The following is a 60,948-nucleotide window of genomic DNA, read 5'->3' as shown; positions in this document are numbered from 1 at the left end:
CCCTTATGTATTTAAACCATTGAAATTGGGTCTTTGTTACCCGGAGCCAACCACAATTCTTAATTGATATGGAAAGCTTCCCTGACAAGATAATGTTTAAGCTGAGACTAGACAGATTATGAGGTGGCAGATAGGGTAGCAGGGGAAAGTTCAAAGCCCTTTCCACTGCCTTCCACCACTAATTGCCGTCTTCCAGGAATAACCTGCCATCTTCCTGGGATAACCACCATCTTCCAGGCAGGGAGACTAGGGGCTGCAGAGGTCAGGAGAGTTCAAGGTAAGATTAATTTGTCCAGAGGTGACATTTGATGCTATGCGGAAGGGAGGGCGTGGTAATGAGCTCACATCTCTGTGTGTAAGTTTCCTTCATGGCACTTATCACACAGCGGTCAAGTGCATGATCCCTGGTGTGACCACAGGACTGCAGTCTCGATGAGGCCGGGGACAATGCCTGTGATTGTTCACCAGTAGCAAAAATCCTGGCGCAGAGCAGACATGAATAATAGTTATTGGATAAGTTATAGCAGAAAGAACTGAACGAGAGGAGGAAGAAGAGAGACACAGGCAGGAGAGTGGAAAACCTTGGCTGGGGCAGGCACCTCTTGAACCACAATCCCAGTGACACTCCGCCAGGGCAGATTCAGACGACTGTGGTCCAGAGTCACTTTAGGGACCCACACTGGCATGCCTGTCCAGCTCACAGCCTTTCTCTCTTGGCTACCCAATGGGCATGAGATTTGAGCCAGCATTCATAGTACTTCACCCTTGACCACAATAACTGATCCAAAATGTGGGTTTGTGACCCAGACCTGGATAATTAGGGTCCTGTCCCAGGAATTGTCAAACTGGAGTTGAGAAAAGAGACTCCTTCCCCCTCCGGCTGTGAGGGTATGAGCCTGGATTTCCCACAGTCTGGTCCAGCTGCCAGGAGGTGGCCAGCCTGTAGGAAAGAGCCTGATATCCAGAGAGAACTGGGAGAGACCTAAAGAGAGAAAGAGTGAAGGATCTTCAGGCTCCTGATTTCAACTATCCCTAAGGTCGGCTCCACTCTGCTCTTCCCAATTATACGAGCTAATGAATTCCTTTTAAATTTCTTTTGTGCTTAAGAAAGTTAGAATTGAGGTCCTTTTCTCGAAATCTATGAGCTGCCTTTTTCTCCAAAATACATCCTGAATCTGAGCACTTCTCACGATCTCCACTGCATTAACCTGGTCCAAACCACTACTGTCTCTTGCCTGGATGAATGCAACAGGCTCCCATCTCCTCTCTTGCTCCCTGACAAACCACTGTCCACCCAGCAGGCCAACTGATCCTGGATAAATGTCAGTCCAATGATGTCACCTCCAGTGATTTCTCTCTACATCCATACTCCTTATCCTGTTTTGGGGCATGATCTGCTTCTGTCTGCCCTCCAACTGTTCCATGCCACCTCCCATCTTCACCATGCTTCAGCTGCCTTGCCTTTTGTTGTGTGTTTCTCAGACTCATGAACCTCATTATTTCTTTAGCACCTTTGCACCTGCTGCCCCAGGTTTTTGCATAGTTAATTCTTCATCATTCAGTTTTTAATAAAGTAATACAGTAATCATAGCCCCCCCCATATCTGTATCATTTTGTATCATTTTGCTGTTGAAATTATCCACAGAAATTGTCACTAGTTGAAATTATTTATGTTTTACTTACTTTTTTTGTGGACTGTCTGTCCCCTAGAGTATGAGCTTCAGGAGACTAGAGACCTTGCCTGTCTGGCTTACCTGTGTCCACAGTAGGTGTTTGAGTAATATTTATTGAATGAATGAGTGATGGAATGAGGAGGAGCTGGAGTTCCGTTCAGGCCCTAGATCCCCATTGCACCTCGTTTTCTCTTTCATTCAGACCGTTGGCCAACATTAACTCATAGAGGAGCTTGCACCTGCCATGTGACTTCTTTCAACCTCTTTTGTCATTTGGGAAATGGGAACCCTACTCCTTGCTAAGCCAGCTCCAAGGGTTGTTGGAGATGCAAGGAGCTGGTGGGTAGCAAAGCCCACTGATGATCAGAATTGAATGTGTCTGGCCTGGTGGGGAACACATTGCTCCTGCCTCCGCACCAAGCCCTTGCTACTCAGGGCTGTTCAACCCGACCTGCTTCCTCCTCTCTGGGTCACCCACACAGCCTCATGTGCCTTGCCTCCCCACCCCCAGCCCTCCAAAGGTCTTATTTTATAGCTTCCTGTGAGCATATCACATGAGGCCATGACCCTCGCTGTGAGAAAGCAGAGGCTGTAAAAGGCCAGCCTTGGCTCCCTGCTCTGTGGTTAAATATTGATAACCCAGGAAATAGAGGCCCAGAGTGGGCATACCACACATCCCCCTGCAATGATGGTGCTCCAGACAGAGGGTCCTGGCCAGCCTGTTCCTCTGGGCTGGCAGGAGGGTTTGGATGTTTTCTTGTTAGTTGAGGCCAACAGATAAGAAGGAAAGTATTGGGCTCCTGGTTCTTGCTGACTGTGAAAGTCAGGTGGAGCCTGTTTGCCATCAGCGGCCACTCATTCAAGAGGTCAGTCACCCCGAAGCGACAGAGGAGGCTCCAGGCCTGGGCGTGTGCTAAATGCAGAGCTCCCAGATGGGCCCGGCTACCACAGGCTCTGGCGCACTGCCCCCCGAGTGACAGCTCTGCAGGAAGCTCAGGCGCAAAGACCAGCCGGTGTCCCCTGAAAGGAGGAGGAGGAAGAGAGAAATCAGTGCTGCTCCCACCAGCAGACCAGACAAGTCCTCGGAAGCCGGGATCCAGGGTGAGTGTCTTCAACCTGCCGTGGGGATGGGGTGGCGGGTGCCAGGTCTTTGGCAGGAATCATGTCCAAGGGCAGATGGTTAAGTTCTGATTAAAGGGCAGGAATCTCATACTGAGTGAAGTAAGTCAGACACAGAAGGAGAAATAGCCTATGACATCCCTTATCTGTGGAATCCAAAAAAGAAATGATACAAATGAACTTACAAAACAGAAACAGACTCACAGACCTGGGGGAGGGATGGCTAGGGAGTTTGGGATGGATTCTGTGCACACTGCTATATTTAAATGGATAACCAACAAAGACCTACTGTAGGCCACAGGGAATTCTGCTCAATGTTATGTGGCAGGCTGGGTGGGAGGGGAGTTCCGGGGAGAGTGGATACATGTATATCTATGGCTCAGTTCCTTCTCTGTTCACCTGAAACCGTCAGAACATTGTTAATCAGCTATACTCCAATACAAAATTAAAAGTTCAAAAGAAAAATAAAAAAGAAAAGATAAAAATATAAATAAAGCAGGAATCTTCTTGAGGGGCCTAAGAGAACATGTCAACTAAATGCAATATGATATCCTGGATGGGAACCTGAAGCAGGAAAAAGACAATAACAGAAAAGTGAAATGCAAATAAATCATGATGTGTAGCTAATACTTTTTTTAAAATTCAGAGATATTACTACTATGCCCTCTGTAGAAGAAAACTGGATAAGTGCTTTGAGGGGAATGTGTCCTTTGCTTCTGTAACATTAACATAGAGAGGGCCAACCTGTATCCATCTTATCATTTTGTTTCATTTGTTGGTATATTTTTATTATAACAATATTATGCATGTTTAAAACATACACTCCACTGTGGGCATCAGTCCACATGCAAATGTGTACACTTTTCTGATTAGTTCCAGTACCACACTGTCTTGATTACTGGAGTTTTAAAGTGAGTCTGGAAGTTGGGTAGCATCAGTCCTCGAACTTTGTTCTTCTCCTTCAATACTGTGCTGAGTGTCCTGGGCCTTTTGCGTCTCCTCATAAACTTGAAATTCAGTTTGTCAATATCCATAAAATAACCTGCTGGGATTTTGATTTGGGCTGCCCTGTATCTATAGATCACATTGGGAAGAACTGACATGTTGATTAGCTCCACTCATTAGACATCCAAAATTGGAATTGTTGTATGGAAAGGTATAAGTACAATAGATACATACTTTTTTATTGAGGTACAGTTGATTTACAATACTATATGCTTCAGGTGTATAACATAGCTATTCAAAATTTGTAAATGTTATACTCTGTTTATAGTTACTATAGACTATTGCCTGTATTCCTTGTGCTGTACAATATATCCTTGTAGCTTATTTATTTCATACATAGTCATCTGTATCTCTGAACCCCCTACCCCTCTCTTGTCCCTCCCCATTCCCTCTTCCCACTGGTAACCACTAGTTTGTTCTCTATATATCTGTGAGTCTGTTTCTTTTCTGTTATATTCACTAGTTTATTTTATTTTTTAGATTCCATGCATAAGTGATGTCATATAGTAAATGTCTATCTTTGTCTGACTTATTTCACTTAGCCTAATACCTCCACGTCCATCCATGTTGCTGCAAATGGCAATATTTCATCCTTTTTTATGACTGAGTCCATTGTACAGATGTACCACATCTTTATCCATTTCTCTGTCAATGGACAATAGGTGGCTTCCATATCTTGGCTATTGTAAATAATGCTACTATGAACATCGGAGTGAATGTATCTTTTGAATTGGTGTTTTCATTTTCTTTGGCTAATATATGCATACAATAAAATACACACAAATACACAAAATATGTGTTTAGAATATACATACAAAATATATACATTTAAAAATATACTTACATGTATTGTTTTCACAAAGGTAGTATGTACTCAGGAGAAATGTATACAGTACAGAAGTGTTCAGAGTGGATGTCCCGTGGATCTAGACCCCAGCCCACTTCCCTAGAGGGAGTTGGTGTTGGCATCTTGACCTCCATGTTCTTTCCTCTGTGGGTGTATGTTGGGGGAGGGGCTGGGTGTTCTGCATATGCAACAGGGGTCTGTGGCCAATATTACTAATTAATCCAGGCATTCCTGCATCTGAGACTAGACAGACGATCACAACCCATAATAAGTGCTCTGGACAAGTTGGAGCTGGAACACAAGATCACATCGATTAGCCATCCCTGTAATTTGTCTTCCCATTATTCAGTATATATATCTCCTTCAAATGAGTAAGTAGGTAGTGGGCATCTGAGTCCTTGAAACTCTTTTTAAAAAAAAAAGTCTTTTTCTTTGACTTCCATCTCTGTCTTGGCATGTTAGTAGTGTAGAGATGGTTTAGTTGCTAAGTTGTGTCCGACTCTTGTGACCCATGGACTGTAGCCCGCTAGGCTCTTTGGTCCATGGAATTTCCCAGACAAGAATACTGGAGTGGGTTGCCATTTCCTTCTCCAGGGGATCTTCCCAATTCAGGGATCAGATCCGCATCTCCTGCATTGCAGGCAGATTCTTTACCAACAAGCCACCCAGGAAGCCCTTGGCACATGAATGATGATTCATATATGAAAAACTTGGCTCAGTATTATATTTGTATCAAAATATTTTCCTTCAAAATCTGTAGATGTTTGTTCAGTTTTCTCAGAGCATTTAGAGTTGGAGAAAACTCTGACGTCAGTCTTTTTATTAGTACCTTGTTTTTTTGTTTGGCTGCTTGCCATCCAGTTGTTTTTGGATGTTCCTGGCTGAGCCTGCAAAGGCTATTTTGGATTGGACATCAAGAGAGGGGGGATTTTGAGATGGCCTCTGGCCTCTCTCTGCCTTGTCCTCTTAGCCCTATGACATGTTTTCATGATTGGTTTGTTCAAAGCCCTTTACTTTGTTCTCCATTTCTGTTCCCTTTTCCTCCCCTCTCCCTCCCACACGCACTCCCGCACTGGAGATAATTAATGTGTTGAATGTGTCTTTTTTAAAATGTGTCTTTGAAAAATGTGTATTGTTGTTTTGTATGTGTGTATTTTGAATTTTCATAAATGGTGTTGCATGCTCCCTTATGATCCTTGGGGATACTTTCTTTGGGATATGAATACGCTCAGGAGTAGAACTGCTGGGTCACATGTACACTTGCTTTGACTAATTGCTCTCTAGATGGCTGCCCCAGTCTACACACCCTGGCAGTGCATAAGGCTACAGCCCCAGAACCACACCAACACCTGGCATTATCCACCTTCCAAACTACGCCAGTCTAAGAGATGTTAAGTGGTGTTTCTTTTCATTTTAATTGTCATTCTTCTGATTTCCGAAGTTTAAGCATATTTTCATATGCTTGCTAGCCTTTTGAGATTCCTGTTTTGTAAACTGTCTGTTTGTATGATCTATTAGGATTCTAGTCTTTTTCCTATTAATTTGTTAGAATTCTTTGTACATTTTAGATATCAGTTTCTTCTGGGTTTTAAGCATCACAAGTATCTTATCCCAATCAGAAATGTGTTTACTACTGTATTGATAGTATTCTTCATTGAGCAGATCATCTTATTTTGATATAATCAAATTCAACAGTTTTCTGTTGTTATTCAATGATTTAAGCTTGTATGGTTTTAAGAAGTGCTACCCTACTTCTATTAACTTTGCACTTTTCCTCGTGCATTTAGGCCTCTAACATTGGAGTCTGTTTTTGTGTATGTTGTTTGTTAGATGTGCATGTGCATGATGTGCGCTCAGCTGTGTCCAACTCTTTGTGACCCCATGGACTGTAGCCCGCCAGGCTCCTCTGTCCGTGGATTTCCCAGGCTCCTCTGTCCGTGGATTTCCCAGGCAAGAATACTAGCAGGGGTTGCCATTTACACCCCCAGGGGATCTTCCCAACCCAGGAATTGAACCTGCATCTCCTGCATGGGCAGGTGGATTTGAGCCACCTGGGAAACCCCTAGATGTGCAACTGGTCTTCCTTTTCTCCATAGAGTGAGCCAGTTTTCCTGACACCATCTACTAAACAATTCCTCCTTTCCCTACTGGTCAGCAGAGCTATCCTTACCTTAGAAATATCAAGTTTCTACATGAATATAGGTCTGTATGAAATCTCTGTTCCCATGCCTTGGTATAATGACTTGGTTTTATGTCAAAACCACATTTTTCATTATAATACATCTCAACATCTGATGGGACCAGTCTCCCCTCTTAGTCTTTTTTTCGATGTTTATGTGCTCAGTCCTATCTGACTCTGCAGTTTACTTTGTCTATATAAGTACTAGAATAAGTGTATCAAGTTCCTCAAAAAACTTCCAGTTAGAATTTTGGCTGAGATTGCATTGAATTTATAGATTTATTTGGGGATAACTGATATCTTAGTAAGTTTATCCTGTCTGAAAACATAAACCTCTATTTATTCAGATCATTTATTATTAGTATTTTGTTCTAGAGTTAAAAAATGTTCTTCAGGGGACTTCCCTGGTCCAGGAGTTAAGAACTCCATGCTTCCACAGGGGGCACAGGTTCGATCTGTTTGGGTAACTAAGATCCTACATGCCCTGCAGCACAGCACGCCCCCCACCAAAAAAAAATTCTTCATATGCTACTGTCATACTGTGGGATGCTGGGATGCTACTGTGAATGATCTTATTTTTATTTAATTTTCCAGTTTCACTGATAATGGGAGAAATACTATTTCGAGCTTGTATACAGCAACTTCAGTGAATGCGTCTATTAGTTCTATTGTTTATTTTTCTAGGTATTAATAGATGATCTTGTCATCTGAAAATTATGAGTTTTAACTCTTTCTTATCAAGTCTTACACTTCCTTTTCTTTCCTTATAGCACTTGCTAGGACCTCTAGGACCATATTAAACTGTAATGGTCCAAACTTAACCAGCAGCTAACTTTGGCTGGCACTTCACCATTCTCCACTCTGGGTCCTGGGCACATTGATATCCAGGAGAGAGACTGTGATAGGCCCAGCCTTCGTCACGTGGGGGAGACAGGCACCTGTGATGGGCCAGCACAGGAAAATCCGCTGCTAAGGAAACTTGGGGAAGGAGTGGGGTGGGCTGCAAAAGCTGGAGGGGATGCTGGGCAGGCGAGAACTGGAGAGACCCTGCAAGGGTTGGTCCCACAGCCCATCAGCGGCTTAATCCTCCCCACACCCGCGTCAGTGCTCCTCCCCACGTGTAATGAGTTTTAACAAAGATTTGAGTGGCTCCCACTTCTATGGTCTCTGCTCAGGCCCCACCTGCTCCGGGAGTTTCAGCTATTTCAGTCCTATAACTTTGGGCCCAGGGAGGGGCAGGGGTTTGGGCCCAGGGTTTGGGCAGGGAGGGGAGAGTAAGCTGGGGTGGGATACCCATTCATGCTCCGTTCTTCGTTTCCAGGAGTCTTCAGGCCTTTGCCAAGGGTCATAACCTTAGTAGGCCAGGAGAGCAGCTGGGGGCGAAGGGGTCTGAGAACTTCCTTGTCAGAAACATATCCCAACCAGGAGCAGGGGCATGAACTACAGTGAGGAGCTAACCAGAGCCCCACCCATCACTGAGGTGCCTCAGGAGCTGCTGGAAGAAATGCTTTGGTTTTTCCGAGTAGAAGATGGTAAGTGGTGGGGATGGGTGGTGGGGGTGCGCTCTCCTGGCTGAAGCCCCCATCATGGTCCCCTCTTCCATGGCAGGCTGCACATTTCCTCCAGGGCAAGAACTGAGGCTGAGGGTCTCACTACCCAGAGGTGCCTGGCTAAACTGCACCTCCTTTCCTCAGGGCTGGTCACTCATTTACTCATCCATGCTGTCATTCACAAATATTTATTAAGTTCCTTCTGTGCACCAGGGACTCTTCTCAGCATGGGGGTTACAGAAGTGAAAACACATAAAAATCTCTGCCCTCATAGAGCATTCCTTCTAGTGAAAGAGAAAAAGCAACAAATGACTAAAATGCATAGCATGCTGGTGAAATGAGTAATAAGGAGAAAATTTAAGCCAAGAAAGGAATAGGAAGTGTGCAGGGAATGTAATACAGTCAAGGAAGGCCTTGCTTAGAAGCTGATGTTTAAATAAAGGCTTGCGGGAGGTGACAGAATTAGCCGTGCAGATTATGTGGGGGAAAGGCATTCCTGGTAGAGGGAACAGTAGATGCAAAAGCTCTGAAGCTAGATGCTGCCTCATCTGGATACAGTATGGACAGATCCTGATTATCCAAACTCAGATTAGCTACTTTATGTATTATCTACAGGCAGCTTGTCAAATCTAATTTAACTGCCACCCTTTCTTCCCTCCCTTCTCACTTCTTTACTCCCTCCCTCGCTCCCTTCTTCCCTTCCTCCCTCTCTTCCTCACTTCCTCCCTCCCTTCCTCTTTCCCTTGTACTGCACTTGGCCAGCCCCTAGCAAAACTCTGAAGATGGTGAAATTTATTTTCACTACACACCTCCTTTCCCCACTATTATTATCCCACTGCAGTGCTGTCTCCCCCAGGTAGATGAGAACTTCTTGGAGCAGAGATCTCTTCTCCCCCTGTCCCCTACTTTGGACCAGGAGTTCCCCGGCTCATCTTCAGCTTGGTTAGTCTCTCTCTACAATATGTGGCCCATAGCAGGGGGAAGCTGATGCTGTGAGTTGGTCTGTTAGGGGCCTGAGGAGCACCTGGCCTGTCCTCAAGGCTCCATCCTGTGTGTCCCTCCCCAGCAACTCCTTGGAATAGTTCCATGTTCGTCCTGGCGGCCTTGGTGGTCATGATAAGCTTCATCCTCTTGGGAAGGAACATCCAGGCAAACAGGTGAGGAGCTGGTCTAGGGGTGGTCTCTGGAGGGTGGGGAAATCTAGAGAGGGGTCATCTAGAGACCTCGGCTGTCCACCATTTGGGTCAGCAAAATGCAGCCTGCAGGGTTTTGTTTGAGAACCCAAAGCTACAGAAAAACTAGCAGCTGTCCCCGATGACCATTCCCTGGCTAGCAAGCAGGGCGGGGGCTGGTGTGTCTCAGAAATCAGGATCACTGGCTCTGGAGTCATACAGGCTGGGTTCAGATACCAATTCTGCCACTCACTAGCTGGGCAAGACACTCAGTACCTCCAGGCTGGCTTCTCCTTCTATAAATGGCAACCGTGATGGATTCTTTCCTCCTAGGATTGCGGGGAGTGCTCAGTGGGGGCTTTTGTAGAATTAGGGATGTGGTTAAATGGGAAAACCTTGTGCTACTCCAAGGCCAAAAGCAGGGCATGGATAGAGACCTGAGATCATTTGGGCTCCTGGGTAATTCTGACATTTTTATAACAACAATTCTCCTTAACCCTGGATGAACAAACAAATCACCTGCGTAAGAATGTTAAACACAGGTATCTGTGCCTCACCTTAGAGATTCTGATGCAGAGGGTCTGTGGGGGAGGGGACGTGGGCACTGGCATTTTGTTAAACTCTCTGGATGAGTCCAGGACTAACTTTTGAAAGCTCCTTGAGGGCGGGAACTACATTTGACTCAACTTTGCTTCCCCAAGCAACTGGTACAGTGTCAGATTCTGGAAGTTATTCAACAAATACTTGGTTCACTCATTCCCATTCATTCATTCAATAATTACTATATCCTAGTAACTAGCAGTAACTTTTAAACAGTAATACTGAGAATCCCTCCTCAGATCTGTAACATGGTTTGCACATGGTTTTGAAAGCACTTTCACTTTCTCTCACTTGATCAAACCGGCCTGGTAAGGTGGGGCTGGCACAAGTTACTTACTCCCACTGTACAGAATAAGGTCACTGAGGATCCATGGAAGGGTTGGCCTAACCTTCAAGCTCTTCTTCCTGTGCTATATTTTATGTCATCTGTGAATCGTCCTCATAGTTCTGCTATAAAGCCAGAAAGAAATAACTCAGTGCCCTTCGTTCACATCAGTAACTAGTCGTGACGAACTGCTACAGCTCAGTCATCATTCATTCCACAGAATAAGCCGAGCATTGCTCTGCGCCAGGCCCTGTGCCGAGAATGGGGACCACAGGGCTGGACAAGATAGACTCAGCCCCGCTCATGGAGCTGACCGTTTGGTGGGGAGACAACTGTAGTTGAGAATGACAGGTGATGACTGTGGGATATATAGAGGTGGGATCTAGGGCCTTGAGGGCAAAAAAGAGAGGGAGGCTGGGCTGACCAAGGGACAGCATGCCCCAAGCTCAAGGGAGGAGCAGGAGGGCCCCTGAGGCTGTGGTGTGGACGGTGGGGGCGGGAGGAAAGGGAGGTCAAGAGGCAGCAGAGCATCCGAAGGAGTTTTCAGGTTCTAGCTCATGAGCACTGGGGAGCCAGAGAAGAGCTTTGCAAAGGACATGAAAGGTTTATGTTTTAGCAAGATCAGGCTGCTAGAAGGACCCAGAGGGGTAGTGCCTCTGAGAAGGTGACTTTTCCTCTCTCAGCCTGTCAGGAAGCATCTGCCTCAGCAAAGTCACCTCGGAGACAAGGCAGCTGTCCTCAGGAGCAGCAGACAGTCAGATGTTCCCTTATGACCCAAACAGATTGTCTGGGCAGTCAGCTCAAACCCTGGCAGGGTCCCTCCACTATTGCTAGGAGATCTAGGGGTGGGGACTTGGAATAGAACCACCTCAGAGGGAAGACGTTTGGGTAAGTTACTGGTACGAAGGCTGGATCTTGGATGCCAGGTTCCAGAAGTGGGCAGTGGGGAGCCAGTGAAGGTATTTGAGCTGAGGACTCTGGAATCATGGCTGGTATGTGCATGAGACATAAGCACCTAGAGGCAGAAGGATTAAGTAGGAATTTCCTGCTACAGTCTGTCTAGGGATGGAGTGGAGTGAGGGTGGGGATGGGGTAATAAGGACTACACTAAGCAGGATGAAAGTGTAGCTTGGTGAAAAGAACACAGGACTCGGAGTCAGGAGAGAAATGCATGACCCAGGCACATGCTCCTCAGGCCCCTCTGAGCCGTATTATGTCACTTGCAAGAGGAACAACAGTAGCTGAGTTCATAGGTGGCACTGAGGGTTTGGTAAGACGATGCATGGACAAGTCTAAGATGTTTCTCTGCCAAAAACCCATCAAACCATCTCAGCTTTCTCCCCAGACTGTTCCCAGAACTGTGTACTGGATTTACCCCCTCAAACTTGCTAACCCACTTGGGAGCTGCAATCACTGCTCCAACTACTTGGTACCCCCACACAGGGAACCCACATTCAATAGTGTTTTCTCTCTTCCCAGAAATCAGAAGAAGCTGCCACCAGAAAAACAAACTCCAGAAGCCCTGTACTTGGCTGAGGGCGGAAACAAAGATGACAACAACCTGACCGTCCTAACAGAGACTTTGCTCTCTGAAAAGCCAACTTTGGCCCCAGGAGAAATGGACGCAAAATGCAGGGATGTGCCGCTGGTCCGTCTTCCAGGCCCACAAGAATCTGAAAGCTAGTCAGGGTGCAGGGCAGTGCCCCCAGAGTGTTAGCAGACAGAGTGAATGAACTGCAATCAAACTAAAACCCTGTTTTGAAAAAAATGAACAAAATCTTTTTATTAAAATGCTTCTGGATGTGGGCAGTTGGAATTGCATAGTTTGTTCAAATGGCGGTGGGCCACACATAAGTGGCTTGGAGTGAAAGTGCGAAATCCAGAGCCAGCCTGTGGGTCAGGAAGCCTGGTCAGACTCCTCACGTGGTCTTGAGGAGTTCCCAGCCTCCCTCTGACCTCGGCTTCTCCCTCTGTAGAATGTGGCTGAAACCTGGGTTGGAGCTCTTGTTTTCAATCCAAGCTCCTGAAAGGGCTGAGTGAGGAAGGGTCAGGGTTCTGGGCTCAGAATTCCTTTCCCCTCCCTTCTCTCCATCTGATCCACCAGGGAAGCCCTGGACAGAGGAGCCTGGTGGGCTACAGTCCATACAATCACACAGAGTCGGGTACGACTGAAGTGACTTTGCATATATACACTCCCTGCTCTCCACTGCAGCCCTCTCCTTTTTTTTTTTTTTTTTTTATTTTATTTTATTTTTCATTTATTTTTATTAGTGGACAGCCCTCTCCTTTACCTGCTGATCTGCCAAGTCCATGAAAGACTTCCTTTGGACTGCAGGGGCCCTGCGGTAAACAGAGCTAGAAAACCATGAAACCCCCTGCCTCTGAGGCCTTTCTCTTACTAACCACGGGATCCCAGAGGAGTGTCTTGATCCCATGTGTGAACCACCGTGTTGCAGCACAAGCTGGGGTGGCAACCCCAAATAATTTATGCAAAATTTATGAACCAAACAATGCTGTAGGTTCTATCTTACAAAAGGGGACTTTGAACACACAGACCCGTTACCAAAGGTCCGAGGTCCTGCCGTCCCAGACTAGAGACAGAATGCACAGAACACCGTTTCTCCTTACTGGATGCCTGGTACACCCAGTGTGGGCTCCCTGGGGTTCTGGGTGATTGTCATTGGAGAGGACGACTTTATTCTGCAGTTTTGATCAGTCAACTTGAGAAGGCTGGTCCTGAGGGTCTGTGGACAGAGTCCTTGACTTAAGGTTGGAAAATACAGGGGCCCTGCCTCCCGGTGAAACACCCCGGAGGCTCCCTGCACTGGGCAGCCTGCAGCGCTTCCCCTCCACCTTCACTGAGAGGCAAAGCACTGGAAATAGCCCTTCCCCAGACACCTTTGCTTCTCACAGGCTGGGAAGGACTTCTCAACTAGATTTTACTTGAATAAACTCTGGGGTTTGTGGCCTGGGGGTTCTGCGAGGTCAGAAGACAAGGGGAGGGTCAGGCTCCAGCCCCCCAAAACCTGCCCCTGCCCTGTCCTGCCCGTCCACCAGGAGGTGCTGGGACTTTAGGGTGGGCTGCTCTCCAGCCTCATGAAGGCCTCATGAAGCTGTCCACCCAGAGCCGTCCCCTAGGGGCTGCCACATCAGGCCAGGCTGGAGCTGGAGCAGGAAAGAGGGTGATGGCACCAAGGTGGCTATTGCAATTTTCTTCCATTTCCAGCTGACGCCAGGTCTCCACGTTGTCACAGTGGCGTTTCCTTCAGGGTGAGGGATACAATGGTTACCATGGAAACTAAGGCCTGGAGGGAACAGGAGCAGCATTCCTGTCTGTCCCTACGGCTCCTACAGTGATCTGGGTGTCAGGGACACTGTCTGGCGCTGGAGGAGGCGTCAGCTGTCCACCGGATGGGGAGGGCTACTATTCCATCAGAAGGAAAGCTGGTGGTGAGAAGCCAGCCCCTGCCCGGCAGACCGCCCAGTGCCAAGCTTGGCGTCCTGAGCAGGGGCCCTCAGAAGATCTTGAAGCCCTTCAGTAGCGTCAGGGTGGGTGCCTTGCGCTTGCTCTGAGCCCGGGATGACTTCACAGTGACCAGCTTGGCCTGTGCCACAGCAGGCATCTCCTTCAGGCTGGCGGTAGAAAGTGTGTTGAAGGTGCAGCTGGCCAGCCCGTGGCGGGCCGTGAGTGGGGCCTGGTGATGCACAGCTCTCTCCTCCGAGATGAAGAGAGGCCTGGCCAGGGAGTTCTTCTCCAGCTCCCGCCGCGCCTCCCGTACCGCCTCGTGGAAGACATGCTGCACGTGCTCAAAGTCCAGGCAGGCAGAGACCTCGAAAAACAGGCACCCGAACCTGCCTGCCAAGGCGGCGCCCTCAGCCTGGGTGACCTGCCTGGCGAGGAAGCAGGGGGAGTCAGGGTTAGGAGCATCCGAGTCAGGCAGGCCCAGCCCTACTCCCGGCTCCTCGCTTACCAGCTCCATGACCTGGAGCCATCTTCATCTCTCTGAGGCTCAGCTTTACTCATCAGTAAAATAGGAGAATGACAGCTGCCTCTCAGGGTTGTTAAGATTAAGAAAGACGATTTGTGTCAAGGGCCTAGCACAGGGCTTGCTCAGTGAATGGCAGCTGATGTCACCTAAGCCAGAATGTCAGAACGAAGCTGGCCCAAAGTCCCTGCCTAGTCCCTGCCCATGGCCAGAGGAAGATGGTCGCTCTCAGCCCCATATCGCCTCGGCTCATTTCCTTGGTCAGGAAATGAGCCACCCTCAGCCCTGGCGTGTGGAATAAGCTCTGGAGAGAGGCAGTGGTTTGGTCAGAAGGATGTGAGACCACGGTGTCTACAGAGGCCTGGTGGGCTATGGTCATGACTCAGGACGCCTGTGGTCAGCAGAGCTCTCGGGGCTCATGGGGACTTTTGTCTGCCTGCCCAGAGACAGCAAGGGTGACAACACGAGAGGCAGCAGCACCTATTCCCAGTTTATCCTGTACCACCTCCCATGACGGTGGGATCACGTATTTGCAACCACCTCCCATGACGGTGGGATCACGTATTTGCAACCACCTCCCATGACGGTGGGATCACGTATTTGCAACCACCTCTCATGAACTGTATAAAAGGCCAAAAAATTATGATACCACAAGATGAGTCCCTCAGGTCTGAAACTGTCCAATATGCTACTGGGGAAGAGTGGAAAAGAATTACCAATATCTCCAGAAGGAATGAAGCGACTGGGACAAAGCAGATATGACACTCAGTTGTGGATGTGTCTGGTGATGAAAGTAAAATCCGATGCTGCAAAGAACAGTATTATATAGGAACCTGGAATGTTAGTTAGGTCCATGAATCATGGAAAGTTGGACATGGTCAAGCAGGAGATGGTAAGAATAAACATTTACATCCTAGGAATCAGCAAACTAAAATGGATGGGAATGGGTGAATTCAGATAACCATTGTATCTACTACTGTTGGCAAGAATCCCATAAAAGAAATGGAGTAGCCCTCATAATCAACAAGAGTCTGAAATACACTACTTGGGTGCAATCTCAAAAATGACAGAATGAGCTCAGTTCATTTCAAGACAAGCTATTCAACACCACAATAATCCAAGTCTATGCCCCTACCACTGATGCCGGAGAAGCTGAAGTTGATCATTTCTATGAAGACCTAGAAGACCTCCTCGAACTAACACCTAAAAAATATGTTCTATTCATCATCAGGGATTGGAATGCAAAACTGGGTAGTCAAGATATACGTGGAGTGACAGGCAAGTTAGGCCTTGGAGAACAAAATGAAGCAGGGCAAAGGCTAACTGAATTCTGCCGAGAGAATGCATCAGTCATAGAAAATACTTTTTCAACAACACAAGAGATGACTTTACACATGGACATCACCAAATGGTCAATACCAAAATCAAATTAATTACATTCTTTGTAGCCAGTGATGGAGAAGCTGTATACAATCAGCAAAAAACAAGACCTGGAGCTAACTGTGGCTCAGATCACCAGATTCTTATAGCAAACTTCAGGCTTAAACTAAAGAAAACTGGGAAAAACACTAGGCCAGCCAGATATGACTTAAATCAAATCCTATATGAATTCACAGTAGAGGTAATGAATAGATTCAAGGGATTAGATCTAGATAACAGTGTGCCTGAAGAACTATGGACAGAGGTCTGTAATATTGTACAGGAGGCAGTGAACAAAACCACCCCAAAGAAAAAGAAAAACAAGAAGGCAAAGTGATTATCTGAGGAGGCTTTAGGAATAATGGAAGAACAGAGAAGCAAAAAGCAAGGGAGAGAGGTACATCCAATTAAACTCAGAATTTCAAAGAATAGGTAGAAGAGACAAGAAGGCCTTCTTCAATGAACAGTGTTTAACAATAGAAGAAAACAACAAAAGGGGAAAGACTAGAGATCTCTACAGGAAAACTGGAAATATCAAGGGAGTTTTCCGCCCAAAGAATCAAGATAGGAGAGGGAAACGTCAACAACCTCAGATTCACAGATGATACCACTCTAGTGGCAGAAAGCGAAGCAGAACTAAAGAGCCTCTTGGTGAGGGTGAAGGAGGAGAGTGAAAGAGCCGGCTTAGGATTAGTGTTAAAAACACTAAGATCATAGCATCCGCCCCCATTACTGCATGGCAAATAGAAGGGGAAAAGGGGAAAGTAATGACAGATTTCCTCTTCTTGGGCTCCAAAATCACTGTGGACAGTGATTGCAGCCATGAAATCAGAAGATGACTGCTTCTTGGCAGGAAAGCGATGACAAGTCTAGACAGTATGTTGAAAAGCAGAGACATTACTCTGCCAACAAAGGTCCGTATAGGTCCTTTATCAAGGCTATGGTCTTCCCAGTGGTCACATACAGTTGTGAGAGCTGGACCGTAAAGAAAGAAGAACACCAAAGAATTGATGCCTTCGAACTGTGGGGCTGGAGAAGACTCCTGAAAGTCCCGTGGACAGCAAGGAGATCAAGCCAGTCAATCTTAAGGGAGATCAGCCCTGAATATTCACTGGAAAGACTGATGCTGAAGCTCCAGTATTTTGGTCATCTGCTGTGAACAGACAACTCATTGGAAAAGTCCCTGATGCTGGGAAAGAATGAGGGCAGGAGAAGAGGGTTTCAGAGGATCAGATGGCTGGACGGCATCCCCAGTGCAATGAACATGAACTTGAGCAAACTCCAGGAGATGGTGAGGGACAGGGAGGCCTGGCATGCTGCAGTTCATGGGGTCTCAAAGAGTCAGACATGAGTGGATGACTGAACAACAACTCATAATGGTGGAATCAAGTATTTGTAACCACCTCTCATGATGGTGGGATCAAGTATTTGTAACCACCTCTCATGATGGTGGGATCAAGTATTTGTAACTTTCAGGAAGGTCCTGAAAGCATGGACATCAGGTGAGAGAAAAATACTGGTGCTCTGGTAGACCAGATGTCCAGAAGAAATGGAGTGGGGGAAATCCCTGAGGGCTGGAGACCAAGGTTTCGATGGCTGAATCCCACTGCTGAGTGGCCTCACCCACCATCTGTGAGGATAATGACACAGCCTGTGAGTTTAGAGGAGACCCCAGGGCGAGTATGGAGGGAAAAGATTTCTGAGCTAAGGGTAATCTGGCAGAAGCAAAAGCTTGGAGCAGGTTAGCCCATCAGACAGGGAGAGTGTCTAGGACAAAAAGGATCAGGGCACAGCACAGAATCCATTTCCCACCCAAGGTTGGTATCCTGTCAGTTCACAGTTTCCTGAAGAACTCCTTTTGAAAGAATACTTGGTATTACATGCATTTGTGATGAACTTGAATCTGAAACTTTGTCAATGTGGTGGTTGAATAATGAGCTTTCAGAAACAAGGACCCCATATGTGCATGCATGCATGTGAATGGCTGACCCAGCATGTTACATTATTACCCTTTTTGCTTGTTTTGGCATAGCCTAGCAAAAATGGTATCAGTGGTTTAGGAACCACTGCCCTAACCCACATTTTACCCTTCAGCTGCAAGACAATCATGGGAGACACTGGCCACTGCTCAGCAAAGTTAGACTGACTGTGCCTGTCAAATCCTGACCTAGCAACCTCGGGACTCAACCAAAGAAGGAAATGGGGATAAAGCATCATGATTCCTTCTTAGGGAACTGATGCTGCTTTGCTCTTTGCTTCCAAACCACTTTCAGACAATCCCTTGGGCAAATATTGGGATCAAAATAGTGGCCTAGTTTTTTCCTTCATATTTAAAACTGGTTCATTCTCAGTCCGGTCTTCCAATTCCTCCTCTAGGCTCTGGGGGCTCTGACTCCACAAAGACTACCTTTTGGCTTTAAGTTCACACAACTTCCCTCATTCCCTGAGACGGAATTTGTCTGGGTGTGAGGGCATGCCCGCCTTTGAAGGCTCCTACTGTGAATCTCCTTTGTGAGACCTCACCTCTTTTCCCCACCAGCCCTGGTCTATATCAAACGTCCCCTCCTTTCTAATACCAGTCAATGGATCTTTGGCATCTGGGAAGCAGGGGTGACTGGCCTTGAGGAGGGAGGGGTGGAAGGAAAGCTGCCCTACCTCCCAGATAGACCAGCCACAAGGGATTGGCGCCCCTGCTGGAGAGGGTCAGCGGGGTCACTCATCAAGTGAAGGCGTCATAGCCTCAAACACCTCAGGGGCCAGACAGGCAACTTGAATGTGTGGGGAGGGGTAAGCCATGGGGACTGTGAGGCCTGTGGTCAGCTGGAGGGAGCATACCCCGCCCTAAAGCATTCCAGTTCTAGGTCTTTTAAAACACTGTGCTGGCCAAACGAAATATAACTGCAGTACTCATTGGTCATCTGCCCCCCGGCCCAGTCTGTGGCCTCTGATTGAAGTCCAGCCCTTTCTAAGAGACTCCTGCCCTCAGCACAGCCAACAGTGGGAGTGAGCCTGGGGACCTCACTTGGGGGAGGCGAGAGCTAGCTGAACCAGAGCAGACTGGCCTGACTCAGGCCGCCTATCAGAGCCTCTCTCTCCAGAACTGGAATTGGGCCCTGGATGACCAGCCAGCTGCAGGGAGTGGAAACAGAAGGTCATATAGTCTCAAGCCAGAAAGGGTGAAGCCAAGAGAGACCTCAGAGCCCCAAGAAGACGGAAGGAGTGGCCTCTCTTCCGACCTTCAGGGTCCAGCCCCTGTGCAGCCTGGATGCCTTTCCCTTCCTGCCCAGCACTGCCTGGAAGACCTGCCCACCTTGCACTCTTAGAACACGCCTACATGGGAGGGGGTTAATCTTCTTAGCAGCCAAATCATCCCCGGAGATGCCACGGCCTGGATGAAGGAAGCGAGCCCCGGGCTGTGGGACGGAGCGCGTGCTCACCTGTACTGGGCCATGTCCAGCTTGTTGCCCAGCAGCAGAGCCGGGAAGCTGCGCTGCGTCTCCTTCGCATGCAAAGCGAGCAGCTCCAGGTAGCTGCTGCTGCCCTCGAAGCTCTGGCGGCTGTCGACGCTGTACACCACCAGGAAGGCGTGGGCCCAGTTCAGGTAGCGTTCACAGTTCCTGGGGGTGTCCTGGGACAAAGCAGGCAGCCTCAGTCAGGGGCAGAACAGGCGGGGGTAAAGGACTTCACCTGAGCTCCCTTCTCCCTCCCCTCTCCCTGCCTCCCTGCTCCCCAGGTCTTTGTACATTGTTCCCCAGCAGGGCCCTTTTCAAAGGGGCACTTGAGTGTGGATTTGGCCTGATGTGAAAGAAGACATTGTCTCTGAGCCTCACTCCCACCACCCAACCACAGACCGGGAGACCTTGGCCTCTGGGGCACAGAGCCAAGACTCTGGCATGGCCCCTGCTGAGACCTGGCTGTGCCTGGGCACTGCTGGTTTGGGGTCAGGTTCACGGTGCCCCTTTGGCTTCCGAGAAGAACTGGCATCGGGCCTTGGTAGGGGGTGGTGAGAAGATAGGGAGGTGTAGGTACTGGGCGGGGAGGGGGAGCTGGGGTCAAAGGAGCATCTGTAAACACACGTGTGCACCTGTGAACACAGGCGCCAAACCCCGGAGCGCAGGATCTCAGAGCTGACACCGGCTCTCATCAGTTCTCCCCAGGCCCTGTCCTATCCCTTCTCATTTGGCAAATCAATGGATTCAGGCCCAGAGAGCTCAGCACCTCAGTCAGGGACACACAACAGATTGGAGCTGAAAAGGTGTACAGATTCCCATCCGAGGCCCCCACTCTGGAAGCAGGACTCCTCCAGAGGCTGCAGGGATTCTCAGCTCCTCAGGGGTAATGGGGGGTAATGTTACCAGGTCTGCAGTGTCCATGACCCTCAGGTGGACAGGCTGGTGGTCCACGGTCTCCTCGGAGCTGTAGGTGTCCTCTGTAACACAGACGATCAGCCCAATCAGAGGCAGGCCAGCCACTCCAGGGTGGGCTGGGTCTGACTCCCAGCTTTCCTTTCTGCCAGACCCTGTGCACCCCTGGGGGGTTGGCTCTGGGGCTGGCTGAGCTGGGACCACTGAAGAGGCCTTGGCTCTCAGCCACATAGAGGACACGGGCCGAACCTCCCACCAAGGAGACGCTGCTGCACCTGTCAGGGCTCAGAGCATCAGAGGTCACTCACAGAACATGCCACAGAGGACGGGACGGTGTGCTGGTCCACCCACCACGCCTGCAGGAGGAGGTGTGCGGCCCCTGGGCCCAGGGAGCAGCAGAGGCCTCGGGAACTACACTGCTAGCCCCTTCCTCCTGATCCCCAAGCTTCTCCACCCTCTTCTCCAAGCACAGCACCTTGCCCACAGGAAGCCCCTCGAGGACGGTCAGGACAATCCTCTTGCACTCAGTAGGGGAAGGGACATGGAAGGAAAAACACACAACGTGATTGAGGCTGGGGACTCAGATCTTGTTTAGAAGTGCCAAGAAAGTTTTACACATAATCTTTGTCAAAATAAATGCAGAGGAATCTAGTAGAGTTGAAAGTTTTAGGTTGGAAATATGGAAATCAAACCCAATGTCAGCTACTTTTTAGCTGTGTGGCTTGGCCAAGTCTTTTCAACATTTTGAGGCTCTGTTTCCTAATTTTAAAATAAGGATAACGTGGGACTTCCCTGGTGGTCCAGTGGCTAGGGGGCCTGGGTTTGACCCTTGGTCAGGAAACTAGATCCCACATGCCGCATCTAACACCTGGCTCAGCCAAATAAAAAAAAATTTAAAGTAAATAGGGATAACGTGATAACACTGGCTGACAGTTTTCAAGTTTTTACTCTGTGTCAGGCACTGTGCTAAAAGCTTGTCCCTGCACCATCTTCAAGGGCTGTGGGAGGACTGGATGGGCCCCTAGGCACGGACCTGGCCCTCCGCAAATGCCTGGCAGAGGACGCTGGGGACATGGTGCTCCAAAGTTTCACCATTCCTAGGCAGGTTCACATTCCTAGGTGATTTTTTTTTTAACTTTTTATTTTGAAATAATTTTAGACTCATGTAGAAGTTGCAAAACAGTACATAGAATTCCTGTGTACCCTATCCCCCACCTCTCTCCCCTCACCGTTAGCACCTTACATAACCATAGTACAAGGATCAAAACTAGGAAACTGACTTTGGTACCATACTATGAACTGAACCACTGATCTTATTTGGATTTTTATATATTTTTTTCAAAATTCTCATGACTTCAAACCTGAGAAAGAGTCAAGTGGCCGGGCCTGCAAAGACGACCTCACTGTCACAGGCAATTGCTCTCCCCACCCCCAAACGTCCCCTGTGCCACTGGCCTACATGTGGGATGCACTTGGCCCTCACCTTTCCCTGGGGGGGCCCTGGGCCCCCAGATGACCCCAAAGAAGAACCCTCTGGACAGAACTGGGGTCCTCTCTGCCTTGCTGGCAGAATCCACTGTGAGAATAGTGCCCCCCCAACTCTGGCGGAATTCACAAACACTTCTCTCTGAGGGTCACTGGCAGACAAGCCAGGCCTGGACACAAGCCAGGTCCACTAGCAGCCAGCAGAAATCGCAGACAGCTCCCATCCCCAGTCTGCTGTGGGGACTTGGATAAATAGCCGCTCTTGTTCAAAGACAAAAAAAAAATCTAATGGAAAATATGCCCCAAACGTTTAACTATATTTGGTGCAAGAAGAGTGGATGCCTACGTCTCGTTCAGATTTGTCTTTATTTTCCTGCCAGAGTTGTCTGATGCGTGCCTTTTAGGTGCTTCCCAAGTCCTGGGCCCAAGGAGGCACTGTTGCTGTGCCCAGCCTGGGGGGAAATATTAGCCCAGGCTTGGTCTACTGTGGCCCCGTACAACACAGTAGCCTTTCGAGATTCCTGTTAGCTCTGCTGAAGAGAGATGACAAGGAGGTGAGACCCAGAGGAGAGAACTCTCTCACGGCCATACAGCGCCCTGTCAGAAAGAGTGGGAACTCGGGGTTCCATGGTGAGACCCTCTCACACCCTCTGTTCAGTGGACCGGCCAGTCCTCCAGCTCCGTCTGGGCAGAGCAGAAGCTCCCCATCCAGCCGCAACTGTGGAACATACATAGGCGAGTGAAGAAGGCTCAGAGGTCATGAGGTCATCTTATCCAGCTCCCTCGCTCCCTTGCAAGTGAGGTGACTCCAGGGGCTGGGGGTGGGGGCTCCTTTTCAAGATGCAGTCACGTCCTGCCTTCCTGCCACAAATTCCCTGCTCTCAGGACATTCTGGGGTCCTTTAATTAAACATAACTCCTAGGGTTCCCCAGGTGGCAATCCCTGGGGATCTCAGGGGTTCAATCCCTGAGTCAGGAAGATTCCCCTGGAGAAGGAAATGGCAACCCACTCCAGTGTTCTTGCCTGCAGAATCCCATGGACAGAGGAGCCTGGTGGGCCACAGTCCAAGGGGTCACAAAGTCCGACATGACTGAAATGACTCAGCACACAGCACAACTCCTAGTTCTAAATGAAATTCTGAGGACTTAATGCTGAGAGAAGTTTCCTTCCCCAAAGTGTCTTTCTCTCATTTACACTAATAATTTTTAAAGCACCACTAAAGGAGCTCTTGCCAGAGTATGTATAGGATGATGCTTCCGAAATGGTACCTGTATCCTTGTTGAAGCAGGTTGGGGGGGAAGAGAGGTAAGAAGCTGTCATTCTGCCCTAGGCAAACCAGCTAAGAGGCCCCCAGTCCCTGTGAGAAGAGGGTGTTCTGGAGGCCCTGCTCCCTTTCTAGAGTGCTCAGCACAGGCACACAGGCACTGAATCTCTTGGCTCCAGCAGCTCCCAACCCATAACAAGGCACAACTCACCCACAGAATACAGTCTATTAGTCCTATTACAAGGCACAACTTATTATTAGTATTATTAATTATTATTACAAGGCACAACTTATTATTAGTATTATTAATTATTATTGCAAGGCACAACTTATTATTATTAGTCCCATAACAAGGCACAACTCACACACAGAGAACAGTCTATTAGTCCTATCTTCCAGATGGGGAATCAGGCTCAGAGATCCCACAGGCTTCTGACTTCAGGCCCTCAATAGCATACCACTCATGCGTGCTCAGTCGTGTCTGACTCTTTTTTATCCCGTGAACTGTAGCCCGCCAGGTTCCTCTATCCGTGGGGATTCTCTAGGCAAGGATACTGGAGTGGGTTGCCATGTCCTCCTCCAGGGGAAACAGCTGGAAACAGGAATGAACAACACAGGTCTCCAACCCCAAGAGGCCTCTTTGGGCTCAAGCTCTTAGAAGGTATTTGAAAAGATGAAAGGGTGTTTTTACATCTCCACATGGCTAACTCTCCCTTAGACGCTCAGACCTTTCTGCACAGAAGAGAATCTGGTCAGAGAGTCCCCGCTGTTGCTGGAACCAGCCACGGGATAGTGGTTGGAACGTTTAGAAAGTGGACAGGATCCCCAAGGAGCAGCACTGGCCTCCCACAATGACTGACGGAGAGCGTCCGGCCGTCTCTCCAGCTCAGAAGCTCTGAGGGTGGGGTGAGAGACCAAAGGCCGAGGTGACTAACCACTGCGCTGCTGCCACCCCTCAGCTGTCTGACTTCACATTCCTCCACCCGCTCAGAACTCCAAAAGTGCTCAATCAGGAAGCTCCAACTACCACTGTAATAGGCGCCCCTGGTGGGACCCTGCCTAAAGCATGTGAATTGGGGGACAGGAAGGAGAGAGACTGGAGGTGGGCTGTCAAATAAAATACAAGATGACCAGTTAAATTTGGATTTCATATAAACAGCTAATAGTTATAAGTATGCCCCACACTTACATTGAGGCAGGCAGAATCTGTCTTCTGAGGCACTGTCCTTGAGCCATTTTTCCTTCCCAGACATGCCCGCTGTGTGACTTTTCTCCCTCCCCACTCCCCTCAATGACCAACTTCAAGTTCTGGCCTCTCCCAACACCACCCCCCGCCACCCACAATTGTATCCTGTGTCACACTCCGGAGGTCACTGACCTCTGCTAATCAGTGGGCTCCCCTCAGACTTACTGATGACCTTGGCCCAGAAAGTTCCTTGGGTCTACTTCCTCCACTGCAGCGGAGGGGTGTGTCAAAGCACAGGTGGTCACCCCAAACTCTGAGGAATAAATCCCCTTAGGGACTGTCAGCGAGTTGCCTGCCCTGCACTCCTGACTTAGCCAGGGACCCCTTTTGCTTTCTCTGTTTGACACCCTGGGGTTTTGTGTAAGACCTCCTTTGAAGAAGAGATTCTGCTGATTAAGGAATAAATTCTAAAAGCCATTGAACCAAATAGCCATGACGCCCCCTTCCTGGTCTGACACTGGGATTCAATATCCCAGCCTGGACTGAGGGGCTGATGGACACCTGGGGGCTAAGGATGCTCTTTCCTCCTGGTGTCACAAGGGCATTCCATCAGAGGCGGTGCTTCACTGTGGAGGTTTCAATATGTGGGACCCCAAGGGTCCTCCCAGAGCCTTGGATTTCCTCAGAGGGCCTTCGAGGGTTCCACACAAGCTTATTCAATTCTCATGAGGGGGAAAAATAATCTAAGACTGCAGTCCCCATTTCCACAAAGCAGAGAGCATCCAGACACCCCATTTTTCTCAGTGGAAAGTTGACCATAAAGAAATGCTATAAATGTGAGCCTTAAATTACATTTATACTAATAAAATTCTGTATTTATTTAGATATTGGGATTCCATTAAGCAGTTATTTGAGGAAAGTGTTCTGCTGCTAAAATTAATTTTCAGAAACACTGATCTAATTAACTTGGGGGAATCTCAGCCACCACAGATGGGAAGCCATTTGAGAAGGAAGAAGGAAGGAGAAGAAAATATGCATTCAGTGTCTCCTGTGGGTCAAGTCCTAGGCTAGATCTTTTACATATGTTATTTCTTTAATCCTCACAGTAATTCTCTGAGCTAGCTGTTGAGCATAGCTATTTTTATGCCCATTTTAAAGATAAGGAAACAAAAGTTCAGAGGTTAGGTGATTGTTTCAAAGGTGCACAGCCAGCAAGTGACAGAGCCAGGATTCAAACTCAGCTCTGACTGACACCAGGGCATCCCTTTCCCCAACAGACCATGAGAGAGCCACCAAACAAGACTAGTTTTCTTGTGTGGTTAAAAACTGGTTCACAACCCAGTATCACTAGGGAATTTTCCAAATGTCTTGTCTAGCTTTTCTGGAAAAGTACACTAAATGACGATATGGAGGAATAACACTTAATGGATGTGGATGATCTGCAATGTTTGATTTGTTTTTTTCAAGTTTCATCATACCTAATATTTTAGGGCAAATCAACTTCTCTCAGTTCTCTTAATTGGGCTACCCCGAGGCTATCTGGGGGTGTGCTGTGGAATGGTACATTTCTGGAACCTAAAATATTTTGCCCATGGCCTGTGTTATGCTGATGGCTCCTCCCCTTGGCCCCCAGAGGTGTGGTTCTGGTCAGGCCTGGACCTACCACAGTGTACGTGGGTGTGCAGGGGAGAGTCCAATGGGACACAGCCAGAGGAACGGGGAGCAGTGGGTGGGTCCTTACCCAAGTTGGGGTCGTATTCACTGATAAACCTCCTTGTCAGAAACTTCACGGTCAGGGCTGCAAGAAGTAGAAAGAAGTTGGCTTAGTATCCCCATTGTGTCTGGCTGCTGGACACTGGAGGCTGCTCCTCTCATTTTAGAGAAGACTTTTCTAGGTGTTGTAACCCCTTTGCTCCCTGGGGGAATGTGGCTGGGGAGCTGGTTTGAGAGGCTCAGATGAAACCAGAAATATGGGGAACATGTCCTTCCCAGTTGCATTTTTTTCGGGGGAGGCAGCAAGAAAAGAAATGAGAGGCAAGCCTAAGGGGTGTTTGTGTTTATGAAGACCCTAATTAAGGGGCCTGAACCCATGCAACCAGTTACCATAGGGTCAGCCTAGTGAGACTGCAACTGAAGAGAGACATCCCCTTCAGAGATGAGACACAGAGATTCGGAAGTATGGGGGCATTTATCCCAGTCTTGGCTATAAGCCAAAGAGAGGGTGCAAGTTGAGTTGATCAGTGAGTAATCTCTGGGAGGGGTATGAACCCCTCAAGTAAACACACTCTAGTCCTTAGTCCTCAAGTCTTGCCTCTAAGGCCTCCACACTCATCATGCCAGTTTCACAGAATATAAAACCCAGGGAAGTTGTCTCCAGGTGGAATGCATTCACAAGACTGATTTTATTCATAACTTTAGCTACGTAAAGCCAAGGGCCAGTCCACTACTATACTGGACTCTTAAAAGGTAGCACAATATTTTATTATTTTTTATTTTTATTTTTTTTAAGTAGCACAATATTTTAAAGAAAATCCTTAAAATTCTAACCCAGGATTCCTAACAGTGTCAGTTTGCAAAACAATTATCCAGGGAATACATATTTTAACATTTAAATTCCTTCATTCACGTAGTCACTGGCTAATGTACCAGTGACAGAGCTGCGGATAACAGTTTGATTTTCTAAGGGACGAGGGTCTTTTCTGTAGGACAGTATGATTCAGAATACCCACTCTGAGTCAGGGGGCTGGCTTCAAAACTGGAAAGGAGACCCCCAGTGACTCTCAAAGAAGGAAACTCATAGCAGAGTCCATGATGGCCATTCACTAATGGCTGTAACTGGAAAACAGCCAGTGGAGGAGCCCCCTCGGCCCTCCCACCTTCAGCTGCCTGGAACTGAGAGTAGCAGGGGGCCGTGAACGCTTTTTCTGGATCTTTGCCTACCTGACACCCCAACCACCTGAGCACCAGCTGGGTGATAGCTCCCAGAAGTGATGGAGGCTGTTCAGTGTTGCTAGAAATGGCCTGAGTGGAAATTCAAGAGCTTTGTTCCTCAAGGCTCAGTCCGAAGCACCTGAGATTACAGTCCAATGTGTTACCAGAAAGTCAAGAGAAGGGTCTGGCTTGAAACAAATACATTGGAAAAGAATTCACATTCCGTTCCAGAATTCCAGGCAACTGAGGTGGGGAGTGGGGAGTGGCCGCTCTCCCCCTGGGAAATCCCCAAAGTCAGTGCCTTTTATCGCCTGGGGTCTGGGGCCCCTTCACCCCTGGCTGAAATCAAGAAGCAGCAAGGCTGCGAGTAAGCTAAGCGGGCACGGGGCTGGGAATCAGGGCCTCACAGGTCCCTGGCCCGGAAGAGGAGACGGAGGGTGGTACAGGGCACGGAGGAGGCCAGCAGAGGACAGGGGACAGAGAGGAGACAGCTGGGATCACGGGCAAGGAGGACACGGTCAGCGGGGAGACAGAGGGACAGACAGGCCAGGAACACAAGACAGCTGAGACACGGGGGAGCTGAAAACCAAGCAAGAGGGAGAGCCGAGAAACTGAGGCAAGGAAGACAATCACGGTGTCTCAGCCAGCTCACCTGGGCGCGGAAAGCCCCTAAAGACAGTGGAAGGAGCCAGCCCGCACACCCGGAGCTCCCGCTTCCCTCCACCGCTCCCCGCGTCTCCCGTCCCCGCCGAGCCCCTTCCCTTCCGCCCGCACCCCACTCACCGGACTTGCCCGCCCCGCGGCGCCCCAGGATGGCCAAGTTGACCTCGAGGGGCGCGCTCTGCGGCCCGCCGCCCGCGCGGGGCTTCCCGAACACCGAGGCCATGGCGACGCTGCGGAGAGAGACGCGGGTCCCGCCTCAGGGCCCCGAGCAGCGTGCCCGCCCGTCGGGGCCTCGGGAGCGAGCGGCGGGCCCCCTGGCTGGCACTCGCGGGCCCGGCGGCGTCGGCGTCCGCTTCCCGGGCCCGGCGCCCAGCGGGCGGCGTTCCCGCGGCCCCGCCAGAGCCGGCGGGGAGGAGGGGCCGGGCGGGGGTTGCGGGCGGGCGGGGCCGCCCCGAGCGCCGCCGACTCCTTGTAAGGGCCGAGGAGACCCCTGCGGGGCGCGCTCACGCTGCTCCCCGCCCGCCGCCACCCCACGGCTGATCTGGGCCTCGAAGGTTAGGAGCCGTTACCGCCCGCAGCGCCCCCCAAGACCCGACGGGGCCGGGGGGGTGGGGGGGGGGGGAGGATGTTTCCAGCCTGGTCTGACTCTCCACTCAGTCACTTGCCATCAGCAAGACGATCCACACCGCCCCCCCCCACTCCCCGCCCTTTGTCTTACCCATCGGCCCCGCCTCCTCCTCCAGGAAGCCTGCCGGGTTCAACTCAAGCCCTGTGCTTCCTCTGGATCGCAAGCCCCCTCATCCTTGGCGCTCCAACTTCCCCAACCACGTTACCCTCCCCTTCGATGTGGGAACTGCAGAACCCATAAAGGACCCTGGCTTCTGGGAAGGGGGCGGGGGAAGATATCCTTACTAAGATTTCATGGCCAACCTGGGCCCAGCTTCAAGAAACCTAACCCAACCGGGATTACGGTTTTCTCCCTGATGGGAGTTTATGAGTGGCCTAGCATGCAAAAGGGGCATTTATTTGTTCTAAAACTTGGCACGCCTTCTTGCCTATGATTCTGGGACTGATGGATGAACCTGTCATTGCCCTTGAAACCCAGGGGAAAATCTGGACCTGCTAGAGAAAGGACAAAGGACCAACATGAGGAATCTGGACATTTAAAATCTAGTGCCAGATCCTAAATGGGTGACCTAGGCAAGTCATCTCAGTTCTTTGGGCTTTGGTGACCCCATCTATGGGCTCCTCTGGTAGCTTAATGGTAAAGAATCCGCCAGCGATGCCGGAGTCTCAGGAGATGCAGGTTAAGATCCCTGGGTTGGAAAGATTCCCTGGAGGAGTGCATAGCAACCCATTCCAGTAGTCTTGCCTGGAGAATCTCAAGGACAGAGGAGCCTGGTGGGCTACAGTCCATAGGGTTGCAAAGAGTCAGACATGACTTAAGTGACTCTCTCTCTCTCTCTCTCTCTCTCTCTCTCTCTCTCTCTCTCACACACACACACACACACACACACACACACACACACACACACACACACACACACACATTCCCATCTATAATGCTAAAGGAAGGGGGAAATGAATTCAAACTTCCATGAGTGGTTCAGGCCCAATGGAGAGTGACAAAAATCAAGCCTGGGTTCCAGGTCTAAGTACTTTCTAGAACCCTGTAGGATCTCTCTTTTGAAATACACCCCAGACCAGAGTGGGGAAAGATGTGGGCAGTCTCTTGAGAGTGCCTCTCTTGAGAGAGGGACTTCTCACTGCAACCCTTCCCCCTCCAACCCCAACCCCCCTATCCACCTACGCACAAAAGAAACCAGGAAAGTCCAGGTCAGCAGATGGAGGGACTAGAGTCAGAGCCTGATGGTAATAACTTCTTCTCAACCAAGAGAGAAAATTATTTTCCAGGACAGGACTTGAATAGTGACTCAGCCTAATTGTTTCTGGGAGATCATGGTAAAGCAGCTGTGTTATTAAAACTCTAAGGTGTTGGGAGGAATTTGTTTAGATTACACCCACAGGCCAGAATTGCTCACACAGCTAATGGCCTTTGAGTTGTAGGAGAAAAAGTGGGAGGCAAGTTCTGGCCACATCCCTGGGCTGGCCCGAGTCCTGGGAGGACTGACTTGTTCTGGGTAGGGCTATAGGGAGACTCGGTCTCACGGGAGGACTGCTGAAGAGAGGGCAAGCTGTGGACCCCCAGAGGCACAACAGGGAACAAACTTGGGCTCTGCTACTTCTCTACTTAAGTGATTCTGGGGGAGTTACTTTCCTTATCTTTAAGACTCAGACCAACTAGTAGATGGGAGCTTCAAGGTGGCAGGTTCCAGCTCAGTGATTTTCTGAACTCTAACCACCTGAGCTGTCCATAGTTAGAAGGGACTACTGTCTTTGGAGGAAATGAACCTCTTGACACTGAAGGCAACCATGGGGGTGAGATTTCAAGGTGCTACAAGGCAGGGGTCCCCAACCTCTGGGATCTAATGCTTGATGATCTGAGGTGGAGCTGATGTAATCATAATAGAAATAAACTGCAAAATAAATGTAGTACACTTCAATCATCCTGAAACCATCTCCACCCCCAGGTCTGTGGGAAAAAAAAATTGTCTTCCACAAAACCAGTCCCTGGTGCCAAAAATATTGGAGACTGCTGTTGTAAGAAGATACCACAATGATTTGCAAGATGGGATGAGATGATCCTTAATCCCCTCTGGTTCAGAGATTATTTGAACTGGTTGCCAGCTGGTTGCTCAGGCCCTTAGCTATGACTGCTAAGTGCTCAAAGTCTGCCCCTCCTATGAGGTTTAGGAGGAAAACAGTTGCCCACCTCACAGCTTCAACCACCCCCATTCTCCATCCTCAGCCTCTTCATCTGTGGGCTGCTTGTCCAGCACCCAGAAGTGCCCACTTGGACCAGAAAGGCCCTTGGAATCATCATTTACTGTCAAACCATGGAATAAGCTGGGCCTCAGTTCATCATCTTTTTTTTAAGAATATTACTCTCGCATGTTTTTTCTCACATATCACTATATTCTCAAACACTACCAGCAGTTCCAAAATCTATCCAGAAATACAGTCAAGGGACTTCCCTGGTGGTCCAGTGGTTAAGACTCTGCACTGCCACTGCTGGAGGCACACGTTCGATCCCTGATTGAGGAACTAGAGTGTGACATCTCGTGGCCAAAACAAAACAACAAAACAACCAAAAATACAGTCAAATAATTATGGAAATTTGACACAGGAAATATGAAGTACTGGATCAGACCTATCAGGTTGAAATATAAAAATCTGAACATTTTCCACCTATGTCATTCCCTGGAGGGTAGAATTTATTGAATAGGAATAGTCACTATTTGTGATGCAAATACCATCACCAAATTATTAACCTATCTTGGGGATTTTGTAAAAATCTATGAACAATGTTGAACTAAAAGGACTGTTTTAGTTAAAGGATTTGAAATATACATGTTTGGAATTCCTATCAATGAGAAATCATCATTGATTTTCAGATGGCCTTCTTGGTCTATTTTTCAAAGACCCCAAAACTCATTCAGAATTCCCAGAACTGCAATATAATTAAATATCTATTAGACTAAACCAATATGTTAATAATCTCCTATAATTATTCACAATACACTTTCTGCTTTTATCCATCTGTTCCTTATTATCATCCCAGGAGATGGTTATCACACCCATTTCATAGTGGAAGAGTTACAGAGACACTTCATCTTTAAAATAGGGATAATATTAAGTATTAGATGAGATAACATGAGAATGTTCCACCCAGAGCTTGGCCCATAGCCCCAAACAGCAAATGATAGTTTCCTGAACTCACCCAGACACAAATAGCTCACACTTCTTACCCAACTACCAAGAAGTCAAAACTGTTTAATGACCAGAAGTTTGGGCACTTTAGGTCAAGAGAGAGGTGATTCTACTAGAACCAGTATCCCACCCCTCCTTATCACCACCTCCCCACCTTTGAGGCTCTTATAAGGGGCCCTCAGGCACTCAAAATGCAGAGGATGTGGCTCCTTACCTAGCAATGGGCTCGAGAGATGCTCAATAGGTATCTCCAGAGTGGGTGAGTCCCATCTAGACAGGTCTGGACAGGTAGGACTAGGTCTTGCCACCCACCCCACCCCTAGAAGCCATTCCACATATAAAGCTAACATTTTTGGGTCCCTTTGAGATGTCACTGCACTCCCTGGAGGTACAATATGATAACCTCTTCTGTGATTTTTCAATTATAAAGTCAGATGTGAAAACTGAACAAAACCTTAGAAGTCAGATACAAGCTCCACTTCTCAAAGAACCGAGGCCTGGACAACTTGGGTAGCTTTTGCAAGTCAGAGATAATACCCGCATCAAAACCCAGCAGGAATCCTGACTCCTAGTACAGTGAGCTTCTTCAGGTACAGGCAAGCCCATCACCACCCTGTGTGCAGAAACATCACTATGGGTGGCAAAGGCCAGGAGTCACTCATCAGGCAGGAAGGCCATGAGGTCACAATTGGAAACGACTTCAGTCTCATAGGGTTCAACCCCTTCATTTACGGCGGAGGATAAAAGGGAACTGCCCAGCACAGGAGGAGCTGAGCCCAGTCCTCCACCAGCCTGCAGGGTCTCCTGGGTCAGGGGTTGTGTCTCCTCCACCAGCCTGGGGACTCCTCCTCAGGTTAGGGCCCGGTCACTGCAGAGAAAGAGACGAACGAGGCAGGGTGCGCTCTGGAAAAACTCAGAGTCTGACACAGAGCCCCATTCCTTGCTCCCACCCCCAACCTCACAAAGTAGAGCGGGAGGCTGGTGTGGGGTCGCGCAGAGCCTGGGAATTCCGTGGGCTGTCCACAGCCATGACAGCTCCTTGTCCTCTCCAAGTCCCAGAGGGACATTTGTCCGGGTGGAGGAAACTCTCACCAGCTGCAGAAATCACCCCACTGGGCCCTTGGGCGCAGAGCCAGCGTGCAGAGCCTGGATCTAGTCTCAGAATCAAGACCCCCCCCACCTTGGCTGACCTCCTCCTCACTTCCCCTCCTGGCTGTAAGGGTGGGAGTTGGGTGTGTGTGCTAGTGCCCAACTCACTGAACCAGGGCTGGACTTGTGGACAAACGAGGCTTGGGGGCAAACTTCAGTCTGGAGGGGCTTGTGCTCTCAGGAGAGGTGCAAGCAGGGGGTCTGCCTGTCTGCCAGGTACTAGGTGCCAGGAATCAGCTTTTGGGGAGGGAACTGTGGCCCCCTGGGGCTCAGCCCCTTCCCTACCCGCCCCTTTGTTTGAGCCTGGCAGGGGGCAGCTGTTACCCTTCCCAAAGACAAGGCTAATACAGGTGAGGAGGGGCAGTCGGGCAGGGGCCTGGAGTCAAGCGGACGGGGTTCCAACCATCCCACATCTTCAATCATAACCAAGGAAAGGCCCATTCCATCTCCAGGCCTCCCTTTCCTCATCCATGAAATGGGAACAGAGACATTCTTCCTGTCCTTGAGGCCACCAGCGAGGTCAGAGTCAGGCCTGGGCACTGCAGAGCCCGCTTTCCTTCAAGAGGGGGACTGTCATGCCTAGAGCCAACATCTAGCCGCAGGGAAGGAGAAAAGCTGACAGAGGGCCTGGTACAGTATCCATGGGGACTCTGGCCCACCCCTTCTATCTCCTCCTCCTCTTCCTGTCAGGTCTCTGGGGCAGAGTCTTGTCTATTTCTGGCTGCTGCCTCCAGGCTTCAGGCTTCCCAGGCTCACACAAGTGGTCCCCACACCCCGGCCCTGCTTTGATGGGGTGAACTGGACTGAGAGTTCCCTGGCAAGAAAGGCACACTCGTGCTGGATCTACAGATTGATACGTGAGGATCTATGCATGCATGTGTCTTGGGGGGAGGGAAGTTCCCCAGCTCCCCTCCTAGTCACTGTGAGCCGCTGAGCCACTCCATCTTCCTGAAGACCTGCAGCTGAAAATCTCCTGAGGGGAAGATACATCCTACACAGGGCTGGGCCTCAGTTAACCCACTTGTAGCACAAAGTAGCAGAGAAGTTAACCACTAAGCTCCCTCCGGCTGACATTTTAGAACCCAGAGTCTTAGCTGGTAATCCAGGAAAGTTCCAGGCAAGATGGATAGCAGGAGGCCTGGAGTTCTCTGCTACCAGCTACACAACTCTGGGCAATTCCCTTTCTGAGGTTTCCCTGGTGGCTCGGGTGGTAAAGAATCTGCCTGCAAGGTAGGAGACCCGGGTTGGATCCCTGGGTCAGGAAGATCCCTTTCAGAAGGAAACGGCAACCCACTCCAGTATTCTTGCCTGGAGAATTTCAAGAACAGAGGAGCTTGGTGGGCTATAGTCCAGGCTGTTGCAAAGGGCCGGACACCACTCAGCAACTAACACTTTCACTTTCACACTGTAAATGAAGGGGTTGAATCATAGGAGATGGAAATTCCTTCCAACTATCACCTCCTGGCACAAAGTGACTGCCCAGCATTTGTAGCACAGAGAGGAAAGAGAGCACAACGGTCAGGGATGTAGGCTCTGGGATCAGACTGGCTGCCCTCCAGTCCTGGCTGTTCTGCTCTCTGGCCATGTCACCTCGGCCAGGTGAGCAAACCTCTTGATGACTCTGTCTCATCTATGAGTTTAATAATATTTGATTCATGCATGCTATAAGCAATAAATGGATAACATCTATCAACTGAGAGAAAATAACAGTATCTGCTCATCAGATTGTTGTAAGGAATATAGAAATTAAAGTGCTCACAAAAAGGCCTGCAGTGCAGTTTAAGGCTTCATTTAAACAGGAGAAGCCTGTCTCCTTCCCATCCACAGGCATAGAGTCCCCTTAGCAGCACCACTTTTCCCCAAGATCTGAGCTATCCAGCAATGGATGAGTAGGGAGTACCAAGTGGGGAATAGATATCAGCTTCCCATTCCCATCCCGAGTCAGAGACTACTTCCACACTCAACGGACTTACTGAACGTTCTCCTGTTACCCACCCATTTTACAGAGCAGGAAATCAAGGTTCAAAGAGAAACTGGACTAGCCAGATTCAGGGGCAGAGGCCCAAGGCAAAGGAAAATCTGCCCTGGACTCCAGCCTGGTCCTGGACAGACTTTACCTCTGTCTGTCCCTCTGGTGCCCGAGTACCCCTGCCCCACCAACCAAGGCATGAGCCAGGTATTAACCTCGTCCTTGCATTTTCCCAGCTGAATGACCTTGAAAAGCCATATAAATTCTCCAACCTTCATTCTGAACACTTTATATATTGTCCAAATACCGTGCAATAGGTGTTAATTATTGGCCCCATTTTGAGGAAGCAGAGGGTCAGTGTTAGGCTATCTGCATAAGGGGTTACAGCTGATTTAGTGCAGGTTAAATGGGATATCTTTGTAAACTGTCCTCACGGTACCCTAAGGCCCGTAGGTGCCCACTATATGGTCACTATTATTATTATTATTTATCACACGGAAGTGAGTGACCCGGCAGGTGTCCAGATGCCCTCCGGGCCCTCGGCCATCCAGCCCGCTGGCCACCACATCACATGAGCCCTACTATCTTTAGCCAGGGAGATATTTATATCCCCCGAGGGAAGTTTCTGTCGCTGCGGGGGAGCCCCAGTGTGGATGGCCGCTGCGTTCAGGCCCCCAGAGGCGGCCTCTGCCCCTCGAGCCCGCCATGCCGCAGGGCCCAGAGACCCCGGTGCAAGTGTGGGTGGGCAGCCAACTCTTCCAGGCAGACCGGGCCCTGCTAGTGGAGCACTGCGGCTTCTTCAGCGGCCTCTTCCGCTCGGGCATGCGGGAGGCGCGCGCCGCCGAGGTGCACCTGGGCGCGCTGAGCCCCGACGGCTTCCGCACCACGCTGCGGGTGCTGCGCGGTGAGCGTCCAGCGCTGGCGGCTGCCGAGGAGCTGCTGCAGGCCGTGGAGTGCGCCGCCTTCCTGCAGGCGCCGGCGCTGGCGCGCTTCCTAGAGCACAGCCTCACGTCGGAGAACTGCGCGCTGCTGTGCGACGCGGCCGCAGCCTTCGGCCTGCACGACGTCTTCCACAGCGCCGCGCTCTTCATCCGCGACGGCGCCCACGAGCTGGCGGCCGAGCTGGCGCTGCCCGAGGCCCGCACCTACGTGGCGGCGCTGCGGCCCAGCAGCTACGTGGCCGTCAGCACACATGCGCCGGCGCCCGGCTTCCTGGAGGACCCTTCGCGCACCATGTGCTACCTGGATGAGGAGGAGGACACCTGGCGCACGCTGGCCGCGCTGCCCCTGGAGGCCAGCACGCTCCTGGCCGGCGTGGCCACGCTGGGCAACAAGCTCTATATTGTGGGGGGTGTGCGGGGCCCCAACAAGGAGGTGGTGGACTTGGGCTTCTGCTACGACCCCGACGGCGGAACGTGGCGCGAGTTCCCCAGCCCCCACCAGCCGCGCTACGACACGGCACTGGCCGGCTTCGAGGGCCACCTCTATGCCATCGGGGGTGAGTTCCAGAGGACAGCCATGAGCTCGGTGGAGCGCTACGACCCGGCCTCGGGATGCTGGAGCTTCATGGCCGACTTGCCGCAGCCAGCTGCCGGGGTACCCTGCGCACACGCCCGCGGCCGCCTCTTCGTGTGTCTGTGGCAGCCGGCAGACACGACGGCCGTAGTGGAGTACACTGTGCGGGCTGATGAGTGGCTGCCCGTGGCCGAGCTGCGGCGCCCGCAGAGCTATGGCCACTGCATGGTGGCCCACCGCGACAGCCTCTACGTGGTGCGTAACGGACCTAAGGATGACTTCCTGCACTGCGCCATCGACTGCCTCAACCTAGCCACGGGCCAGTGGACAGCGCTGCCCGGTCAGTTCGTCAACAGCAAAGGCGCGCTCTTCACTGCCGTGGTGCGCGGCGACACCGTCTATACGGTCAACCGCGTGTTCACCCTGCTCTATGCCATCGAGGGCGGCTCCTGGCGGCTGCTTAGGGAGAAGGCCGGCTTCCCACGGCCCGGTTCCTTGCAGACCTTTCTCCTGAGGCTGCCTCCCGGTGCCCGGGGGCCTGTGGCCTCGACAACACCAGAACTGTGATCCTTGGGCTGGACTCTTGGACTTAGATGCCCAGAGTCTTCTGTGAGCTATGGCTGAGTCTATGAGACTGACCTTAGGAGCGGCCGGGAACTTCAGGCCCTGGTTGAGATGTCCAGGGTCTTGTGACTTCTGGTTGTGTGAAGGTATCCAAGAATCTCAGGAAGCGTAGACTGGGGATCTCAACCCTCAAATTACTTGGGCTCTCTTGAGAGCTGGTGGGTCACAATGTTAGTGGAAGGGATGGGGCATAGGATTTCAATAATCCAGGCTTGTGTGTGAAAGGGCCAGTAATTGAGCACCGGCTGGGAGTGGGTTAAGTGATGTTCATGAAACTGCCAGTCAAGTAAGAATTAGGCGCCTACTGTGTGCTCACCACGGCACTGGGCCTAATGTGACTGTAGTTACCAGACAGGGGTTCAAAAGCTTAGAGTCTAGCCCAGGACAACAGAGGGTTTACATGCACTTGTCTTGATCCACAGAGGGCTGAAGGCAACTTACAAAAACAAACAAGAAACAAACCCTGCAATATAATAAAACAAAGTACTGAAGAAATCAGGACAAAGGGAAAATAGGGAGAGGGAAAATATGTTATTCCAGGCAGGAGGATAGTAAACAAACTGTACTAAGACGGACAGGATAATTAGCTGCTAAAGGGGGAGATTCAGAAGAGGAGAGACAGGGAAAGTTGGGCAGATGGGAAGAGTCTGTGAGCCCTGCCTTTGAGGCAGAGCAGCTATAGATGGAGGCCTCTGGGGAGGCATCGAGGCTGGCCTGGCCTGTGGAGAGGGAAACTGAGCTGCCCCTGGAGTGAGGCCTGTGAGGGAGAAAGAGATCCTCGCACCATTTAATGGGATGTGGGCCCACAGGGGAGAACCCAGTCAGAAGTCTCTTACCCACTGCCTTTTTTGTCATCACCCCAGGGGCAGTGGACTGTTAATTTTCATGACTTCAGGTTACTCAAAGTATGAGACCAATTTAGAGCAGGTCTGATGGTGGCTCTGCTGGTAAAGAATCTGCCTGCCAATGCAGGACACATGGGTTTGATCCCTGGGTGGGGAAGATCCCCTGGAGAAGGAAATGGCAACCCACTCCAGTATTCTTGCCTGGGAAATCCCATGGACAGAGGAGCCTGGTGAGCTACAGTCTATAGGGTTGCAGAGAGTCAGATAGGACTTAGTAACTAAACAAACAGCCTCCATTGCTGCCATTCCCTGGACCTGGAATGCCTTTCGCTCTGTTGCCTCTGTACCTACCTCCTCCGTGCAGGGTTGGCTGTTCCCAACCTTGACTGCCTGCATTGCTCATTGGACCCCTGGCTGACATCATTGTTCATGTGTGTATGTGCACATTCGTGCAACTGTGCACACATGCAGATAGCAAGAACAGAGATCTTATTGTGCTGTCAGCTGAGCTGGGGCACTTTCCTACCTGCAGAATAAAATGATGAGGTCCTACAAATGAACCTATCTATGAAACAGAAGCAGGCTCACAGACATAGAGAACAGGCTTGGGGTTGCCACGGAAGAGGAGGGCTTGGGAGGGAAGGATTGAAAGTCTGGGTTTAGTAGATACAAACTATTATATACAAAATGGCTAAGCAACAAGGTCCTACTTATGTCTAGCACAGAGAATTATATTCAATATCCTGTGATAAACCATAATGGAAAAGAATAAGAAAAGATATATGTATATACAGACAGATATATGAGTCACTTTGCTGTACACCAGAAATTAACACAATATTGTAAATACTTCAATAAAAATTTTTTTTAAAAGAAAGAGAAACATGAGGTCCTAAAAGACCCCAGGCTGTAGCGACCACTAGTTAGGGGCCTGGTGCTGACCTCTGGTGTTAGGACTCTTATCTCTCCTTTAGCATACCCCTACCCTGGTCTCTGGTCAGATGCCCAGCTCAGTCGTCCGGCTGCTCCATGCCCCTGGGCAGACTTCTTTGAGTGGTCCTAAATGGTCTCCATCCTCCAAGATGCAAGGCCTGTGGGAGATCCTGGCCTCATCACAAATGGCGAGTACGGCATCAGCCGGGCACTTCCTGGTCATGGAGTCTCCTGTCTGGGCTGCCCCTTGCTGCCTTTCCCCTGAACTATGTCCCAAACCCTGGAGAATGCCGACCTAGAAGCCTGGGACCTTTCAGGCCTGGATTAACCTAATCTGATGAGTCACAATAATAAATCCTGATTTGTACATCCTGTGAATGATGTGCAGAGTACTTTCTCATCTGTCTTCCCACTCTAGCCCTGCCTCAGCCTGAGAGTTGGGTACCTTCTCCCAACTGATGAGATATATGAGGTTCAGTGACCAAGTGCCTGGCCCATGCCACAGAGCCCCTCACTTTTTTGTTCTATCAAAGTGTAATTTTAATCACATGTCAAAGATTTATCTAACTCATTAATAAGGGAACCAAAAAAATAGTAAGACTGGTTCAGTGGTCCATTTGAGAGACAAGAAGTCTGTATATTTTGTTGGAAAAGATACACCAAAATAAGTTTGCTAAGGTAGAGGTGAAGCTGGTTAACATCTTATAGAGAATAATACCATAAATTTTGTGGTTCTCTACTGGGCTAAATTCCTTTTCATATTCACGTACATGCACGTACATACTTATATACGCAGCTACAAGTTAGCATATAAGTCTACAAAGTCAGGACCCTGATCAATAGTAAATTGTTGGGACTTTCCCGGTGGCCCAGTGGTTAAGAATCTGCCTTGCAGTGCTGGGGACACAGGTTTGATCCCTGGTCAGGGAACTTGGGTCCCACATGCTGCAGAGCAACTAAACCTGCACTGCAATGAAAAATCCCATGTGACACAACTAAGACCTGATGCAGCCAAATAAATAGTTTTTAAAGTAAATTGTAGAACAAAGGTACAGTCCCTTGCCAAGTCACTTCAGTCATGTCCGACTCTTTGCAACCCTATGGACCATACGTCGCCTACTAGGCTCCTCTGTCCTTGGGATTCTCCGGGCAAGAATACTGGAGTGGATTACCATGCCCTCCTCCAGAGGATCTTCCCAACCCAGGGAGAATTAAATAACTCTGAGTGCTTCAACCCTGCCCCAGAGTGACACTGAAAGGACACACAGTCCTCCTTTTGCCTATTTCCAAGTTACGGATAATTTTTCTTAAAGCACAGAACACTCTCCTCCTTGCTCACTCCTCCTGACCGGTGCTGAACACACTTCTGGTCTCCAGACCCACCAGCTCCTCGGCTCTCTCAGCCCGCAGACCTTCATCAGCTTCTGCAACTGACCACACGAACCAGCCCAGACCGGCCTGCTGGCTCCAGGGTTCAGTTGTCCGTTGGTCCAGAGCAGCCCTTACTGAGATGCCTTTTGTGTGTAATAATAACACAGTATTCACAGAGAGTTTTCCCACAGTAGACTTATTTAAGCTTTGCAAGAATTTTAAGTGGTAGGCAGCTGGGCAACATCCACACTCCCTTCTTAAAGATAACGTTAAAAAAAAAAAAAATAAAACAAACACCTAAAGGTCACAGTGACTAGAAGAGGCCTGAGTAGGAAGTAGCAGATCCTGGCTTTGAACCCAGGGCCATGAGCTGTCTTCTGTTGCTGCGTCCCCTCCCTGTTCTGCTGACATACTGGAATGGACAGAGGGGTTCTGCCAGTCTCAATTACACTCCCCTCCCTGTTACCCTTCTCACTGCACCTCTTCTCTGGGGGTTCATCTGCCCCCCTGGACTCAGCCCTTTCTCTCTAACTCCTGAGATAATAAAATTAACTGTCCTGGGTTCTCTTGCCTTAGGATCTAGCTGGGAAGTGAATGGCTCCCTTCGAAAGAGTGTTAATTAATTAATTAACAAAAGGGTGTTAATGACTGATGAAGACCCAGGGTGTGTGTGTGTGGGGGGGGCATTGACACATTGACAGATACTCCCTCAGTGTGGGGGGGTTTTAATAACCCAGCCCACCTCCTCTTCTGGCCTCACAGACAGGCTCCATCATTTCTTCCTACAGCCTGCCGCCCTTAGCAAAGATGGTTACCCTGTCTGGTTTGCAGAAAGCAGAAGTCTGGGAGGAGATGGGGATCCTGAAAGAACTTCGGCTTTCACACAAAGTCACACAGTCAGTAAAGTGGAAGAGCAAGGACCTATGACCAGGATTTGGGATTCTCAACCTCTCATGCCCTGGCATCCAGACTGTGTGTAGGTGTCGGGGGGAGCAGGCCAGGTTCAGGAAGGCAAGTTACAGAGATGTGAGCGGTTACTGAGCCCAGAAGGCTGAGTCTGAAATCTCTCTGTGCCTGGCCAGAGGGACACTCTAAGAAGTTAGTCCTTCCAGAGAGATCTACACACACACACACACACACACACACATAGAGCTTAATGCAGTAAGGTGCATTTCCCTGAACCTCCACGAGAGCCCTGCAGCCCCATTATCTGGAGCTCTCTCCAATCTTCTGTAAACTTTCTCCTTGACCCTGACGCTGGATGCCCTGCACCCTAGGCGTTCCTCTCCCTGGGAATTTTTCTGGTTTGCTTACATAGCCTGTCTGACAGAGGCAGGAGGACACACCAGCCCTTCCCACACTCCATCCAGGGCCTGCTTCCCTGCTGGCCACTCCCGTGTGCTCACATGGGCAGAGCTGTCCTGATGACCCACCAGCCATAAACTGTTGCTTCTCTGCTTAGACCCTTGGGTGTGTCTCATCTCTCTTGAGTGAGAGCCAAATCTGTTCCAGATCCCCTGTCCCATTTCCTCCCGATTTCATCTACTGAAGTTGAGCTCCATGAGGACAGAGATTCGTGTCTGTTTGTTCACTGCTGTATCACCAGGACAGTGAATAGAACATAGTAGGGGCTTAATAAATATTGATATTGAATGAATGAATGGTACTCAATGGATATCAAAAGAATAAATGAATCCATCACATGATCAATCAATCAAAGGGAAAACCCATAGAGAGAGGCTGTCAGATTTCAGAGGAGAGGGGTATCATTTCTGGCAGGGGGTAGCGTGGGCTGGTGACCAGGGGAGACCCTCCTGATGAGGTGATGCGCTGTGGGGCGCACAGTACACCGTGGGAAGAGTGGGATCCGAAAACGGCAGCAGCACCGAGGCTCGTGGAGGGGAGGCGACGGGAACTGAAGTGCTAATCATCCCGTGAAGAATTGCTCCTCTTGGCAGTGGAATACACACTGGGCCGGTCTGTTTATTTTCCTTTGGCCCCAAGCAGCTGGGCCTCTTTTTCATCCTAATTGCTTTGCTTCAAGTTGCTGTCACTTCCCAGGAACGGTGGCAAGTTAACTGCTGGTGGGAGACACAGCTATAGGCAGACAGGCTATGTCTTAGCAGGCCCATTGTGGGCGTGGGATGCAGGACCCCGATGGAGGGGTTCTCATGGGTCTCTTCCCAGCAATGTCCCTGCAACCCTCAAGATTCTGCCCCGGCTGGAATGGGGATTCTCTCTCTGGCATCTTAGCAATTAGCAGAAGGTAAAGAGGTCTTTCTGTCAGGTCGCAGGGTCTTGGAACAGAGAGGAAAGGGAAGTTGGCAAAAGCAGGGCAAATAGCTTGTGTGGAGACACACAGTGGACCACTCTGAGCTAAAACCCACATCTCTAGAATCTTCTTCCCGTCACACCATGCTGCATCTCTTGTGTTGCCTTCTAGGACACCCATGAGGGAGGTCTCCAAAATGACCCATCCGGTCTGCCCTCCCTGATTCCAGACCTCCATCCTCACTTTTCCAGGAAATATAACCCTCTTGTGTCACATTATTTTAGCACTCTGCTTTATTCAGCAGATAGAGACAAAGGGCTTGGTCTGTAATGGTGGTATCTGAGCACCTGGGCCCTTCACATCACACACGCACACACACACAATTTTGACAACTCTAAGGGTGGCCTTAGGACACTGGCCCACTACGCTTTTTCTCTAGTAACATATTCTCATTCTAACTGGGGCCTTCTGTGGATGGTCCTAGCTCCATAGTCCTCATTAGCAGAGGAAGTTTCAGGGGCTCAAAGAGGGAGTGAGCATTGGGCTGGAGTGGAGACAAGGGGCTGAGGCTCTGCAGAGGGCCAGCTCTGCCCGAAACAGGCAGCTGGTTTCAAGGTCAAGGCCCAGCTCTGCTTTCTGACCACGGTAAATTTTCTTAACCTTTCTGATATTAAGATGTCTCAACTCTAAACAGGGAGGATAATTCCTTCCCTGGAGGGTGGTTATAAGAGTGGAATGAGGACCTAGAAGCCAGCACAGGTTATGCTCACCATCCATGTTCCTTTCTCCTCCCTCCCCTTCTCCACTGAGACCCTTTCTGTGAGGCAGGCAGGGGTGGAATGAACACAGCCCTGTGGTCTGGGCATTTATCCCTCGGTGAGGAGGCTGCATGGCAGCGTGGGTAAGCGTCAGCTTCAGCATCAGTGGAGCTGGGTTCACATTCCAGCTCCATTGCTTGCCAGCTGAGTCATCCAGTGCAAGCTCCATCTGTTTATAAAATGTCGAAGGATAATGAGGCTCATTGTACCCAGAGTTGTTGTGCAAGTAGATCCCGTGAAGCACCTGTATCTCTCCCAGGAGGGAGGGAGGTTGGAGTCTGGGTGCGAAGAGCCTTGAATGCCAGGCTCAGATCGTAGGTCTCATTCTGTAGGAAGAGGGAGCCACAGCATGTGTTTGGGGTGATGAATATGGAAAATGGATGCCATGCTTCTCAAATTCCAAGAGCAAGCCCCTCAGCTGCCCCACCTGCCCTCAGAGCCACTCTCCCCTCTCCTGTCTCTTGCCCTGGGAGGGTGTCCTTTGTGTTGTATTATTGGCTCCTCTGACTCCAGTGGGGACAGCAGCAGAAGGTGAGGGGCAGGCGGGAGCAGGAGTCCGGGGACTTCACTGCCAGCTCCCTCCCTGCCCGGCTGCCTCACACCTACTTCTTTCCTCCACGGACCAGAGTCACAGCTCCTGTCAGGTGGCCCTTCCCTGGCAGCCCTGGCAGCCTCTTGGTTGTGGTGGCCACCTCTCCCCTCCCCCTGCAGGCCTGGGAATGGCGAGAGCCCCACTGGCGCTAGCCCTGCACCAGCCCCATAGCAGTAACCTCTGTCCTTGGTAAACAGCCTCTTCACTCAAGTCTCCTCTAGTGACCTGATTTGACTTGCCATCTCTTTCCTGCCAAGATACATGCCCTGTCCCCTCTGGCACTGGTCTCTCTGGGCATTGGCCATCAAGTGCCTTGGTTTGCAACAGCAAAAGATACAGACCTACCTTGTGCTGTTGTGCTTGGCTTTATCATGCTTTGCTGATGTTGCATTTTTTTTTTTTTTTTACAAATTGAAGGTCTGTGGCAACCCTGCACTGAGCAAGTGTTGCTGCCATTTTTACTTCTTTTTTTTAGTTTAGTTTATTGATTTACATTTTGGCTGTGGTGGGTCTTTGTTGCTGCGCCCAAGCTTTCTCTAGTTGCAGTGCATGGGCTTCTTGTTGCAGGGGCTTCTTTTGTTGCAGAGCACAGGCCCTAGGTGCACAGGCTTCAGTAGTTGCAGCATTCAGACTCAGTAGTTGCAGCTCGCAGGTTCTAGAGCAATGGCTCAGTAGCTGTGGTCCATGGGCTTAGTGGCGTGTGGGATCTTCCCGGACCAGGGATCGAACCAGTGTCCCCTGCTCTGCAAGGCAGATTCTCAACCACTGGACCACCACAGAAGCCCTGGCACCATTTTTCCAACAAGCACTTGCTCACTTTGTCTCTTTGTCCCATTATGGTAATTTTGCAGTATTTCAAACATTTTCATTGTTACTGTATTTGCTATGGTGATCAGATGTTACTCTTGTAATTGTTTGGGGGTGCCTTGAGCTGCACCCATAAAAGACGGTGAACTTAATGAATTGTTGAAATGACAAGAAAATATTTAGACTGTTACTTAAACTTAGTTGGTAATGCAATGGCAGGGTTTGAGAGAACTGACTTCAGTTTTGAAAGATGTTCTATTGTGGGTGAAATGCTGTCAAAGAGCTCTACATACAAAAGACAAATTATTCACAAAAGGAAGTCAATCGATGTGGCAAACTTCATTGTTGTATTACTTTAAGAAATTTGGCCAGTCTCCCTAACATTCTGCCACCACCGCCCTGATCAGTCAGCAGCCGTCAACATGAAGCAAGACCCCTACCACCCCAGAAAAAAGATTATGACTCACTGAAGGCTTAGAAGATGGTTAGCATTTTTCAGCAGCAAAATATTTTAAAATTAAGGTTGCTATGCTGTTTTTTTTTTTTTTTTTTTTTTTTCAATGATCCAACAGATGTTGGCAATTTGGTCTCTGGTTCCTCTGCCTTTTCTAAATCCAACTTGAACATCTGGAAGTTCATGGCTCACGTAGCCTGGCTTGGAGAATTTTGAGCATTACTTTGCTAGTGTGTAAGATGAGTGCAATTGTGCGATAGTTTGAACATTCTTTGGCATTATCTTTCTTTGGAATTGAAATGAAAACTGACCTTTTCCAGTCCTGTGGCCACTGCTGAGCTTTCCAAATTTGCTGGCATATTGAGTGCAGCACTTTCACAGCATCATCTTTTAGAGTTTGAAAGAGTTCAAATGGAATTCCATCACCTCCACTAGCTTTGTTCATAGTGATGCTTCCTAAGGTCCACTTGACTTTGCATTTCAGGATATCTAGCTCTAGGTGAGTGATCACACCATTGTGATTATCTGGGTCGTGAAGATCTTTTTTGTATAGATCTCCTGTGTATTCTTGCCACCTCTTCTTAATATCTTCTGCTTCTGTTAGGTCCATACCATTTCTGTCATTTATTGTGCCCATCTTGGCATGAAATATTCCCTTGGTATCTCTAATTTTCTTGAAGAGATCGCTAGTCTTTCCAATTCTTTTGTTTTCCTCTAGTTCTTTGCATTGATCACTGAGGAAGGCTTTCTTATCTCTCCTTGCCATTCTTTGGAACTCTGCATTCAAATGGGTATATCTTTCCTTTTCTCCTTTGCCTTTAGTTTTATTCTGCCTTATTTATTTAAAACTTCTGCTTTACTGACTACGCCAAAGCCTTTGACTGTGCAGATCACAACAAACTGTGGAAAATTCTTCAAGAGATGGGAATACCAGACCACCTGACCTTCCTCCTGAAAAATCTATATGGAGGTCAAGAAGCAATAGCTAGAACTGGACATGGAACAACAGACTGGTTCCAAATCGGGAAAGGAGTATGTCAAGGCTGTATATTGTCACCCTGCTTATTTAACTTATATGCAGAGTACATGAGAAATGCCGGGCTGGATGAAGCACAAGCTGGAATCAAGATTGCCAGGAGAAATATCAATAACCTCAGATATGCAGATGGCACCACCCGTATGGCAGAAACCAAAGTAGAACTAAAGAGCCTTTTGATGAATGAAAGAGGAGAGTGGAAATGTTGGCTTAAAACTAAACATTCAAAAAACAAAGATCATGGCATCTGGTCTCATCACTTCATGGCAAATAGATGGGGAAACAATGGAAACAGTGAGAGAGTTTATTTTGGGGGTCTCCAAAATCACTGCAGATGGTACTGCAGGCATGAAATTAGAAGACGCTTGCTCCTTGGAAGGAAAGTTATGATCACCTAGACAGCATGTTAAAAAGCAGAGACATTACTTTGCCAACAAAAGTCCATCTAGCCAAAGCTATGGTTTTTCCCGTAGTCATGTATGAATGTGAGAGTTGGACTATAAAGAAAGCTGAGCACCGAAGAACTGATGCTTTTGAACTGTGGTATTGGAGAAGACTCTTGAGAGTCCCTTGGACTGCAAGGAGATCCAACCAGTCTATCCTAAAGGAAATCAGTCCTGGATATTCATTGGAAGGAACTGATGCTAAAGTTGAAACTCAATACTTTGGCCACCTGATGCAAAGAACTGACTCACTAGAAAAGACCCTGATGCTGGGAAAGATTGAAGGTGGGAGGGGAAGGGGATGACAGAGGATGAGATGGTTGGATGGCATCACCGACTCGATGGACAGGAGTTTGAGTAAGCTCCGGGAGTTGGTGATGGACAGGGAAGCCTGGTGTGCTGCAGTCCATGGGATTGCAAAGAGTTGGACATGATTGAGTGACTGAACTGAACTGATACTGTTTTTTAAGATATTACACTAATGCACACTTTATAGTATGCGTACTTATTTAGTCACTCAATCGTGTCCAACTCTGTGAACCTATCAATCGTAGCCCACCAGCCTCCTCTGTCTATGGGATTTTCCAGACAAGAATACTGGAGTGGGCTCACCACTATTATTCAACATAGTTTTGGAAGTCCTAGCTACAGCAATCCAAGAAGAAAAAGAAAGAAAAGGAATCCAGATCAGAAAAGAAGAAGAAGAGCTCTCACTGTTTGCAGATGACATGATAATATGTATAGAAAACCCTAAAGATACTATCAGAAAATTACTAGAGCTAATCAGTGAATTTAGCAAAGTCACAGGATACAAAATCAATACACAGAAATGACTTGCATTCCTATATATTAACAATGAAAAATCAGAAAAGGCAATTAAGGAATCAATCCCATTCACCACTGCAACAAAAAGAATAAAATATATAGGAATAAACCTACCTAAGGAGACAAAAGAACTATATACAGAAAATTATAAACACTGGTGAGAGAAATCAAAGATGACATAAACAGATGGAGAGAGATTACATGTTCCTGGGTAGGAAGAATCAATATTGTGAATATGACTATACTACCAAATGCAATCTACAGATTCAATGTGATCTCTATCAAATTACCAATGGCATTTTTCACAGAACTAGAACAAAAAATTTCACAATTCATATGGAAAAACAAAAGACCCCAAACAGCTAAAGGATTCTTGAGAAAGAAGAATGGAAGTGGAGGAATCAACCTTCCTGACTTCAGATTACACTACAAAGCTACAGTCATCCAGACAGTATGGTACTGGCACAAAAACAGAAATATAGACCAATGGAACAAGATAGAATGCCCACAGATAAACACACACACCTATGCATATCTTATTTTTGACAAAGGAGGCAAGAATATACAATGGGGCAAAGACAGCTTCTTCAATAAGTGGTGCTGGGAAAACTGGACAGCTACATGTGAAACAATGAAATTAGAACATTTCCTAACAACATACACAAAGATAAACTCAAAATGGATTAAAGACCTAAATGTAAGTCCAGAAACTATAAAACTCCTAAGAGGAGAACATAGGCAGAATACTCAATGACGTAAATCAAAGCAAGATCCTCTATGACCCACCTCCTAGAGTAATGGAAATAAAAACAAAAGTAAACAAGTGGGACCTAATTACACTTAAAAGCTTTTGCACAACAAAGGAAACCATAAACAAGGTAAAAAGGCAACCCTCAGAATGGAAAAAAACAATAGCAAATGAAACAACTGACAAAGGATTAATTTCTAAAATATAAAAGCAGCTCATACAATTCAATGCCAGAAAAACAAACAACCCAATCAAAAGTGGGAAAAAGACCTAAACAGACATTTCTCCAAAGAAGACATACAGATGGCTAACAAACACATGAAAAGATGCTCAACATCACTCATTATTAGAGAAATGCAAATTGAAACTACAATGAGGTATCACCTCACACCGGTCAGAATGACCATCATCAAAAAGTCTACAAACAATAAATGCTAGAGAGGGTGTGAACCCTCTTGCACTGTTGGTGGGAATGTAAATTGATACAGCCACTATGGAAGACAGTATGGAGATTCCTTAAAAAAAAAAAACAAACTAGGAATAAAACCACCATATGACCCAGCAATCCCACTCCTAGGCATACACCCCGAGGAAACAAAAATTGAAAAAGACATATGTATCCCAATATTCATTGCAGCACTATTTACAATAGCTAGAACATGGAAGCAACCTAGATGTCCATTGACAGATGAATGGATAAAGAAGTTGTGGTACATATACACAATGGAATATAACTCAGCCATAAAAAGGAATGCATTTGAGTCAGTTCTGATGAGGTGGATGTACCTAGAGCCTAGTATACAGAGTGAAGTAAGTCAGAAAGAGAAAGGTAAATATCATATACTAAAGCATATATATGGAATCTAGAAATATGGTACTGAAGAACTTATTTGCAGGGCAGCAATGGAGAAACAGACATGGAGAACGGACTTAGGCACACAGGGAGAGGGGAGGAGAGGGTGAGATGTATGGAGGGAGTAACATGGAAGCTTACATCACCATATGTAAAATAGACAGCCAACAGGAATTTGCTGTATGCCTCAAGGATCTCAAACAGGGGCTCTGCATCAACCTGGAGGAGTGGGATGCGGGGGAGATGGGAGGGCGGTTCAAGAGGAAGGGAACATATGGCTGATGCATGTTGAGGTTTGACAGAAAACAAAATTCTGTAAAGCAATTATCCTTCAATCAAAAAATAAAATAAATTAACTAATTTAAAAAAAATACAGGAGGGGGTTGCCATGCCTTCCTCCAGGGGATCTTCATGACCTAGGGATTAAGTCTGTGGCTCCTGCATTGCAGGGGATTTTTTACCATTAACGCTCCCCAGGAAGCCCTTTATAGTGTATAGAATAAATGTAAACATAACTTTTACACTGGGAACCAAAAAATTCATGTGACTCGCTTTATTGTAATATTTGCTTTATTGTAGTGCCCTGGAACAGAACCTGCAATATTTCCAAGATATGCCTGGACTGGAAAATGTCCATCTCACTATCTTGGTCTGATTACACAGGGATGGGAACCAGAGAAATGTCTTACCAGAATGGGTGGTGCCTCAGTGGCCGGAAGCTAGGGACTTGCTTCCCAAGCCACTTGAATTTGAGGGGAAAAAAGTGACCTTTAGAAGCTCTCAGTGGAGTGGCTGGGAATGAAAGTAGAACCAAGTGCATGAGCTCCAGGGAGCACAGCTTTTGCCGCCCCTTCCCAGGTGAGGGACCAGGCAGGTCTGCAACCCTGGCCTCAAGGTGGGGCCTAGCTCTCCACTGTCCTGGTCAGAACTGACTTTTACCAGGTTCAACCAAGGGGTCCCGAGGAGCCCTAGAGACCTTCATTCCAGGCCCTGCCACCCCTGTGCTGGGCGACGTTTGGGCCCAACGCACTACCTGTCTGAGCCCCACTTTGCACCTGTCACTGAAGACAGAGCCCCAGTCTGATGAACATGTTTGCTGTATGGTCAGGTGAGGGGTGCGTGTGCAGGCCCATGATGAGGGGAGCCTGGTGCTCCAGCTTCTAACTCAGACTTTCTGAAATCTAACTCAATTTTAGCACTTTCTGACCAGGGGACCCTGGGCAGCTCTTAGCCTCTCTGAGCCTCAGGTGGTAGGAGTCAATGAAGACTGTTGAGAGGTAAGCAAAATAGTACACAGAAGGAGCCAAAGTCAATACCAGGCCCAGAGCAAGTGTCAGTAAAGCCCAGAAAACTCTCCACCCTCAGGCGAGGGCAGTGTGTTATCAGGTCAGTAGCAATCAGACTGGCTTCAGATGGAGAAGGCAATGACTACATGGTATGACTGGGAACCCTGAAAGCCTCTCCCACCAGTCCTCCCAGCTGGCCATTATCTCCAGAGTATAACCCCTGCACCCTGCACCATCTTAGGGTTGTAGACCTGGTGGGGTGGTAGGGCAGGCGTATGAGTTCTCTCACCAGATACTGAGATGGTGTCATCCCTAAGATCCTAGGGCTCCAGCCCCTGTACTGAAAGTCCTGCTCCCCTGGGGAGCTCAAAACACTTAGCTTCAGCAGCAGTGACCTACCTTGAACCCTGAGACAACTATTGCTCAGCCGTCTCCTTAGCCAGCTGCCCCCACATTGCCTGGCCCTGGGGTAGAGAGAAGAAAGCTCCTCATCACAGAGTCAGGGCTGGTCACCTCCTTGACCAGCAGCGCCCACCCCTCTCCTCAGAGCTCAGCGTGATCCGCCACAGTGTGGTCACTTCTTCCGGCCTGCTCAGGGACAGTGACCCTCTCTTGTTCCTGTCCGGCCCTGCTGCCATCCAAAAAGGGCCATGCAGTCCCCAGGGGAGCCCATCACAGCGGTCGTGAGCCAACTTGAGCCTCTGCCCCTTCCATGGGACTCTCCTAGCAGCCACCGGGGTGATTTACTCACTCCGGTGCCAGGCACGTGGTCCCTGCAGGCTCTGAGGGGCTGGGCACTAGGGAATGGGGGCTGGCTGCCTTTGTACCCTGAGATCACTGTGCTAAGAGTGTCATCCCAAGTACCCAGAGCTTCCTTAACACCTTCTGGTGAGTCGTTCATCTGGCAAATCGGTGACACTTCCTTGGAAGCCAGTTACCTTTGGCATAGGCCCTCCCCAGAGGGCTAATTTTCATCATTTCCCTCCTTCCCCTCCTTCCTCCTTCTTCATTCAGCAAATACTCGGAGCACCTCCTCTAATCACAAGCTGTGTCAGGCACGGGGGCAGAGAGACAAAGCAGGTTCAGTCCCCGCCCGCCCCCCTGCAGGGCTTCACAAGGCACGATGGGAGCACCTGCACCTGTCTGCAGTTACAAGACCACAGGGCATCCCTGATGGAGAGAGCTGACGCCTCGGCCCATATTTCCCTCAGCCTGCTTTACACTCTTAGGCCTCTCTCCGCCCCATTTGGGGCTGCCTTTACTCGTGTTCTCTCATTGCCGCTAGCTGGGTGGACAGAAAGCAGCAGTGATCACTCCAGTCTCCCTTCCATCCCAGCTCGCTGGCACCACTGTATCGACTCCGCGGCTCCCTGGCTGCAGCGTTAAGTGCAAACCCCTCAGGGCCCAGCCACGACCTTCCAGGCACACTGGGGCCCTTGCCTCTCCCTTCCCACCCCAGGTTGTCTCCTGCCTGGGTGACAGCAGCCTGGAACACCTTTCCTCTCCTCCACATGAAGAACTCCTACCTACCCTGCAAGACGCAGTTCAGGTGTGCCCCCTCCTGGAAGACGCCTCTTGCCAGCCTGAGGCTCCTCCCGCAGCCTGACGGGAGCTCCTGCAGGTGGGGCTCTCCTCTGCCTGGAGGCTGCCCTCGCTACACCAGCCTCAGTAGCTAAGGAGCCATCTGTCCCCTTGGCGGAGCCCCTGATGCCCTCCCCGCCACCCCCATGTCCTCCTTGTGCCCAGCACAGGGCCGGCAGAGATTCGTGAAGTTGCCCGGCTGCTGAGGCTTTCAGAGTTTGTGATTAAGCCTTGCCCTGGGGCTGGCCTGTCCTGGGTCCCCTGGCTCCCCAGCCCCCTGGCTTCCCTCCTTCCACCCTCATCCAGTTACTGTCTCCGTTCAGCCTGGAAACATTTTCTTAAAGACAAAAAATAAATAAATAAATAAAATCATAGGTTAACAGTCTCAAGCAATAAAACAGCAGATGACGTTGTGTGGGCAACTTCCCAGAGGACACAGAACACACGTCTCCTGAGTGGGTGGCCTTATAAGGGCAGGTTCAGGAGGAGAATGGGCAGGAGGCAGAGCGACCCGCCAGAAGACAGGGCGGTGGGGGTGGGAGTGGGTGCCCCATCGCTGGGCCGGGAGTGGGGCCAGCAGGGGTGCTGGCGAGGACCCAGTTCTACAGGAAGAGCTGGACACGTACCATCCCCAGAGGCCCTGCTTGGGCCAAAGCCCGCCTGTCCTTCCGCCTGCCCTGCCGTCAGCAGCAGCACAGACATGGACCACTCACAGCCAGCTGCCACACTGACCCACACCACCAGCCTGGCACCCAGAACCCTCCCACCCCAGGACGGGCCATGGCTCATTTGCCTTCCCAACTCCCCGCACTCGTGGCCCAGCAGGTCCTGGCTCCCAGCTGGCATGCAGTAAAGCTTTGTAGGGTAGAATTATTAAGGGAATGGTTGTTAATGGCAGTTTGGGCCCATCTGCTAGGCTGTAGCCCCTGGAAGACAGGTAGGGCCTTCTTAGGGAGACCAGCACACAGCTAAGTGGGTGCTTAAGAAAGAATTCGGTGCTTGGGTGGCCCCCGCCTTTGAGTCGAGCTGAGCCATCAGTTCTTACCTCACTCAGGGTTACCTTGTCCCAAGCAGGAAGGCAGGCATGCTCCACAACTGTTCCAGAGAATGCCTAGGATGGGGCTTCATTTCCCAACACCCTGCCCCAACTCCAGGACAGTGAGGTGGGGCAGTTACAAGAGAGAGAGACTTCCCTGGTGGTCCAGTGGTTAAGACTCTGTGCTCTCAAAGCAGAGGGCCTGAGTTTGATCCCTCGTCAGGGAACTAGATTCCATATGCCATAACTAAGACCCCGTGCAACCAAATAAACAAGTGATAGAGAGGAAGAGAGAGAGTGGTGGGGGTGGGGAGGCCTTTCTAGGAGATTCCCGATTGTCTAGTGTTTGTGTGAAGTCAGCATGTCTGAGAACAAAGCCCTCACCCTTGGTATGGGAAGGTGGGGGAGGTGTGTGCCAGGCGACCCTGTCCTGAGGAAGGGGTTCTGGAAGCCTCCCCCAGTTCTCATTAGGAAAGACTTTCCAGCACCCTCAAAAGCCCCAAATCCTCCTCTAAGTGAGTCTTAAAAGAGACAGAATGGATAGTCAAATAAGGTGAAAACTGGGGGAGCCACCCCAGCCCTCAGCCGGCTCTTACTTGGACTAAAGCTTATCATTTACGAGCCACTATTCACGAAGGAAGCATCGCTCTGGCCATAAATCCTCTTATAACAGGCAGAGTATTTCTCTGCAGGGGCCGACAATCACCTGTCTAATCACTAGATAAGACAGGAGAACAGGGCAGCGAGGGGGCAGACGGGGGCAGGGGCAGGGAGGAAGCGGGAAGGAAGGGGCCCAGACAGGAGGGGGGCCCGGGAAGAGGAAGCTGCTGAGTCCTCCAGGGATCCCCGGAGGCCACCTGTGCCCAGAGGCCGTGCCCTCCCTCACTGCCCCAGAGGGGAAGGGTCAGGGCCAAGAGGAGCTTCTGGCAGCCTCTCAGCTGGCACTGCTCCGGGCACCAGGAGAATACTGTCAGCTGTGGAAGGCGGACTCAAGTTGAAGCTGAAGCCCCAGAGGCTCCTGTTCGAGGCGAGAGGGGAGCAGAGCCAGCTGTGTGGGCCTGAGCCTGCTGAGGGCCTGGCCTCGCCTGAGACCCTGACCCCTGGGTAAGGCCTGCCCCACTCTCGTTGTGTTCCAAAATAGAACTGTTCTTTGTGTAAAGAGTAAGGCGAACCATAACAAAACCCGCTTATGTGACTGCCTGAAACTCCACCGTTAGTCACGTATTATTTGGGGTTAATCACTGCCCCCTGTGTGGGACTAAATAATGGTCCCCCAAAGGTGTCCGTGTTCTAATCCTTGGAGTTAACTACCTTACATGGCACCAAGAGACTTTGCAGATGTGATTATGGATTCTGAGTTGGGAGATTAGCCTGGATTATCCAGGTAGGCCCAACGTAATCACAAAGGTTCTATGACAAGGAGGCAGAAGGGTCAGCTAGTTAGAGGGCACACGTCTCCCTGGGAAGGGAAGACACAAAGAACTTGGGGATTCAGCCTGACATAGTTTCTGAGGGCCTCCCCAGCCTGCACCGCACCCTCCCCGTCAGGCAGGTTCTTCAAACTGCTGCACTGGGTCTCTGAGGGAACACGGTGGGGACACAGAAGAGGAGACACAGTATGTAGGGACAGAAGTAGAAGCAAAGCCTCAGGGAGAACTTACTTCATTCTGCATCTCTGGGTCAGAATGGTCCCTCAGGGGACTTCACCATCGCCTGGCTTCCTCTCCAAGGGTCGTTGTCTAGACTCTGGCTTCAGATGGCTGAATGTGCCATCTGCTGCTATTTCAAGGGGCCACCAGTGACCCTTTCTATTAGTTGTAGAGACTGTTTTTCTCCCACAATCCTCTGCTCTGGCCACCTTCTTAAATCCTGCTGACCAAGAGGCTAAGTCACTGGGGGAGAAATTCTCCCAGGTTTTCTGAGTTTGATTATAAATGCTGGAGATTTTTTAACCATAACAATAATGGGAAGGATGACAGAATAAAGGTAGTAGTGGTTATAGAACAAAGTAGGGCATAAATATGAATAAATAAGTAAATAGCTACTAGATACCATGTCATAAGCTTCCTGTGAATTCTGTTTAATCATTCTAATTGGGAAGTTTTAGGATCCATATATTACGGGTAAAGAACTGAGGCACAGAGAGGTTAAGACTTTCAAAAGGTCACACAGCTAGTTAGTAACAGGGCTGTGGTTTCAGCCCAAATTTGACTTCAGAGCCCATGCCTTTAACTGTGATACTATTCTACTTCCTAAAAAATAATGTAAACTAACAATGTGCCCATTGACGTTTCATTTGTAATCAAACCATAGTTTCTAGGGATGGGAAGGTTTGGGGCAGATGGGAGAAGGATGGGGGAGTAACACAGGAGAAGGCACTGCAATGTGGGGGAGGGGCCGGCCAACTGGTCACCTTTAATCAAGGGCAGAAAGTGAAGAGGAACTAAAAAGCCTCTTGAAGAAAGTGAAAGAGGAGAGTGAAAAAGTCGGCTTAAAGCTCAACACTCAGAAAACTAAGATCATGGCATCTGGCCCCAACATTTCATGGGAAATAGATGGGGAAACAGTGGAAACAATGTCAGATTTTATTTCTGGGGGGCTCCAAAATCACTGCAGATGGTGATTGCAGCCATGAAATTAAAAGACGCTTACTCCTTGGAAGGAAAGTTATGACCAACCTAGATAGCATATTAAAAAGTAGAGACATTACTTTGCCAACAAAGGTCTGTCTAGTCAAGGCTATGGTTTTTCCAGTGGTCATGTATGGATGGGAGAGTTGGACTGTGAAGAAAGCTGAGCACGAAAAATTGATGCTTTTGAACTGTGGTGTTGGAGAAGACTCTTGAGAGTCCCTTGGACTGCAAGGAGATCCAACCAGTCCATCCTAAAGGAGATCAGTCCTGGGTGTTCATTGGAAGAATTGATGCTGAAGCTGAAACTCTAGTACTTTGGCCACCTCATGCAAAGAGTTGACTCATTGGAAAAGACCCTGATGCTGGGAGGGATTGGGGGCAGGAGGAGAAGGGGACAACAGAAGATGAGATGGCTGGATGTCATCACCAACTCGATGGACATGAGTTTGAGCAAACTCTGGGAGTTGGTGATGGACAGGGAGGCCTGGCATGCTGTGATTCATGGGGTCGCAAAGAGTCGGACACAACCGAGCGACTGAACTGAACTGAACTGAATCAAGAGGACTAGACTAAGCCCAGATTACCTTAATCAAAACAGAAATAACTTTGGATTTAACATTGCATCTTAGAATTGAATTTTAATTTTCCTGTCTTTTCCAAGTGCAATTATATTTTTTTTTTTTACTAACTTTATGCCATCTAACAGATTTCTCAAATAGTTTTATATTGCCTGCAAGTTATTTAAAGCAAAATTTTAAGGGCAAAAGATATTTTTAATGTAATTTCAAGTTGGCAGGCCTTGAGGCTTAGTGGAAAGTATTCAGGGACTGGATGGGCCTCAGAAGACCCGGGTTCTGTTTAGGCCTGTATAGGCCTGCTAAGGTCCTCACTGCATGTTCAAACAAGATTTTATTTGTCTTTTCACAGGCCTCAGCCCCAGGTCCAGCCCTGTTTGTTGGGGGGAGGGGGCTGAGAGATTTCATTTCTGCACTAAATGCTCCAGGTCAGTGCTCAGGACAACTAGGAAGGACAGAGGCATCAGCGTCCTGTCCTCTGACCCCTACTTGCCTGTCATGGGCAGCTCCAGCAATTTGTCCCCTCAGTCCCTGGGGACCTCCAGAAGATAGGCCTGGGATGACCAAAGACAACTCTGGTCCCAATCCCCAAGTGAGGGAAAACTGACATAGGATCACAGACTGTGAAAGCAGAAGCCAGACCCACTGGCCATGGGCCCATTACATCGACTAAAAATCCCCCAAGATATTAGCATAAAAACAGACACACAGATCAATGAAACAGACTAGAGAGCCGGGAAATAAACCCACACATATATGTGGTCAATTAATTTACAATCAAGGAGCCAAGAATATACAATGGGGAAAAGACAGTCAGTCTCTTCAGTGACACCCTTATGACACTACTCTTATAGCAGAAAGTGAAGAGGAACTAAAGAACCTCTTGATGAAGGTGAAAGAGAAGAGTGAAAAGCTGGGTTAAAATGAACATTCAAAAAACAAAGATCATGGCATCTGGTCCCATCCCTTCATGGCAAATAGATGGGGAAACAATGGAAACAGTGAGAGACTTTACTTTCTTGGGCTTCAAAACCACTACAGATGATGACTGTAGTCATGAAATTAAAAGATGCTTGCTTCTTGCAAGAAAAGCTATGACAAACCTAAACAGCATATTAAAAAGCAGAGACATTACTTTGCCAACAAAGGTCAGTCTAGTCAAAGCTATGGTTTTTCCAGTAGACATGTAAGGATGTGAGAGTTGGACTATAAAGAAGGCTGAGCACTGAAGAATTGATGCTTTTGAACTGTGGTGTTGGAGAAGACTCTTGAGAGTCCCTTGGACTGCAAGGAGATCCAATCCTTAAGGAAATCAGTCCTGAATATTCATTGGAAGGACTGATGCTGAAGCTGAAGCTCTAGTACTTTGGCCACCTGATGCAAAGAACCAACTCACTGGAAAATACCCTGATGCTAGGAAAGATTGAGGGTAGGAGGAAGAAGGGAACAACAGAGGACAAGATGGTTGGATGGCATCACCTATTCAATGGACATGAGTTTGAGCAAACTCCGAGGGTTGGTGAAGGACAGGGAAGCCTGGCATGCTTCAGTCCATGGGGTCGCAAAGAGTCAGACATGACTGAGCGACTGAACAACAAAAGCTCTTCAGTGAATGGTGCTGTGAAAACTGGGCTGCTGGTGCTGCTGCTAAGTCGCTTCAGTCATGTCCGACCCCGTGTGACCCCACAGACGGCAGCCCACCAGGCTCTCTCGTCCCTGGGATTCTCAGGGCGAGAACACTGGAGTGGGTGAAAACTGGGCAGCTGTATGCAAAAGAATGAAACCCCACCACTACCGCATAGCACACACAAAAATTAGCTCAAGGCAATTAAAGACTTGAATGTTAGATGTGAAACCATGAAACTCCCAGAAGAAAACACAGGCAGTAAGGCTCCTTGACATTGGTCTGGGAGAGGACTTTTTTAATCTGACATCCAAAGCAAATGCAACAAAAGCAAAAATAAGCAAGTGGGACTACATCAAACTATTATAAAAAGCTCTGTACAGCAAAGGAAACCATCAACAAAGTGAAAAGGCAACCTACATAATGAGAGAAAATACTTGCAAATCATACATCTGATAAGAGGCTAATATCCAAAATAGATAAAGAACTCATTCAGGGACTTCCCTCGTGGTCCAGTGGTTAAGACTCCAAGCTTTCACCACAGAGAGTATGACTGGATTCCTGGTCGGGGAGTTAAGATCCCACATGGCCAAAAAACAATAAAAAATTAAAAATTAATTTTAGAAAAAGAACTCATACAAGTCAACAGCAAAAAAAAAAAAAAAAAAAAAACCACCCACACAATATGATTTTAACATGGGAAGATCTAAATAGAGTTTTTCCCAAAGAAGACATACACATGAAAACATCATTAATTATTAGGGAAATGTAAATCAAAACCACAGTGAGATGCCATCTCACACCTATCAGAATGACTTATCAAAATGACAAGAAATCACAAATATTTGTGAGGATATGGAGAAAAGGGAACCCTCATGCACATTGTGAGAAGGGAAGTTGGTGCAGCCATTATGGAAAACTGGAAAACAGTGTGGAGGTTCCTCCAAAAATTAAAATAGAGCTACCAAATGAGCCAACAATTCCACTTCTGGATATTATCTGAAGAAAATGAAAACACTAAATTGAAAAGGTATCTGCAGCCCAAAGGTTTGCTGCCATATTATTAGAAACAACCAAGATAATGGAAACAACATAAGTGTCTATTGACGGATGCATGGATAAAGAAACTCTGGTGTGTATACAATGGAATATTATTGGCCATAAGAAAGAATGAGATCTTGCCATTTGTGACAACATGGATGGGACTTGAGGGCACTACACTAAGTGAAATAAATCAGACACAGAAAGACAAATCTGTATTTTTCTTATATGTGGACTACTAAACAAAAACAAGCTCACAGATACAAAGAACAGATAGTGGTTGCCAGAGGTGGGGCATGGGAGAGGGGGAAAATGAATGAAGAGGGTCAACAATATAACCAAAACAGTGATTTAAAAAATAAAAAGGAAAATGAAAGAATCTCCAGAGAGCTTCTTATAAAAACAAAACAGATTCCTGCGGGCTGCCAAACTGGACTTTCTGAATCAGATTATCCAGGAGTGGGGCTTTGGACATTTTAACAAACTCCCCAGGGCACTCTTATGGATAGCAGTCAGGTCCAGTCACTCCACTTTCCCTGGGGAAACTTAAGCCCAAAGAGGCCTTGAGCCAGTCATCAGCAGAACCAAAATCAGAATTCGTTTCTCTCACCCATAGTTAGATATCCTTTCCACACCAAGACCAGAAACCAGGACCCAAAGAACTACACAATATTTATTTGTTTTAATTTTCTTAAAGTTACTAATGCCCATAGTTTAAAGAATCAAATACAGATCATTTTACAAGGCTTATAAGAAAAAACGCAGTTTGTCGCCTATGCACCTCATCTGGCCCTCCTCACAAGGAGCCACTCTCACCTCTTTAAGCTGCTTCTTCTGATATTGAAGGAAATCGGAATGTCATCCCAAAATATGCCTCTTTGACATAATTCTGCTCAGTCGCATCCAACCCTTTGTGGCCCCACAGACTATAGCCCACCAGTCTCCTCTGTCCACGGGAATTCTCCAGATAAGAATACTGGAGCAGGTTGCCATTTCCTTTTCCAGGGGGGTCTTCCCAACCCAGGGATTGAACCTGTGTCTCCTGCGTCTCCTGCATTGTCAGGTGGATTCTTTACCACTGAGCCATCTGGGAAACCCTTGATATAACTGAGCTAAAGGCAATTAAGCAGAAAATGCAAGAAAAGTTCTCTCCTCCCTTCCCCTCTTTTATGCCTTGAGGCAGAATCTGGAGACAGATTCTTGTCAGCCCAGCAGTGCACCAGGGAACTTGCAAATAAATCTTACTTCATTAATTCCCTTCATATATTTACCTCCCTACAGCTTGCCATCCTCGGAAGCCTGAAACTGTTTTCCTTTGTCCTGTCATTTCTCCACAAATGTATTGTTGTTTGTTGTAAATGCCATATAAAGTGAAAGTCACTTAGTCATGTCCAACTCTTTGCAACCCCATGGACTATACAGTCCATGGAATTCTCCTGGCCAGAATACTGGAGTAGGTAGCCTTTCCCTTCTCCAGGGTATCTTTCCCAGCCAGAGTTCTAAATTGCTATCTTGATTTACTTTTATGGAAGTTTCTTGGGCATGATGCATGCCACCTGCATGAACACATTTTGGTTTTTCTCTTGTTAACCTGTCTTTTTGTTACAGAGCCCCTGTGAAGTCCTCAGAGGTGAAGTTCTGCCTCCTCCACAGTATTTGTGCATTTGTGCATTGGCATTGTGTGCATTTTCACAAGCATGCACTGCTACGTTACTCTCATGGAGTCTTCATGACACAGTCAGGGTGGATCGCCAGGTCCGGGTCAGGACCAGGATGCACAGACACTGCCGGGTGCCCTGGAGGTCACTGGGCACAGGCCACCAGCTCCTCCAGCGCTTGCTCGCGGCGGTTGCCATGGACCAGTAGCACTTCCTTGATACGGTCCTGCTGGAAGCCCATGTCGCTGAACTGCTCCGAGAGGCGCAGGAACTCCCCCGCCTGAGGAAGAGGAGGCGGAGAGGGCATGGGGGGCTCTGGGAGGCTGGGCCTCTGGCCTGGGCAGTCTCCTCCCAAGTACCCACTCTACATACCCCCAGAAAGCCGTGACCCCACAGGCCACGTGAGCCTGATCCTGGCCAGCACCTATGGTTTTCCTGTATCTCAATGACATGAGGCGACGTGGGCTCAAGCCTCGCTTCCTGTGCCAAGGAAGGAGGCCCCAGCCTGGCTGCTGGCTCTGTCTGGCCGTCACTCCCCCTCCCCCACTCCCTCCTGACCGCCTGTGCCCGCGCCCCGCACTGGGGCAGGAAGAGAAGGCTGCATCCTGGTGCCGAGGAGGCACAGCACAGGGCCTCTGCACAGGGCCCAAACCTTCACACA

The 60,948-nt window shown here is 48.9% G+C and overlaps 4 protein-coding genes across 10 annotated transcripts in view; 2 read left to right on the top strand and 2 right to left on the bottom strand.

Annotated features, from left to right (window-relative positions):
- Positions 1–2,322: 2,322 nt before the first annotated feature.
- On the top strand, positions 2,323–12,276 carry SLC51B (SLC51 subunit beta). 2 transcript variants are annotated; one of them, XM_061158060.1, is made up of 4 exons: positions 2,323–2,774; positions 8,249–8,355; positions 9,440–9,530; positions 11,950–12,276. In XM_061158060.1, exons 2-4 carry the CDS (start codon positions 8,259–8,261, stop codon positions 12,152–12,154), a joined length of 393 nt encoding a protein of 130 aa, XP_061014043.1. In that variant the 5' UTR covers positions 2,323–2,774; positions 8,249–8,258; the 3' UTR covers positions 12,155–12,276. The 2 variants fall into 2 exon arrangements, with proteins under 2 accessions (XP_061014043.1, XP_061014042.1); XM_061158059.1 differs by having other exon boundaries at positions 2,328–2,774; positions 8,145–8,355.
- On the bottom strand, positions 12,227–28,555 carry RASL12 (RAS like family 12). 6 transcript variants are annotated; one of them, XM_061158057.1, is made up of 5 exons: positions 28,487–28,555; positions 25,916–25,972; positions 20,231–20,304; positions 19,313–19,503; positions 12,227–14,361 (listed from the first exon to the last, which is right to left on the bottom strand). In XM_061158057.1, the coding sequence occupies exons 1-5, from the start codon at positions 28,488–28,490 to the stop codon at positions 13,986–13,988; spliced, it is 702 nt and encodes a 233-aa protein (XP_061014040.1). In that variant the 5' UTR covers positions 28,491–28,555; the 3' UTR covers positions 12,227–13,985. The 6 variants fall into 6 exon arrangements, with proteins under 6 accessions (XP_061014040.1, XP_061014038.1, XP_061014035.1 ...); XM_061158055.1 differs by having other exon boundaries at positions 25,838–25,972; positions 28,487–28,505; XM_061158052.1 differs by lacking the exon at positions 28,487–28,555 and adding an exon at positions 27,889–28,058 and having other exon boundaries at positions 25,838–25,972.
- Positions 28,556–35,422: 6,867 nt separating this feature from the next.
- KBTBD13 (kelch repeat and BTB domain containing 13) lies at positions 35,423–36,799 on the top strand. The gene has a single exon (XM_061158510.1). It carries the CDS (start codon positions 35,423–35,425, stop codon positions 36,797–36,799), a length of 1,377 nt encoding a protein of 458 aa, XP_061014493.1.
- A 22,485-nt stretch (positions 36,800–59,284) lies between these two features.
- The window catches only part of UBAP1L (ubiquitin associated protein 1 like), an 18,628-nt gene continuing 16,964 nt past the window's right edge, over positions 59,285–60,948 (bottom strand). The window contains exon 6 of the mRNA XM_061158051.1: positions 59,285–60,567. Within this exon, the coding sequence (XP_061014034.1) occupies positions 60,433–60,567 (135 nt within the window). The 3' untranslated portion in view covers positions 59,285–60,432. The remainder of the gene's footprint in view (positions 60,568–60,948) is intronic.

Source organism: Dama dama, chromosome 12 (genome assembly GCF_033118175.1).
Source record: "Dama dama isolate Ldn47 chromosome 12, ASM3311817v1, whole genome shotgun sequence".
In the NCBI taxonomy this organism is placed as follows: domain Eukaryota; kingdom Metazoa; phylum Chordata; class Mammalia; order Artiodactyla; family Cervidae; genus Dama; species Dama dama.
This window is presented reverse-complemented; position numbering and strand designations above follow the sequence as displayed.

Excerpts from the sequence above, each read along its gene's own strand:
- SLC51B (XM_061158060.1), top strand. The coding sequence starts at position 8,259 with ATGAACTACAGTGAGGAGCTAACCAGAGCCCCACCCATCACTGAGGTG. Across the intron at positions 8,356-9,439 it reads GTTTTTCCGAGTAGAAGATG|CAACTCCTTGGAATAGTTCC; the intron begins GTAAGTGGTGGG and ends GTCCCTCCCCAG. Across the intron at positions 9,531-11,949 it reads AGGAACATCCAGGCAAACAG|AAATCAGAAGAAGCTGCCAC; the intron begins GTGAGGAGCTGG and ends CTCTCTTCCCAG.
- RASL12 (XM_061158052.1), bottom strand. The coding sequence starts at position 27,991 with ATGGCCTCGGTGTTCGGGAAGCCCCGCGCGGGCGGCGGGCCGCAGAGC. Across the intron at positions 19,504-20,230 it reads TCATGGACACTGCAGACCTG|GACACCCCCAGGAACTGTGA; the intron begins GTAACATTACCC and ends GCTTTGTCCCAG. Across the intron at positions 14,362-19,312 it reads CTGGACATGGCCCAGTACAG|GCAGGTCACCCAGGCTGAGG; the intron begins GTGAGCACGCGC and ends CTTCCTCGCCAG.
- KBTBD13 (XM_061158510.1), top strand. The coding sequence starts at position 35,423 with ATGCCGCAGGGCCCAGAGACCCCGGTGCAAGTGTGGGTGGGCAGCCAA.